This window comes from Gossypium arboreum, chromosome 1, assembly GCF_025698485.1.
Source record: "Gossypium arboreum isolate Shixiya-1 chromosome 1, ASM2569848v2, whole genome shotgun sequence".
NCBI lineage: Eukaryota > Viridiplantae > Streptophyta > Magnoliopsida > Malvales > Malvaceae > Gossypium > Gossypium arboreum.
Window position 1 is genome coordinate 17,208,593 of NC_069070.1, and position 72,089 is coordinate 17,280,681.

The 72,089-nt window shown below is 33.8% G+C and overlaps 3 protein-coding genes across 5 annotated transcripts in view; all 3 read left to right on the top strand.

Moving 5' to 3' along the window:
- The first annotated feature begins 32,995 nt into the window (after positions 1 to 32,995).
- On the top strand, positions 32,996 to 36,449 carry LOC108480716 (hypersensitive-induced reaction 1 protein-like). Of its 3 annotated transcripts, none has more exons than XM_017783793.2 (6): positions 32,996 to 33,114; positions 34,387 to 34,587; positions 34,911 to 35,031; positions 35,214 to 35,305; positions 35,382 to 35,478; positions 35,879 to 36,449. In XM_017783793.2, the coding sequence occupies exons 2-6, from the start codon at positions 34,399 to 34,401 to the stop codon at positions 36,232 to 36,234; spliced, it is 855 nt and encodes a 284-aa protein (XP_017639282.1). In that variant the 5' UTR covers positions 32,996 to 33,114; positions 34,387 to 34,398; the 3' UTR covers positions 36,235 to 36,449. The 3 variants fall into 3 exon arrangements, with proteins under 3 accessions (XP_017639282.1, XP_052885739.1, XP_017639284.1); XM_053029779.1 differs by lacking the exon at positions 32,996 to 33,114 and adding an exon at positions 33,790 to 33,912; XM_017783795.2 differs by lacking the exon at positions 32,996 to 33,114 and adding an exon at positions 33,883 to 33,986.
- A 1,023-nt stretch (positions 36,450 to 37,472) lies between these two features.
- Positions 37,473 to 40,516, top strand: LOC128294075 (pectate lyase-like). The gene is made up of 3 exons (XM_053029837.1): positions 37,473 to 37,789; positions 39,090 to 39,125; positions 40,313 to 40,516. The coding sequence occupies exons 1-3, from the start codon at positions 37,581 to 37,583 to the stop codon at positions 40,347 to 40,349; spliced, it is 282 nt and encodes a 93-aa protein (XP_052885797.1). The 5' UTR covers positions 37,473 to 37,580; the 3' UTR covers positions 40,350 to 40,516.
- A 28,760-nt stretch (positions 40,517 to 69,276) lies between these two features.
- Positions 69,277 to 72,089, top strand: part of LOC108482552 (pectate lyase-like) — a 10,113-nt gene continuing 7,300 nt past the window's right edge. The window contains exon 1 of the mRNA XM_017785682.1: positions 69,277 to 69,297. Within this exon, the coding sequence (XP_017641171.1) occupies positions 69,277 to 69,297 (21 nt within the window). The remainder of the gene's footprint in view (positions 69,298 to 72,089) is intronic.

Below are 72,089 nucleotides of genomic sequence, written 5' to 3' on the forward strand. Positions count from 1 at the left end.
GATGAACCAAAATGGAACAACCTTCGTATCTCATCAAAATGTTAACATTATAAAAATGGCCCATGAACCAAGTCCTAACACTTAGTATTAACATTATAATCATATTTTTATAATTGCCAAAACTAAACAAAAAGTGTTAAAAATCAAATTAATTTATTCATTTTTATAGGGACCAAAAATGAAATTATTCCATTTAATGAAACACTAGAAAATCTTAAATTTAATGTTTTAATTTTTGGGAAGACCTAAAAGGAAATTCTCCCATTTAGTCAATTAGGGCAACACCCCTGCTACGCCTTGAATAGAGGAACGAAATCCAGAAAGTACCGCATGTTACAAGTTTTTCACCTAAATTTTTACCCCCAAAGTAACAAAAGATTCGACGGAAACTCTGACCTCCTCTACCCTTAATTTTCTATATTTGATTTTAAGTTTATTACCAAATAAAAAATAAAAATTAAGCCTTCAATTGAGTTGATAAAGATGAAAAATTAATTAATCAAGCCCCTCAATTAACGTTGATCAAGTTTAGCCATTAAATTTTGTTGATGTGATTAAGATTCCATTTGTTTCAACGTAAAATTTTTTACGAAAAAGTATTTTCAATCTTTTCCGATGCTTGTTTCATGTAAAATACGATGGTCAATGTAAAAAGTTTTTCAATCAATATAAAATTAATCCCTTATTTTTGTAAAATGTCTTACCAAATCTTTTTCCGTAAAACATTTTTCAAACTAATAAGGTTCATTATAACACCCTCATACCGGACCTAAACATCGGATCAAAGTACCAGGATGTTAAATTATCTACTACATTCTTCATTTATCAAATATTTTCTTATAAACTTTCATAATTTATCAATTTAGTCATTTTTGTCATAAAAGTTCAATATTCATTAATTGATCATATTAAATCAATTTTATTTCTTCTTACACTTTAATCACACAATTTATCTCAATATCTTATTTCACATATCAAATTTCTATATATTTCACTTCTATTATTTCATCCACATATCTTCTCAAGTTTAACAATTTAGTCCTTATCATCATTCCCACAATTTCACTTTTACAATGCTTTATGTATATTTCATCATCTCATAACACATTCATTAATTTTTTAACATAATTTCATTATTCACATATTAAATTGTTTCATACTTAAAATTTTGTACATTTTCAATTTAGTCCTTATTGCCATGTAATTTATTTTTCACCATATAATCACTTTAATCAAATAATTCATTATAATATCTTATTTCACATAAATATTTTTTTATGAATATCACTTCTCTTGTTTCAATTATAAATTTCACAAATTTTACACTTTAATCCTTAACATCATGAAAATTCATTATTTACTATAATTTCACCTTAACATCACTTTGTAATCAATTCACTACTTCATTTAAACTCTTTATCATAAATCTCAAGTGTATGTTAGTTTCATTGGAAACAACTTTTATGAAATGTTTTTAAGAAATCGCAAATAACAAAAATATTTTATACAAATTCATCCAAACACAAAAAAAAATATTAGTTTTTTTCCGGAAAAGTAAGTTATTTTCTAGAAATCATTTTCTAGAATCTATTTTAGTTAAACAAACAGAAATATTTGAAATAATTATTTGATTTTATAAATAAAAAGTTATTAATTAAAAGATGAATTAAAAACAAAAAAATTGAAAATAATATAATTATTGATTAAAAACATTAATTAAAAATAAAAAAAAGCTTGAAACAATATGAAATAAAAAATACATTAATATGCTTATAAAAATAATGGAACTTGAGACTCAAGGATGTAATCTCAATTATCTAATAATCTAACTAAAGGAGCTAATATGTTACAAAATTAATTAAAAAAAGCTTGAAGCAACATGAAATAAAATAAAAAATAAAAATGTGAGTAGGAGAGAAATTGAACTCAAGATTCAAGGATAAAAGTACTAACATTTAACTATCTGACCAAAATAGATGATTTGTCAAAAATATCACAAGGTGGCTACCCTACTGAAAATGCATCCAGCTTTTTCACTCCAAAATCGATCTGTTCCAATAAATATCATAGAAATCGACCAAAACAATTAAATTTCTTTAAAAATAAGATTTTTTCATAATTTAGCATATTTTAAAAGGTATGTATAATTCAAATATCCAATTCATTTATCATCTTCATCATAATAATAAATAAATAAATAAATAATAAAACCAAATAAATAAAATGCTAATTAAAATTCACAAACTTTATTGTATGGTTCTTTCAAGAACTTTCTTCCCCTTACTTTTCAAGTTTCAAACTTTGTATCTCGCATTTATTAAAGCATGCTTCTTACTTTTCAAGTTTCAAACTTTGTATCTCGCCTTTATTAAAGTATGTTTCTCACTTACGTGTTTACATACTAAGACTTCATTTGTTTCATAAAAAATGACAAAATATTTTTTACATTTTCCTATGTTTGTTTCATAAAAAGCAACTTAGTTAATGAAAAATAAGTCTATTTTATTATAAATTGACTTACTCTTTTAAGAAACGTAAGTCATTTTTGAAAAAAGCTCATTTATGAGTAATTTTATTTTATATAAAAATTAACTTAGATCAAGCTTAATATTATTATATTAATAAAAATAAATTTTAATTTTTAAATATTAATATAAAACATTATAATGTTGAATATTATTTAAAATAAATATTTAATTATTTATATTTTCTTTCAAAAATTATTTATAGTTAATCGTATAATATATTATTAATATGATTAATATAATATACTATTTTATTAAATTATTTAATATTAAAATTTTATTTTAATAATAAATTTTAACAATAATAATTTTAAAATTTAAATTCTAAATAGTATTCTTAATATATTATTGAAAAATATTTATATTAGTGATTTAATAATAAATATTTTAATTATATAAATATGAGTATTTTTTAAATCATGCTTTGCTTTACTTACTTCTTCAACTTTAATGTGTCATTATTCACTCATATATATGTAATCTATGTAATTTAAATTAAGTTTTAATTAGACATAATTCATTATTAAGTTTATATATGATAAAAATTATTATAAAATATTATCTTATTATAAAATAAAATTTGATTTTCTAAAGGAAATGTTTGTATAATATTTTGTACCAAATATATTTATGTTGTATTTATTTCACTAAAAACAACTTTTAAAAAATGATTTCAGGAAAATTTGTCAAACAACAAAAATATTTTATACGAAATCATCCAAATATCATAAAATATCAACTTTTCCAAAAAATCAATTTTTTTTCCAAAAATCATTTTCAAAAGTTATTTTCATTAGAATAAATATAACCTAAGATACAATTTATGAAATAGCTAGTTCATCACGTTAGATTTACTAAAATTTGATTGATTAATTGAATAAAGTATATGAGAGATAAATTAGAAATTGGATGTAACATCACTAATATTTAGTCCTTATTAAAAGATATCTATTCATACTTTCCTTCCAATGTCAATTCGAGTTGACACGTATTTAAAATCATCAAAGACGATAGAAATAAAAATATTAAGATCAATGGAGAAAATAATTAAATACTATGGGAAATTAAAAATGACTTTTAAGTTTAGAGAATTCAATTAAAAAGTGGATTAAATTGAAATAGGCAAGAAGTATTGGGCCATAGTGCAAAATTTAAAAGTAAGATATGATGAAATTAGATGGATGAGAAAAAGAATAAAGACTTGGAGTGTAATTTGACCATGAAGTACATAGTGATGTGATAGTAATAATGATGAATATACTTTATTTTAATTAAATGTTAAAAAAAATGGAGGATGGATAAATATTTCATTAGAAAAGTGTAGAATATTCCATCATCTTTCTTTTCTTTTTTCTTTCTTCTTCTCACGTTACCTTTTTCAATCCATGCAAAAGGTCTTTTTTCTATTCATTTTAGTCCTTCTCTACCATTTTAGCCATTTCAAGCTTTTAAACTTTAAATCCTACCAAAGGTTTTAGTAAAACAACCATAGGAATTCCATGATATGATTAGTTTTGGTGGTGATAGCAATGATACACTTTGAGGAGAAAAGAAAAGTTATGGATTTTAAAAGTTAAGGTAAGACGATGGAATTTCTTAAAGATTTCATGTTTATTTCACTCTAATACATATTGAATGTTATGTATGTGTATCATGTTATTGAAGAGAAAGAGAAGAAGGGTGAAGGAAAAATTAGAGATAAAGGCAAAGGGGTTGCAAAAGAGAAAAGAAGGAAGAAGAAACACTCATCCAAGTATTTTTGTTGCAAGTATATCAAGATTACTTTATATTATTTAAACCTTTTATGAAAATTTGATGAATTAATTTAGCAGTATCATGATATCTTATTTTATATATTAAAATGGTGCCTTGTATTATGAAATTTAATTGAAAGAGGGGTTGAATTGTAATAACCCAAACCCACCCTAGACGTTATGGTCAGACCTGGGGATGTTATTGCAAGTTCATTTGAAAACCCAGAATTCGTTGGTTTTGAAAAGGCGTCATTAGCTTTTGTTACGTGAAAATCTGATTTATTTAAGAACATATCTTTCTTAACCTATTTGTAAAACGGTTGTCTGTTTATATTTTCTAAAGCATATAAGTTTGCACCGAAAATCTTTAGCGCGTTAGATTTTGGAAAACACCACTTATTGTTTGAAAATCCATTATTTTGTAGGAAAACCGAGCATTGTAAAAAAAACAGTTAATCAATTTTGAGCAAAAAAAACGATAATAAAGTCCAAAACCAAAACAGTCCAAGTGTCCAAATAGTCCAAAATTTACAAAAACACCTTAATTCCATATTTAAATAAATCAAATGTAACAAAATATTATAATCGAGCTCCTGTCGTACCAATCTGCCTAAGTCTGAGAGTTAACTGAAAGTGACTAACAAATAGAGAATGAGTTTTCGAAACTCTGTGTGTAACTTTTTAAATCAGTATCACATATTAAATTTCAGACATAATTCATAATAAAGCAGATACAAAACATATATCACATACAGAAACATAAACAGATGCAAATTTACAATCCTACCCCCATCTGCTACACTCCATCTCCAACCATCCCTATACACCATATAGGGTATTAAATACCCATCCAACCCTACACACTACTTAGTGTCAGTAAGACATTTTTCAAAATATTTGCAGCTTAGCTACCAAATCAGTAGGCGATTTATTGCCGTTTACAGAAATATGTGTGGCTGAGCCACCAAATACTCCTGGTTATTATATTGCCCACACTTCCTCCATATACACAAATCTCATCCCAAATGCAAATACAAATATACCAAATGCCAGATATGTATGTCATACATGTTCAAAATCAAACTCAAGTCATGTTTATTGGATATCAGGCCATACATAACATTTTCCAATTCATACATAGTATATTACATATTTTACTTATCTTATATCATTTCAAACATGCGTATTTATTTCTAATTTTACACTAATAGATTGTCAGAATTCGTGTTTTATAGCTTAGTTTATAACATACCGACCCTATGGAAAGCCTACAATCAATCTAAACGATGTTTACAGCTTTAAGAAAAATTTTCAAATTTTAGGCCTACATGCCTGTGTGGCCCATACGGCCTAATGGCCAACCCGTGTTGGCCACACGGTCTCACAAACGCTCATGTGACCCACATGTCTGTATGGCCCACATAGCCTAATTGGCTTAGACCATGTGTCTCACACAGTCCAATACACGGCCTACCACACGACCGAACACATGGCCGTGTGACGTCAACAGTCCACTTTTTTTACTTTTGTCATTCATTGTTTTTCAAGTTTTTTGTTACACACCTAGTCCGATTTTGATGCAAAATCACTCACGAGAATTCTAAAACCTAAACACGTCAAATAAACACCACCAATTTTAATAATGATTCGCGAAATCTAACTAAGAATTAACCACAGCTGAGCTTAAACAACCTTCCCTAAATCCATCCGTACACTTATCGTTAAACGAACAACACTACACGAATCCTAAGTTACTGGAGGAACTCCAAATGCCCTTTGATCCTCTCCTAAAAGCACATCGATACAATTAAAAACAAACTCAAGATAACAACCACTTGTTCGATTGAGCATAACAATTAATAAAAGAACAAAATACCAAAAGTACAAAAGACGAATCGATCTCTTACCCAAACAAAATTAGAATACCCACGAAGACATGAGCAAAAAGATTCTCACCACCCCCAAGGTTCGAAACACAAAAGCACAAGCAATCTTGTAAATAGAATTTGATTTGGCGAAAACTAGCGAAGTGGGTAGAATTCACAAAGAAGTAACAAAGCACAAAAAAAAAGGTAAATGGAAGAAAAGGAAACCCACGTGAAATAAATTTCAAAATCATAAAAGAATGAGGGAGTGAGAGATGTGAGAGTGGAGTGGGGAGATTTTCCTAGAAAACTACTATATTTTAAAAAAAAATAACATTCCATTCCAAAATTTAATCAAAGCATAAATACCTTTACAAATAGTTTGGAAACAATTAGGGCTTAATTTGAAACAAAAAAAATTCTAGAAAAATTTGAAAAATTTGAAAATAGGGATTATACTACCGTGTGGCTTAGAAATATGGTCGTGTGGCTAACTGTGTACAATTTGAAGTATGGGTCACATGGTCGTGTCCCAGCCCGTGTGCTTGTCGGTGTAAGTATTCGAAGTAAGGTTACACGACCGTGTCGCCAGGCCGTGTAACTCTTTAAGACCGTGTGGACCAACCTGCACTTAAAATAAATAGGACACACGGACGTGTGTGTCGTGTAGCAACTCGTGTCCCAGGCCGTGTGCTACCAAAATGACCCCTAATGCAAGCCATCTCAACTTCCATTTCTTGTGCAACAAACCAAACCATTTCATTCACATGGTTAAAACACATTCAAACATACATAAAACATGCCAAAATCATTCATCCTATATGTCTAACCAATGTTCCATCAATTGGCACCACAATTCATATACCAAAACAGTTCAACTCAATGTCATAAATCCCTATCTTAAACATACTTTACATATACCATTTTCACATTCCAGTAAACCATAAGCCGTCTATGTTCACAAGGCATACACAAGTAACCAAAAACACATATTCATTACAACCCATATTTATCTACATTTTACATTGTTTACATGAAATTTTACTATATTCAAAAATAAATCCTTAAACATGAAAATTACCAAAAATCACTTAACAAAATACTTAATTTTTTTAGTAATCGAACTATTGAATCTATCAACTAAGTTCACAACCACCTAAAAATCATTCATGAAAAATCCTTAAAATTTTAACAATTTTATGAATTGACTCTCGGGTTAGCTAGATTAATCTAAAACATTCATTAAAACATAAAATCCATTAAAAACGAGTCAAAATAACTTACCATGCATGAACAAGTGTTGACTAAAGCTCTCTAGTTTCTCTAATGGAGGATTCAACTATGGTAAATTAAAGGAAGAAGATAATGATAATAGATTTTGTCATATTTTGTTTTAAATTTACAAATTACCTAATTACAAAATTAACCTTTCAAATTAAACAAAATTTCACCAAATGCCAAGCCACAACTGTCCACTATCTAATGGTATGGGATATTTACCATTTAACTCCACTTGTTTATCTTTCTCTAGCCATTTGACAACTTTAACTAATAAAAACTTACTTTTGCAACTTTTACGATTTAGTCCATTTCACTTAATTAACTATTTAAATGTTAAAATTTCTTAACCACATTTTAATATGAATCTAATAAATGCTCATAAATATTAAATAAATAATAAAATACTAAATCTCTTGTCAGAACCGTGATCTCGAAACCACTATTTTCAACACCACTGAAAACGGGCTGTTACAATATAAATGGCATGTCATTAGGAAAGTGACTAAGTGCACAAGTGATAGCGGCACTATGGTGCAAGTGAAAACAACGTGTTGTTCGCACGTCCGTGCAAAGAATAGTGGCACTTAGGTGCATCTTACCGACATTTTCGTACATCCTATCATGTTTTATTAACTCTACAAGTGGAAAATTGTATTAAAAAAAGAAGAAGAAGATATGTGTACATTAAGGGAGCAATGGTAAGTGGCTTGTATGGTGTGAATTGGCACCTAGTTGTAGTTATTTTTTAAAACAAGCTTGTGCATGAGGTTAGAGATTAATGCTAGTATTATACACATGATCATGTATATATATTTATTCATGAATTTGTAAAAATTAAACTTTGATTATATTGTATAATACTTGATATATTTACTAAGCCTTCATAAGGTTAAAGCATTTTCTTTTAAATGCGTAGGTAAAGTTCGTTTTGAAGCTAGAAGTTGAAGGGCATTCTCAACTCATCTTATCACAAGTCAAGTTTGAAGAGAGCATGAACTAAATTTTAGGCATTTTTTATGGTATGTACAATTGGGTGATGTTAGATATATTTTGGATACATGTTGTAACACCCCTCACTCGAGTCCGAGGCCGGGACTGAGCAGAGGCATTACCTGACTTAAACGCATGCATACAATTATTTTTGAATTATAAAAACTAAATCAAATTTAAAATTTCTCGCTCTTAATCTAAAAATTCTCAATATGGGCCTACAAGGCCCAAATCATCCTTGGGAAAACTATTCGGGATTAGACCAAACATCTTCAAAGATTTTGAAAAGATTGTAACTTGAGATAGGGGCACACGCCCATGTGGAAAGATGACATGCCCGTGTGGCCATTTTGACTTGGCTATATTGAAGGCCCGTGTGGTTCACTGGCCTAAGCACAAGGGGACATGCCCGTACCCTGAGCCCATGTGAATTAAAATCCAAATTCGAATCTACAGGGGTTTTCACAAGGCCGAGCACATGCCTGTGTCTACAGCCCGTGTCCTTCACACAGCCATAACACACCCTTGTTGTAGCCCATGTGTAAAAATCTTAACATTTTGTTTCTGACGTCAGCAACCAATTTGAGGCACACGCTTGTGGCCAAAGGCTGTGTCCTCCACACGGCTGAGATACAAGGCTGTGTCTGTGTCTCTGCCCGTGTGTTTACTACCATGCATACTGACTTGTAAATTCGAGGTGCAGGGGACACAACGTCGAACAACACACCCGTGGGGCTGACCATGTGGACAAAAATAGGCTATCTACCAAGCCTTTTTGCCACCCTTACTTACACCTACCTATAAAGCAATACATACCACCAATTTACAAAGCAACACAGCCAATTCAACCACAACAAGATATCTATTACAGCCACATTACACTTTGACAATCTAACAAGAACTTGATTAGTCATGCGATTTTCTTATCTATGAAATCATCATCATTTGCACTTATCAATAATCCATAATAGCCACCATCCATGGCATTATAAAAAATGACTAAAGAGCTATGACAAGCCACTCATTTGGCCCAAAATAATGTGACCATTACAAAAAGACTAGTTCCTATACATGCCATAATCAAAATGATAAAACCAGCTATACCAATTGCTTTAGGGATAGTGTGACTGGCTTCTCCGACGTAAGGCGATGATCCACGAGCTACTTTGGCGACATTATAAGAAAAATGGAAAGGAAAAGAGGTAAGCATAAAGCTTAGTAAGTCACATGCAATAATGAGTAACTATAAGCTACCATAAGGGATCATGCTCCCAACATATCTTGATTTGCTCATGAAGGTAAGTATTCATAAACACTATTTGCTCATATTTATTTCTCACCAATCATACAACATCGGTTTGAATTCACATCTCATAATTCATGTAAAATACACTAGTAGTCATATGCATACTTATTCACTTTCCTCCTTTACTAAACATACAACGTAAATGAAGCTCGAATGTCGTAATTCACATTTAGGTACCTGCACCACTCACCACATGGTTATAAGTTCTCCCATTTCAATATAAACCATAAATCTCCCGTTGAACCATTATGAATACTATAGGATATTCAATAGCCCCGAACATGTGATAAAATGCCGGCGCCATGTCCCAGACATGGTCTTACACTGGCTAGCACATCAAAGTCGATGCCATGTCGCAGACAAGTCTTACACTGACTTTCATACATCGAGACCGATGCCGTGTCCCAGACAGGTCTTACACTAGCTTGTATATCTCGAGGCTGACGCATGTCCCAGACATGTCTTGCAGTAGCTCTTATCTCAATGCCGATACATGTCCCAGACATGTCTTACACTAGCTCTCATAATGTGGTTGATGCTTGTCCCAAACATGTCTTACACTAGCACACTTATCACCCAATGTCATGGCATGAATATCCAAATCTATTCCTAATATTCAACTGGGAGTCTTTATTACATTAATTTCTCAACATGCATACTCATATTCACAATTAAAACAATTTATGCAATATCAATTCAATTACACATCATAACAATATAGTTGCATTATTAACATACAACTTACATCAGATTACAAAATACAGGTGACTAGACGATTTACTCTACTTGCTTGGCCTTCCCTAGGTCCAAGTTCGATTTTTGTGTTTCTTGATCTAAAATAATAAAAATTTACTCATTTATCTTCTAAATAAATTTAAGCAATCATAAATTCACATTTTTGGCAAAATGACCATTTTGCCTTTAGACTTTCACAAAATGACCATTTTACCCCTAGGCTCGAAAATCAATTTTTGTTGAATTTCTTCAAATCTTAAGCCTACCCGAACCCTTTTTACTCTTATAGTGACCCAAAATTCTCATTGTTTCACAACATTATTATCCATTTTACAAATTTTACAAAATAGTCCTATTAGGGTTTTCATGAAAAGTCCTTTCACAAAAGTTGTTTACTACACAACTAAGATTCATTTTCTTCCATAAAAATTCAGTAAACATCATAAATCTTTTCATAGAAAATCCCTAGACTATCAACCATTTTGCAAAATGGTCCCCCCATTAGCTAGCTCATGCCATAAGGGTTCCAAAAGTACCAAAATTATAAAAAATAAGCATCTAAATCACTTATTTGAGAGAGATATAAGTGGCTGAAATTTCAAGCTTCCAAAACCCTTAGAACGGCTGAAAATTTTAGTGGAGGAGAAAGGAAGAATAAAAAATATGAAGGCTAGTCTCTAGGGTATTATTTTACCATACATTAAGTCATCAACTCCTTTGACCATTTGATTTTCTTGTCCCCTATGGCCGGCCATCAACTTCTAAAGGGTCTAATTGCACTTTAAAGACCCCTAATTTTGGTTCTCTAGCTATGTGGTACATCTATCAAGTAAAATAGAACTTTTACCCCTTATGCGATTTAGTCTTTTTTCGAAATTAAGCTCACAAACGCTAAAATTACCTCACCAAATTTTTCATGCACTAATATAATCAGGCTATAACACCAAAATAATAATAAAAATAATTTCTTGACTTTGGATTTCTGGTCTCAAAACCACTATTCTGACTAAGCCTAAAATCTGGCTGTTACAATTCTCATCCTCTTAGGGATTTTCGTCCCCGAAAATCTTACCGGTGAATAGGTTCGGGTATTGATCTCTTATGGTCTCCTCAGATTCCCATGTGGCTTCCTTGACTCCATGCCTATGCCACAAAAATTTAACAAATGCTATACTCTTATTCCTCAATTTTTTAACCTCCCGAGCCAAAATCTTAACCAGCTCTTCACCATAAGTCATATCCGGCTGAATCTCAACCTCAGTAGGTGCGATCACTTGCGAAGGATCCGATTTATATCGACGTAACATGGACACATGAAACACGTCGTGAATCTTTTCCAACTCTGAGGGCAAGGCCAATTGGTAGGCAACAGTTCATACTCTCTCAATAATCTCATAAGGTTCTATAAAACGAGGGCTCATATTGCCTTTTCTACTGAATCTGAGGACTTTCCTCCACAGGGATACTTTCAAAAACACCCTCTCACTGACTTGAAACTCAATTTCCTTTCGTTTCAAATTAGCGTAGGATTTCTGCCTAACCAAAGCGACCTTCAAACAGTCGCGAATCACCTTAACTTTCTGTTCAGTTTCTTTGAATAAATCAACCCTGCGAATCTAATTTTCTTTAAGTTCGGTCCAATATAATGGCGTCTGATACTTGCATCCATATAAAGCCTCATAAGGCGCCATTTTCAGACTTGACTGATAACTATTATTGTAGGCAAACTCTATCAATGGTAAGTACTTTTCTCAACTGCCTTGAAACTCGAGAACACAACACCGCAACATGTCTTCTAAGATCTGAATCACTCTTTCTGACTGACCGTTGGTTTGCGAGTGAAATGTCGTAGTAAAGTTTAGTTTTGTTCCCAATGCCTCTTGCAACTTCTTCCAAAACCGCGAGGTAAACCTCAGATCTCTATCTAAAATAATTGACAAGGGTACTCCATGGAGTCTCACGATCTCGGAAACATACAATTCAACCAATTTCTCAAGAAAATAGTCAGTACGCACTGGTATAAAATGTGCCAACTTTATTAATCTATAAAAATGACCTAAACAGAATCTTTTTTCCTTTGCGTCAAAGGCAACCCTGACACAAAATCCATGGTTACACAGTCTCATTTCCACTCAGAAACCATCACAGGTTGAAGTAAACCCGAAGGTACTTGGTGTTCGGCCTTCACTTGTTGACAAACTAGACATTTAGAGACAAACTTCGAAATGTCTCTTTTCATTCCTGACAACTAGTATATTTTCTTCAAGTCGTAATACATTTTCACACTATCCGGATGGATAGATAAGCAACCATTATGTTCTTCTTGTAAAATCTTCTGAATAATCTCATCGTCCTTAGGCACACAAATCCTGTCTCAGTACATCATGCAACCGTCAGTACCAACATGAAATTTTGATTTAGTTCCCGTCTCACACTGAGCCATCTTAGCTTGCAAATCCTTATCATCTTTCTGAGCTTCACAAATCTCTTGAAGGAACATTGGTTTAAATCTCATCTTGGCTAGAATTGAACCATCATCAATCACGGTCAATTTAATATTCATAGCCCTTAAGGCGAATAATGATTTCCTACTCAATGCATCGGTGACTACATTCTCCTTTCTGGGGTGGTAGTCAGTCACCAGCTCATAATCCTTTATCAACTCTAACCATCTTCGTTGCCGTAAATTCAGCTCCTTTTGAGTCATCAAATACTTTAAACTCTTATGGTTAGTAAATACCTGGCATCTCTCGCCATACAAATGGTGTCTCTAAATTTTTAATGCGAACACGATAGCGGCTAACTCTAAATCGTGGGTCGGGTAATTTTTCTTGTGCAACTTAAATTGTCTCGAGGCATATGCTATCACTTTGCCTTCTTGCATAAGCACACATCCCGATCCATTTAAGGAGGTGTCGCTATATACCATGAATTCTTTTCCTGATTTCGGTTGCACTAAAACTGGAGCTTCGGTCAACAAGGTCTTTAGTTTCTCGAAACTCTGTTGGCACTTCTCTGTCTATTCATACTTGACATCTTTTGTAACAAATTTATCATCGGAGTAGCTATCATCGAGAATCCATTTACAAATCTTCTGTAGTACCCAGCCAAACCCAGAAAGCCTTGAATCTCTAACACACTCCTCGGCGATTTCCACTCAACGATAGTCGAGATCTTACTCGGGTCAACTCTAATCCCATCACCCGACAGAATATGTCCCAATAATCCGACCTCTCATAGCCAAAATTCACTTTTACTAAATTTGGCATACAATTGCTTATCTTTTAAGGTTTGTAAAACCGTCCTCAAATGCTCCGCATGTTCACTCTCATCATGCGAATAAATCAACATGTCATCGATAAAGACCGCCACAAATTTATCCAAATACGGCCGAGAAATGCGGTTCATCAAATCCATAAATACCGCAAGGGAATTTGTTAAATCGAAGGGCATGACAAGGAACTCATAGTGCACATACCTCGTCCTAAATGCAGTTTTCGGTACATCTTGCTCCTTTACTCTGAGCTGGCAATAACCAGACCTCAAATCTATCTTTGAAAATACGGTGGCTTCTTTCAATTGATCAAACAAGTCGTCGATCCTTGGCAAGGGATATTTGTTCTTCACTGTCACCTTGTTGAGCTGTCTGTAGTCTATACATAACCTCATCAACCTATCTTTCTTTTTCACAAAGAGCATCGAAGCACCCCATGAAGAAAAGCTTGGTCGCGCAAAACCTTTATCCGTTAGCTCTTGTAGCTGAACTTTCAACTCCTTTAACTCTGTCGGAGCCATCCTATATGGAGCAATCAAGATAGGTGCCGTGCCATGGACTAATTCAATTCCAAATTCAACTTCCCTCACCGGAGGTAATTCAGGTAATTCCCCCGGAAACACATTTAAGAACTCACATACCACTAGTATTGACTCGATCTTCAATTCAGATGTTTGAGTATTCAATACAAAAGTGAGGTAAGCTTCATACCCTTTTTTCAACTATCTCTCTACAGTCATAGATGATATTACTACAACCAAATTGTCTAATTCATCCATTACAACCCGAAGAACACCCTACTCCCACATTTCAACACGATAACTTTTCGTCCACAGTCTACTACAACACCAAGAGAAGTTTACCAATCTATCCCAAGGATTACATCAAATTCATTAAACGGTAATAACATTAGGTTAGCTGGAAAACAATGACCTCTAATCATCAAAGGACAATTTCTACACACTTGGTCAACCAACACATATTTGCCTAAAGGGCTGGACAATTTTACCACAAATTCAGTGGACTCAATTATCACCTTCACACGAGGTATCAATTTCATACAAATATAGGAATGGGTAGACCCCGGGTCAATCAAAGCAATGACAGATATATCATGGATAGAAAAGGTACATGTAATCACATCGAGAGACTCTACCTCTTCATGAGCGCGAATAGCATAAGTCCCTATAGGCCTTCTACCCTCAGATCTCACAGTAGCATCTCTAGGTGCACCTCTATTGCTAACCCCATTTTCCGGGTTCTTATGTGGTCTACCGCTTGAAGGAGTATTACTCAATCTCACACTTTGATCTTTATCTTTCTCAACCATCTCAGGATAGCTACGAATAAAATGGTCCAATGACCCACATTTAAAGTAGCCTCTTTCATTACCTCGGCACTCATCGAAATGACATCTGCCGCACTGTGAACATTCTGGTCTATTCAGGCGAGTACTACCAACACTTGCGATAGAAGTGGTTTGGGCTTTTGTCACTGCGTACTGCTTATTCTTGCTCTTCCTAGAGAACCCCAATGACGCGTTTGATGAAGTAGGAAACCCTCTTGATCTCTTGGATGAGGTTTGATGTGATTTCCCCACCTGCCTTTTCTTTGAGTCATGAGACTCAATGTCAACTTTTCTCTTCTCTTCAGCCAATTTTTCGGCCTTGTAAGCTCTCTCGACAAGTACCGCGAACTCCCTCAACTCTAAAATACCAACTAATAAATGGATGTCTTCGTTCAGACCATCTTCAAACCTCTTGCACATAATGGCTTCTGTAGGTACACACTCTCACGCATATTTGCTGAGCCTCGCAAACTCACGCTTGTACTCAGTCACCGTCATACGACCTTACTTCAGCTCAAGGAATCGACCTTACTTCAGCTCAAGGAATTCTTTCCTCTTTTGATCTATGAACCTTTGACTAATGTACGTTTTACAGAACTTTTCCTGGAAGAAATCCTAAGTTACTTTCTCTCTCGGTACCACTGACACGAGGGTATTCCACCATTGATAGGCCGAATCTTGTAGGAGTGACACTATACACTTCATACACTCCTCCGACATGCATGATAATTCGTCAAATACCCTAATGGTATTTTCCAACCAAAACTCGGCCCTCTTTGGATTATCATCAATATTAGCACGAAATTCCTCGGCCCCATGCTTATGGATTCTATCTACTGGAAGTTTCTCTTTTCTAGCCATTTCTACTCATTGAGGAGCTATAGGGATGGGTTGATAAATTGGAGGAGGTGGGGGAGGTAGAGTATTCAGATTTGTATGAATAAACTCTGAGTACCACGCGTCCATCATATGGAGGTAAGCTTCTCTAGCCCCCCCGCCCTGAGTCATTGTCACAGGCCCACTATCAATTGGTACGATCCCTTTAGCGGGAGCCGGTACATTACTTTCTACGTCATTCGCCGTAGCTATATCAGAATCGACTTACTATATATAAAAATATAATTTAATTCATCAAGAGTCGTCACACTATCAATATACAATTATGGTATGTATAGCTAGACTCGTACTCACGCTAGGTTAGTCCTAGAATAGACTAAATCATAACTCTGATACCACTAAATGCAACATCCCTCACCCGAGTCTGAGGTCGGGACTGAGCACGAGGCATAACCTAACTTAAACGCATGCATACAATCATTTTCAAATTATAAAAACTAAATCAAATTTAAAACTTTTCGCTCTTAATCTAAAAATTCTCAATATGGGCCTACAAGGTCCAAATCATCATTGGGAAAACTATCCGGGATTAGACCAAACGTCTTTAAAGACTTTGAAAAGACTGTAACTTGAGATAAGGGAACACGCCTATGTGGAAAGATGACACTCCCGTGTGGCCATTTTGACCTGGCCGTGCTAAAGGCCCGTGTGGTTCACACAGCCTAAGCACAAGGGGACATGCCCGTGCCCCGAGCCTGTGTGAATAAAATTCCAAATTCGAACATATAGGGGTTTTCAAATGCCCGTAAATACAACCCGTGTCCCTCACACTCCATAACACGTCCTTGTTGCAGCCCATGTGTAAAAACATTGACATTCTGTTTTTGACTTCAACAACTAATTTGAGGCACACGGCCAAGGAACACGCCCGTGGCCAAAGGTCATTTCCTTTACAAGTCTGAGACACACGGTTGTGTCTCTACCCGTGTGTTTACTACCATGCATATTGACTTGTAAATTTGAGGTGCAAGGGACACATGGTCGAACAACACACCCATGGGGCTGACCGTGTGTCACACACGGCCTAGGCACACACCCGTATGTCTAACCGTGTGGACAAAAATAGGCTATCTACCAAGCCTTTTTGCCACCCTTACTTACACATACCTATAAAGCAATGCATACCACCAATTTAGACAGCAACACAAAGCCAATTCAACCACAACAATATATCTATTACAACCACATTACACTTTGACAATCTAACAAGAATTTGATTAGCCATGAGATTTTATCATCTATGAAATCATCATCATTTGCACTTATCAATAACCCATAATAGCCACCATCCATAGCATCATAAAAAATGACTAAAGAGATATGACAAGCCACTCATTTGGCCCAAAACAATGCGACCATTACAAAAAGATTAGTACCTATACATGCTATAATCAAAATGATAAAACTAGCTATACCAATTGCTTCAGGGATAGTGTGACTAGCTTCTCTGACGTAATGCGATGATCCATGAGCTACTTTGGCAGCACTATAAGAAAATGGAAAAGAAAAGAGGTAAGTATAAAGCTTAGTAAGTCCCATGCAATAATGAGTAACTATAAACTACCATAAGGGATCATACTCCCAGCATATCTCGATTTTCTCATGAAAGTAAGGATTCATAAACACAACTTGCTCATATTTATTTCTCACTAATCATACAACATTGATTTGAATTCACATATCATAATTCATGTAAAATACACAAGTAGTCATATGCATAGTTACTCACTTTCCTCATTTACTAAACACACAACGTAAATGAAGCTCGAATGTCGTAATTCACATTTAGGTACATGTACCACTCACCAAATGGTCATAAGTTCTCTTATTTCGATGTAAACTATAAATCTCCCATTGAACCATTGGGAATACTATAGGATATTCAATAACCCCAAACATGGGATAAAATGCCGACGCCATGTCCCAGACATGGTCTTACACTGGCTAGTACATCAAATTCGATGCCATGTCCCAGACAGGTCTTACACTAGCTTTTATCTATCGGTGTCAATGCCATGTCCCTGACAAGTTTTACACTGACACTTAACAAGCTGATGCCATGTCCCAGACAGGTCTTACACTAGCTTGTATATCTCGAGGCTGACGCATGTCTCAAACATATCTTACACTAGCTCTTGTCTCAATGCTGATACATGTCCCAGACATGTCTTACACTGGCTCTTATAATGTGGCTGATGCATTTCCCAGACATGTCTTACACTAGCACACTTATCACCCAATGTCATGGCATGAATATCCAAATCTATTCCTAATGTTCAACCGAGAGTCTTTATTACATTAATTTCTCAACATGCATACTCATATTCACAATCAAAACAATTTATGCAATATCAATTCAATTACACATCATAACAATATAGTTGCATTATTAACATACAACTTACCTCGGATTACAAAATGTAGGTGACTAAACGATTTACTCTATTTGCTTGGCCTACCCCCGGTCCAAGTCTGATTTTCGTGTTTCTTGATCTAAAATAATAAAAATTTACTCATTTAACCTCTAAATAAATTTAAGCAATCATAAATTCACATTTTTAGAAAAATGACCATTTTGCCCTTAGACTTTCACAAAATGACCATTTTACCCCTAGGCTCAAAAATTGATTTTTGTCAAATTTCTTCAAATCTTAAGCCTACTCGAACCCTTTTTACTCTTATAGTGACCAAAATTCTCATTGTTTCACAACATTATTATCCATTTTACAAACTTTACAAAATAGTTCTATTGGGTTTTCATGAGAAGCCCTTTCACAAAAGTTGTTTACTACACAACTAAGATCCATTTTCTTCCATAAAAACTCAGAAAACATCATAAATCATTTCATGGCAAATCCCTAGACTATCAACCATTTTGCAAAATGGTCTCCCCATTAGCTAGCTCATGCCATAAGGGTTCCAAAGGTACCAAAATTATAAAAAATAAGCATCTAAATCACTTACTTGAGAGATATATATGTGGCTGAAATTTTAAGCTTCCAAAACCCTTAGAATGGCTAAAAATTTCTATGGAGGAGAAAGGTAGAATGAAAAAGATGAAGGCTAGTTTCTAGGGTATTATTTTATCATACATTAAGTCACCAACTCCTTTGACCATTTGATTTTGTTGTCCCCTATGGCCGTCCATCAACTTATAAAGGGTCTAATTGCACTTTAAATACCCCCAATTTTGGTTCTCTAGCTATGTGGTACATCTATCAAGTAAAATAGAACTTTTACCCCTTATGCGATTTAGTCCTTTTTCGAAATTAAGCTCACAAACGATAAAATTACCTCACCAAATTTTTCATGCACTAATATAATCAAGTTATAACACCAAAATAATAATAAAAATAATTTCTTAACTTCAGATTTGTGGTCCCGAAACCACTGTTCCGACTAATTCCAAAATAGGGCTGTTACACATGTTATGAAAAACATAGATGTCATGGTTAATTTGTAAAATTTTTATTTTGGATATATTTGAAGTTTTTCATGATAATTTGGGTAAGGTTAAAGTTCAATAAAAGTGTATTTACAGTGTATTACTTGTTATTTGGAAAGGTTAAGGCATTTGGAAGTGGTTAATGGTTATTTGAAAGTGAAAGTGTGAAGGGTTTGAAGGTTATAGAATAGACATCGCGACTAGGGGTTTTTGATGTCGTGATGAGCAATCGATGTTGTAACGATAATATGTTGTAGTCATGATAAGCTCAAGTTAGTGAGTCACAACGTGACGAAGGATCTCCTTAACGTCATGACGAGCTCCTGAATGCTTGAGTTTTTATCCTTTTGTCTCGAATTGAGTTTTATTTTGTCTTAAAGTTTTCTAAAACTCGTTTTAAGCTCAGTTAAGCTAGATAATCATATTTTTGATGCATTATGAATTTTTTTGGTAGGGTAATATTAAAGTTGCTCCAGCAACGAATGTGACATCCCAATACATTGACTCGATAATCAGATTGGGTAAGGGGTGTTACATTTGGTCTTGTAATAGCCCGTTTTCTAGTGGTGTTAGAAATAGTGGTTTCAGAGCTACAAATTTGATGTGTCAGTTTGCAATTATTAATTAGATAATATTTATAAGGTCATTAGTGTCGTATCAAAGTTTAGTTAAGAAAATTTATCTTTTTGATAGTTAATTAAGTAAAAGGACTAAATTGTAAAAGTTGAAAAAGTTGAGTTTCATTAATTAAAGGTTCAAAATGATAATTGATAAGTAAGGGAAGGTACTTAGTTGGTAATTACACCATTAGGAAGGTGAATGGATGATTTGGCTTTCATTTAGCTAAAATTTCATGTGAAATTAAAAGGGTAAATTTGTAATTATTTTAAAAAAAAGCTTAAATTAAATTAAAACAAAGTGGAAATTCCATCATCTTCTTTCTATTATTTTTCTTTATTAACCGAAACCCTAGAAAGAAGAAGAGAACACTATTCAACCAACTTTGATTCCACAACAGGTAAGTAAAACTTCGTCTGTTTTTAGTATTTTTTTTTTGTTTTTGAGCTTGTATTAGCTTAGTCTAGCTAACTCGAGGACCAATTCGTAAATTTTTCAAATGTTATAACTTTTTCCATTGAAGAGTTGAGTTGTTTCTTGAATGTTTATGGAAGATTATTAAACTTTGTTTTTAGATTGAATTATTTTTAAACTAAATTGTTAAAGTGAATAGTTACAAGGATTTGTTGTGAAATAACAACAAATAGGAGCTTTAGAGAGGCCCTAAGAGGTTTGGTCAAGGTGGGTTTAATTTAAATATGGTTAATTTACATTTTAGGGCCTAGAGACTAAATCAAATAAAAGTAAAATATGAGGGTAAATTTGTAAAATGTCAAAAAGGAATTAATAGCATGAAATGATTTAATTTTGCTGTTGATATAGTTAACTGAATGAGATTATTATTCTAGATCAAGAACGCGTTGAGATTCGTGAAAAAAGAGAAAATAGTGAAATAGTCCCTATACCTTCGTTGTCACTACAGATTAGTCCTATAAGTTCGCTCGGTTTAATTCTAATACTTTTAATTGCATTTTTTGATGAATTAATTTGATGTGGCTTGGATATTACTGTTATGTATGCATATTAGAACTGGATGACAAATCATTATAGCATTGATGATCGTTGAAATCTCCTGAACTAATGAACGTAGGATAGAGTACGATTGGCATGCCAATAAGTTAAAGTGCGGGCTGTACGAGATTAACTTGAGATAAAATGATGATTAACTGTGTACTCTTAAATGTATATTATTCATCGGGCATTGGTTATTGAATTGTATTAATGTTTGAGAATTTCTTACCTGCTGTGAACTGTGTTGACAAGAATTCTGATATTGGGTTGTGACAGGGAGTTTGTTCATTAAACTAATTTTTTGAATTATTATGTTATTTTGGTAAGCTTTATCATTTAATCGACGAACTTACTAAGCCTTATAAAAGCTTACTCATGTTTTGTTGTGCTTTCTTGTAGATAGAATTTTGTGGACAATAGGGCGATCAGATCAACTCGAAGATTCACACAATCCCGAGAACTCTTTTGGTAGATTTTATAAACATATAGGCTTATATGGCATGTAGTAACGCTAATGAACTTGTTATAAGTTTATATCTATGTGTTGGTTGGTTGGTATGCTCTTGATGATATAAACTTTAGAAATTCCTATAGTATGCCATGTTAACTCTTAAGTTGTGCTCAATGTTTGATCATGAATGGTAGTAATTGGTTTGGATCTAGGCATGGTGTTTGAGGTCAAGGTTAGAAAATTCAATGTGTGTGTATGGTGGTTTGTATGTTTGAATTAAGAGATGAAGATTATAAGTGATATGTGATGTGAATTTTGAAAGACAACTTAGTTATGTTTAGGTGAGCCTAATTGGCATGTTTTGGTTGCTCTTGATGTGTTTTTGGGTGTTACAACACTGAACTTTGGTTATTTTCTTTACTTATTTTGGTATAAGTCCTCAAGGCATCGATAGAAGTCCCAGGTCAAAACTACCTCGCTCACTGCAGTGCGTTATACTAATAGAAGTCCATGTTGTATCGATAAATCCCAGAGTTGTATCGGCAGAACTCCCAGTTCTATCAGTAGAATTCTATAGGCTTTTCAAGGTATTTCTATTTTGAGTCTGTCAATACTTGTCTACCTAAGTATCAGTAGAAATCCTTCAGAGTTTCAAAAACTCATTAAAAATTAAATTAATTCAAGGCTTTTTAAATGTTTATTTTGTCCAACACTTTGAAGAAAAATTTTTAAGTCCTTGTACGCTTGATTAAGGTCCATAAATGTAAGATTTATTCTATTTTTGAATTACTTATGTATTAACTGAATTGAAAATTAAATTTTATTTGTTATAAAATGTTTTATTTCGTACGGTAATATTCTGTAACCCTATTTTGGTGACAAAAACGGGTTATGGGTGTTACAGGTCGTATTAGAGTGTAGGATTTATGATTTTTGGGTCAAAAACAAATCTAGAAGTACATGCCATATATGATATATTAATGTGATGAAATGATATTTTGCTAATGAAATTTAAAATTGTGAATTATAGAAATTGAAGAATGTCGAACAACTCTCGAAAAACAAATAATGAAGAGGTTGAAACTAAAGCCTCCAATGAAAATCGAGGAGGCAATAAACCATTGCCTCGAGCTCAAAATAATCCAAGAGAGCCTATAAACTTGGGGCTTACTAGTGAAGGTAGGCAATAGCAGAGATTGGAACCCGAAAGGAACCTAACAGTTAAGCTAGAGTAAGTGCCACCTAGGGAAGAAATACCAAAGCATAAGGCATTCTTCCAAACCTTAAACCAATTACTTCAGCAGTTAATGAAAGCTTCTATGACATCTTCAGCTCTGCCTCCACCTCCGGTTTAGCCAGCACCTATATTAGTACCTCAGTCTCCTTCCCATACTCTTAGTCATTGATCTCCCTTTGAGAAAATAAGAAAATATGGGGCTGAATAATTCAAGAGAAATAAAGAGGATAATCTTGCTAAAGCTGAGTATTGGTTAGAGAATAACCAACAAGTGTTTGAAGAACTACAGTGCACCGATGATGATAAGTTAAGGTGTGTTGTATCTTTATTGAAGGATGAAGCGTACCAATGGTGGACCACCATTATAAGAGTGGATCCTATTGGAATGATTACTTGGAACTTCTTCCTTGCTGAATTTAGGAATAAATATGTTGGTCAACTGTATATTGAGCAAAAGAAGAGAGAGTTTAGAAACTTGAAGCAAAACAATATGACAATGGTCGAGTATAAGAAAGAGTTTGTCAGGCTGAGCAAGTAAGCTCAAGAGTTGGTAGCTACTGAAGTAGAGATGTGTAGAAGATTTTAGTGGGGACTAAATAAAGAACTATTTATCCCTGTCATAGCTCAGAACTTGCAAGATTTCACTACTTTAGTCGAAAGAACCCAACGAATTGAAGAAGGAATAAGCAAACAGAAAGACAAGAGCTTGGGAAAAAAGATGCCAGATAGTTCCATGTCTCTATTGTCTACAAAAAAAGCCAAAGATATCAGTGATTCTAGATACTCATCTCCGCCTATGAGGCAGAGAGACCATCTTAGCAGACTACCTCAATTGCTAGTACCGAGGGTAAGAGAAGGAGACGGTTACCACAATGTGAACATTGTGGTAAGAACCATTTGGGTGAATGTTGGTTGATTTTTGGGGCTTGCTTCAAGTGTGGTTCCAAAGATCATCTAGCCTGAGATTGTCCAAAAGTGTTAGAAAATATAGTTGATCAACTAAAAAATGTTTTGACTCAGCAAAGAGGCAGAAGACCAGGGACGATCAGCGATGCAAGCAATGAGTGATCAGGGGTCGGTAAGAGAAACTACCATTCGACCTGAATCTCAAACACCTCGAGCTTACGCCATCAAAACTAGAGAAGAAGTGGATGCCCTAGATGGGATCATTGGTACTTTCTCTTTATTTGACTTTCCTGTTTTTGCATTGATTGATCCCAGATCCATACATTCATACATTTTTATTGCATTAGTAAAAGAGAGGGAGTTACCAATAGAGTTTATTGATAATGATGTCATAGTTACTAATCCTTTTGGGCAGAGTGAAAGAGTTAATAAGGTATATAAAATGTGTTTTTTAGAGATCCAAAACCACCGATTTTTGGCCAATCTCATGGCATTTCTATTCCGTGAATTTGATGTAATACTTGGAATGGATTGATTTTCAGAACATGGAGTGATGATTGATAGTAAAAGTAAGAGAATTTCTTTAAATACTTAGGAGAGAGAACTGTTGATGATCAGCGAAAAATATAATGCCTTGTAGAATGTAGTGTCTGCAATAGAAGCATATAAAATGACGCGAAAAGGACGTGATGCCTTTTTGGAAAATATTATTGATACTCAAGTGGAGAATCCTAAATTAGAAGAGATACCAACGGTATGGGATTATCCTAATGTTTTTCCAAAAGAGTAGCCCGATTTGCCGTACGACAGAAAAGTAGAGTTTGCCATAGGAGTGATACCTAGTACCGCCTCAATATCTGTTGCACTGTACATGATAGCACCTACCGAATTAAAAGTACTAAAGATACAATTGCAAGAACTACTTGATAAGGGTTTTATATGCCTTAATGTATCACCATGTGGTGCATCAGTATTATTTATGAAAAAGGATGGATCATTGAGACTATGTATACAGGTGTACTTGGATGGATGTTTCTTCTTCCTTCTTTACTCGTTTGCAACCCCTTTGCCATTATCTCCAATTTGTTTTGCACCCGTCTTCTCTTTCTCTTTACTAACATAATACATATACATATCATTCAATCTCAAAACAAGAATCCTACACTATTTCCATGTATTAGAGTGAAATAAACATGAAATCTTTAAGAAATTTCATCATCTTACCTTAACTTAGTCGTGTGAGCCACACGGCCTGACCACACGGCGTGTGCCCCCTGCACCTAGGAAACATTTTGAAATTTTGTGAAAAATTTTCTAAGTACTCGATTTAGTCCCGGCTTGTTTCTAATGTATATTTTGGGCCTCGAGGGCTCATATAACGGACTTTATGAATAATATCTTACATGAATGTTAAATGTTATGAAATATATGTATTTGATCTGTAAATTCTAGTAATGCTCTATAACCCTATTCCGGTGACAGATACGGGTTAGGGGTGTTACAAATACGCCATACAAGGCACCTCAAGTGCATTCACCCACAACTTACCTAAACATGCATATTATAACTTCTCATTATTCAACTACAAATGCGAATGCCTTTCAATACATGCCGTAATCTTACCATATTCAAACATGCAACATGAAATAACACAATAAAACAAACCATCAATATTATTAATAAATCATTCTCATCTATTACCAAAAGTGACCAAAGGTACCTTCTAAAACAAGCATTATAGCCTATTATGCATATATATTACCAAAACACAAACACATTTAGTTATTTTATACATCAAACATCACTTTCAAAACATCTTAAATACATTTCAACCATAAATTCTACTACCTATGTTTATACATGCCACTACCCTAGAAGATACAAAAACATCTTAGGCCGCGTAGGTATTTGAAATAAGGCACACAGCCATGTTTTAACCCGTGTCCAAATTTGGGAGCATTTTGACTTGGGTCACATGGCCAAGCCACATGTCCGTGTGTTAGGCCATGTGACCATACTGACTTGCATAATTAAGGTGCAGGGGTCACATAGCCAAGCTACACGTCTGTGTGCTAGGCCGTGTGATCAATTTTGAGCATTCTGTTTTGAATTTTTAAAGATGCAGGGGACACACAGCCAAAACACATGCTGATGTGTGAGACACACGCCTGTGTCTCTACCTGTGTGGATGAAATAAGGTCATTTCTAAGCCATATTTTTCACCCAAATTTGCCTTCCACCTACATAAGCACTTAAACACATTCCCAAACCAATATAAAACATTTGAATCAAGCCAAAACCAAGTTTTATGCATATCATATCATCATATATAACCAAGTATCCATACTTAACAATTTGATCACTTACTTATATATTCATATTTGTACCAACTATATCAACTCAAACCATGTTACAATTTACCTATTAGTTAACCATCAACTAATTATACCAAAACACATATCAACCATGATAAGGTCATATACTTATATATATATATCAAAATGTATAAAAAATAAGCCATTCAAATGGCTAATCACAACAAAACATTTACATGCCATCAATGGCTAAAATAACCTATACATGCCATTATACTAATGCTGATTTAATAAATATACCAAAAAAAGGTGATTGATAGTGTGATGTGGCTCCGACCAACTTCCAACCTTAAAGAGCTTCGGATTTACTATAAAATAGAGGAAATAAAACAGAGTAAGCATATTATGCTTAGTAAGTTCATATAATAGGAAATTAATGTACTATTCATTTACATTTAAGGTAAGCATAAAAAAATGCATCCAAAGAAATTTGAAAATTTGCCTAAACACATATAATATCAAGAAACATGTTAGTCATGTACATTTCCATAATAATTCATCTCAAGTTCAGTTTATCCCATGTCAGAACATTGCCCGTTAAATTTATTTGAATTATCGATGGACACACGTATAGTACACATGAAGTGTACTAATCTATAATCCATCAATTCATATTTGAGAGTGCTCATTAGAGCACATAATCGAGAAGCCCTCTCTCAAGCTATATAACGGGAAGCTCATAAGAGTCATAATCGGGAAGCTCTAGATAACCATATATTGGGAAGTTCAAGTGAGCCATATCGGGAAGCTTCGGAGTGCCATTAATCAGGAAGCTCACAAATAGATTTTAATCGGGAAGCTCACAAAGAGCCATATATCAAGCACTCATAAGAGCTGTGGTGTGTCCATAATACATGCAGGATCACAACCGATCAGGATGCTCCAAAGAGCTATTAACAGGAAGCTCGCAAGAACCATATAATGGGAAGCTCGAGTGGGCTATATATCGGGATGCTCATGAGAGCTAATAACAGAATGCTCTTTCGAGCTATGGTGCATCCGGAACATATACAGGACAACAACCAATTTGGGAACCATGTATCCATCGAAATTTCATCTATTCAAACGGACATTTATCGAGCTTTGTCGAATATATAATCAATTTCATATAAATAGCAATTTCAAAACTCACGTATACAATCATTCAATTCAAACATACAAATATACACAATTTAGTTACACGAACTTACCTTGACAAGTGTTCGTGAATTGTAATAGACTAATCCGATACTTTTTCTTTTCCTCGATCCAATTCCGTATTTGGTCTATCCGGATCTATACGATTAAATTTAGTTCAATTTAATACAATTCATACTCAATTCAATCAAATTCATGTCTTAGTAAAAATTACCATTTTACCCCTATACTTTTATTTAATTATGATTTCGTCCCTAGGCTCGGAAAATGAAATTCATGCAATTTAATCCTTATTCCAAGCCTAGCCAATTTTTACATGTCACAATAGCAGCCCATGTATTTCATAAAATTCATAATTTTTCCATGAATTTTATAACTTTTCAATTTAGTCCCTAAATCACAATTTCATCAAAATTCTCTTTATAAATGTTTATCTATCAACAACATTTCATTTTCTACCATAACTTTCATAATTCATGCATATTCATCCATGGAAAAACCCTATTACTTTGATAACTTTGCAAATTAATCCCCAAAATAGCTAGATTAAGCTATTACGATCTCGGAAATATAAAAATAATTAAAAACGGGACTTGAATACTCACCTAATTAGGCCAAATAAGTTTGTATTTCTTCAATTCTCCATGACTAGGGTTTCTATGTTTTATTTGGGAAAGATGATAATAAATGATAATATTTTCTTTATTTTATAATTTTATCATATTTCCAATTTTATCCGTTTCTTTTCTTAATTTTCCATTGATGACTAATCATCCTTATCTATTAACCCTTCTAACTGGCCTATTTGCCATATAAGGATCTCAAATTTTGAAATTCATAGTTATTTGATACTTATAGGTACTAGAAGTCAACTTTTGCATTTCATGCAATTTGGTCTTTTTATTAATTAAACATGTACTCGATAAAATTTTCTTAACGAAATTTTTATACGATATTCTCATCATACGATAGACCATAAAATAATTTTCTTACCGGCTCAGATTTGTGTCCCAAAACCATTGTTTCGATTTCACTGAAAATAGGCTATTACAATATTGATTGATTGATTTTGAACTATTGAATTGGTTATTTCATGTAGGTTTTTGTCATGTTTTGACGCTTTGATTATGTGTATTAAAGGCCTTTAGGTGGTTGCATGAGTTGATGTTGAAAATGGCTTGATTTTTGGCCAAAATCATGTCTACATGGCTCGAGATACAGGTATGTGACTCAGCCGTGTATCCCCTGTAGGTTTTATTGCATACAAGTTAGGAAGTTACGCGGCCTAACACGGCCTGGCACACAGGCGTGTGGGACTATTTTGAGAGTTACACGGCCTAGTACACGGCGTGTGACACGACCGTATGACCTACTTAGAGAGTTACACGAGAGAGGACATGGGTTGGGACACGGCCATGTGTCCCTATTTTGATTGTTACACAGCCTTAGACATGGGCGTGTGTCTCAACCGTGTGAGGCACATGGTCGTATGACCCATACAGTCCAATTTTTCTAACTTCTTTTTGAACTTTTCAACTGTTTCTAATTTGATCCCAAATTATTTCTAACGTATTTCTTGAGCCTCAAGGGCTCGATTTAGGGACAATATGTATGTGATTGAATGATTTATATCATGTTTACGTCAATGTATGAAATGTATGTTTTAAATGTTTAATTTGTATGATAACACTCTGTAACCCTATTCCGAAGACAGATACGGGTTAGGGGTGTTATATGTATTATCAGAAACACCTTTAAACAAGTCAAAAACATGTCAAAAACACACAACCTATGTGTCTAACCAATGTGCCCTCATTGACACCACAATTCAATCATCAAATAAAATTGGCATTCAAACTTAACAAATTCATACATTCCATCCTTCAAACATCTAGAACTATTCACTTTATCATCACAATTTCATGTCATATATCAACCTAAGTATTAAATCAACATGACTTATAACACACTACCAAAGAACCAACTTATAACACATATATCTACTTTATATATACAAGCCTTTGCAACCTAATACAAAACATGTCCAACATTCACATAATAAGCATCTTATATACATGCCACATATAACCACCAACTAAGACTTCAAAATCTACTGATGATAGTCGATGATATGTGTGAGCTCCAATGATCCGATCAACACGCTTCAAAAGTTCTAACTCTATAGAAAATAATAACAAAGTAAGTATATAAATTGGTTAGTAAGTTTTCACAATTTAACTTATTAACTTACCAAACTCATTTAAATGTTATTTGCACGTAGCAAATAAAACTCAACCTTATTACAACACAATCCAACAATTTCATATCAGTAACACTTAAATGAACAGATAACCAGGATTCGTAATTTACTTATTTAATTGGTATAGTTTCATATCAATTAGTCTTTGTTCTTCCAATAGATCTTTGTAAAATTATTCAAATACATGAGTCCAAAAGCAAATAATGCTCGTAAGAGCTAATTAGATACAGATTAAATATGTCAGGTTACTCGTCCAGGCTAAACCAATGACAACATAGATAAACTAGCCTGGCCAGGGATATGTATACATGTAAAATGACAATGGATTATTAGTCCAGCCTAAATATGAGTCACATACACATCCAAGTACGCAACACATGAAGGAACTCAATTTAGATCAGAAATCTCATGTAAGAAACTTTTACTTGATCCATCGGAATTATTTTAGAAATTTAATATAATTAACATGGATCAATTTGTTTCAGCAATTTCGAAAATATATAAACATCAATAACAATATCTAATAATGAATTATAACCAAAATAATCGTAGAAACTTAGCAAATTGCGATAGCTACCAAGAACTGAAGATGATTACTCGACGACCTTCTCTTTTCCACGATTAACAACCGATCCACTCGTTTCTTGATCTAAACGTAATAAATTAATTCAATTAACTAATTTAAACACCATAAAGTACTTGAATTCAAATCATTTACCCTTTAATTATATTTTACACATTTACCCTCAACAATTAACTTTTTACAATTTAATGCTTACCTCAAAATTTAATAAATTGACACCCCTAAGCCAAATTCCCAACTAACTGAATTTCTTATAACTCTATAGCAACCCATAAGTTTTACAATTTAACATGTAAGTCCCTAATCAACAAAATCACCAAAATTACTTAACAAAACAATATCGTTTAAATATCAAGCTTACAAAATCATCTCAAAACTTCAAAAATCTCATAAATTCAACAATGGCACAAGTCAAAACGTTCAAAAATTTTGTGAAATAATACCCGGGTTAGCTGAGCCTAATTGCAACGATCTCAAAAACGTAAAAATTATTTAAAACAGACGTATAATACCTACCATGCAATGAAGAAAAACCTACCCGAAAGCCAAGCTCTTTCAACGGTTTCTTTTCTCCTTAGAATTCGGCAATTACAAAAGGAAGATGACAACCTCTTTCTTTTGTTTAATTTGTTTTTACTTTAATTACCTTTTTACCCTTAAAAGCTAACTAAAATTTCTTAATTTAATACCCTTAGATCGCACAATAGTTGTAATGGTCTAATTACCATATAAGGCCATTAATTCAAGTTTTTAAATCCATTTAATACTTTTAACTAATAATCACTAACTTTTTCAAATTTTATTATTTAGTCATTTTTTACTTAATTACCTAACTAAACGCTAAAATTTCTTAATCTAACTCAAATAAAACATTATAGAATTCCTATAAATATTAAATAATCAATAAAAAATTGACTTACTATCAGAATTGTGGTCCTAAAACCACGGAAAAACGGGATGTTACATAGCATGGTTCGTATGTTGTGATCAGTGAGGCTCAGTGTTTCAATAGACTATGGTAAAGTATTATACAAGGCTATAATTCAATTGTGAATGATGAAGATTGAAGAAATTTAGAAAAGTGTATTCTAAATAAGGAACCTACATTTTACATTCGAAGAAGGTAACTGCTATCTAAGTACGTAATGATTCAAGAATTGTGATGAAACGACGGTTTGGAGTTATGTGTGCAAGAGTAATGATGTTTCGATGGTATGGACCTCTGTTAAGGAAATGAATAAAGGTTAATGAAAGTTCAAATTGAAGAGTGTAAGTGGTGCATCGAATGCATTGAGGGGGAGAAATGAGTTCTGAGCAAGGTATAGTATCCGACGTGTAAAAGAGAATAGATATTGAGGGGGATTATTTGCTAGTGATTAAGTTGAAGGTTCAAAACGATGAGATCATCAAATAAACTACAAGTTGAAATGTGAAAATGACACAAGTAAATGATGTTTTCCTTACTAAGTTCTTATGAACTTATCTGGGTGTGTTTTGTTACGGGTTAGTTGACCTGAATCTGCGCCAGAAGGGGACGATGCCAAGACTACGTCAAAGAAGTGGCGTATTAGGCTATTATGCAAACAAAGTAAGTTTGGCGGTGTGATCAAAGACTAAAATACTCCTTAGAAATTCACTTGGGGTATTTGTAATAAACTCGGGTTTCAATTTGGATGCCATTGTAGTTTAATTATCTCATGTTGTATCTGCATTTACTCATTGTATTTATTTATGTATTTTAGTTTGTAATTTTGTAAGTTAAGTAAGTTGTCATTATATATAAATCGAATAAGTAAACCAACCTTATGTCTGTATTTGTTTGGCAATACCCAAGATCCGAATTCAGATAATTGGATTGGATTAAGGGTGTTACAATATATATAAGCACAAGTAGGGGTGTTCAAACGATTAACTGAACCAAACTAGTATTAATTGAATTAAACGAACTTTTTAATCCTTTAACTGTTAATCAAACCAAATTTTTTTCAAAAAAATTAACAGAACTGTAGTATTTTGGTTAAATTTATATATTTTTAGTTTTTTGGTTAAAACAAGTATAAAACATATCAAAAAAATAAATAAATTGATAATGTTCATTTGATCGAATTAACTAGATTAAAACTATATATAATTTGAATTATTAGTTATTAAGTTCAGTTAACTACCCAATTTCGAACTGAATTAACCGATAACTGAACTTCCAAAGATACATTAATCGATTTCTAAACGAATTAGGTCAGTTAACCGACTGATTAACCAAATTCGACTGGTTTTGTCGGTTAATTCAGTTTTAATCGAAATTTGAACACACCTAAGCACAAGTTTAGAAAAACTTTTAAGCTAACGAGAATGCTTTTATTTTTCATCTTATTACTAAGTTCACATTTAAAAATAATTATAATATTTAATTTAGAATCATTAGTTAAAAGGTTGAAATAAAATAGAAGTTATGTTAATTTCACATTTAAAAATAATTATAATTTAATTAATAATTATACATTTACAAATAATCAAAGTTTAAATTACAATTATTCCTTAAAAATTGTGCTATTCTTAAAATAAAGTTATTATTCGAATAGAATTTCAAGTATAAAATATAAAAAATTATGATAATTATAATTTATAATTATTAATTTAAAAATACTTACCTAAACAAGTACTAATTTTATTGATGCAAAATAGAATTATTATTCAAATAGAATTTTAAGCATATTAATTATCACTTAATTAATATCAGAATTAAGTTATGTTAATAATAATTATTTTAAATAATGTTAGTTTATATTAATTAGATAAAGGGTGTGTTGAATATATACGTGCAAAATATTTTAATTATTATTTAATTTTTCTTAAAAGATATTATTTAAATTTTTTATAATATTTAGATTAATAAATTAATATATTTTAATTATATTTAATAATTCAAATAAATTATTATTTTATGCTAATTAGTGAAAGTAAAATATAGTATTAATATTAAAAAGTTAATTAAATATTAAATGTAATGGTTGAAGGACAAAATTGAGATAAGTTGCTTGATAATTAAGTTAGGGGAAAATATATTTCTTTGAAAATCCATGAGATTCTTCTTCATCTTCTTTCTTGATACCAAAAAAGTAAGAACTTCAACTTTTCTCATTCGAAAGAAAATTGCAATTAAGTCAGGGGAATTTACCCTTCTTGTTTTTCCCCTTATTCTTAACGATCTCCAATTTACATAGGGTTTTTCCGTTTTCTTTAGAAAATCCTTTCTTCTTCTTCTTCTTCTTCTTCTTCTTTTTAGCATTATCGTGCCTCTTATTTATCTGTCAATTAAATCATAATATAAGGTTTTATAATTGATTTTATCAATGAAAACTAATGAAAATTGACCAAATTCAAGAAACCCATTTTGTAGTTTTATCTGTTTAAGCTGGCAAAGAAGAGATTAGCTGTAACAATCCAATATTTATAAGTTTTTCTTAGTTTAATATTATGGAGAACTTATTGATTCCTTGTTTTTCATTTTCCATGAATTTGTGTTCATAGATGCAACCCATGACTAGAATTTCAAGGTTTTAAAGTTGTTAAGTGTGTTATATGGTAACATAGATTTTCCATTCAAATAAGGACAACTATTCGTGTTTTGCAAAGTTTGATGGGTTTTTTTTCTTTTTCACATTGGTGAACCCTCTTGGGAAATTTTGCCGGGCATATTAAACATTAAGACTTCTTTGTTATCATATACTAGGAAATAATGTAGGTGGGTCACATTATCTGTTGACTTTTGTGGGTCAATGTTAACATTCTGTATTGCCATACTATTTCAATGAAATTGCAAAAGGAATTAATGTGTTTTGGGGAAGTTGTAGCAATTATTCTGAAATTGTTTTCCAAGCCAACTTGTGATAGTATATTTATATATTACATGTCTAGTTAAGTTTTATCTCTATATTTTATTAGTTTTCTTTGTTTTCTTCTGCTTTTTCATCCTTCTGTTCATCAATTTGTAAGATTTCTTAGTTCTTTAATATGTTCTTCTCTTTTGTCTCTATGATATCCTGAAGACGATTTGAAAGTTAGACTGGTTTTATAAACCTGGGGTGATAATCTGCTAAGCTAGTCTTTTATTGGCACTTGAAGTTAATTGGGTTTTTTTGGGAAGGTTGTGAGATTAGTTATTTTACATTTTCTACTGACAATGTATTTCCTGTTTTCTGTTCTTTCATTCTTGAGTTTTACCATTTGATATCAGTTTTCATGTTTCAAGGTTAATATTGGTGTCGTATAGATTGTCTAAATCATCAATTATGGTACATGTTGATGCTGATCTGTGCTAGTTGATCAGAGATAGCGCTGGTATTTGTTTGAGTTCTTTTAAACTGATATATAACCTGTTGGGTTCTCAGAGCTAAGAGAAAATGGGTAATCTTTTCTGTTGCGTACAAGTTGGCCAGTCTACAGTAGCCATCAAGGAGAGATTTGGCAGGTTTGAGGATGTTCTTGAGCCAGGATGCCATTGCCTACCATGTTTTCTTGGAAGTCAGCTTGCCGGCCACCTGTCACTAAGATTGCAGCAGTTGGATGTTCGTTGTGAGACAAAGACTAAGGTCTATCAATTGCTTTTTTATGTTGTAGTTTTCCAGTTTATGACTCTTCTTTCTTGTATAACTCTTTAGACTTTTAGGATGAAGAATTCATCCCAAAAGATCACCATTTTGTTCTTGTATTTTTATTCTTTTCTCCAACTATAGCATATGCAGCCATGTTTGTCTTTCATCAGCTTGCAAGGGAAGGTAAAGGTATAGGACAGGACTGAGTGCATAATCATGAATTAATAAATTTTCAAGGACTTTCATATCACACGTAGCGTACAATATTTTGCCTCCCTTGTGCAGCGGAAACTGACTGGTCTTTATGGTCATCATATCAGGATAATGTATTTGTCAATGTTGTTGCATCTATTCAATACCGGGCACTGGCAGATAAGGCAAGTGATGCCTTCTACAAACTCACCGACACAAGGAAGCAGATTCAATCCTATGTTTTTGATGGTATGATATGAAGAGTATATATTCATGTTGCACACTAATATATGAACACATGCCGCTCACTTTTATTTATATACATAAATCCAAAGTTATATGGGACATGTTTTAACATTTTTCATGTTCTGATATTCAGTTAGTTGTTCCAAATGAAGGACAGAAACTAACATTTTTTTGAATATTTTTAGTTATTAGGGCAAGCGTTCCAAAGCTAAATCTAGATGATGTTTTTGAACAAAAAACTGAAATTGCTAAAGCTGTTGAAGAAGAACTTGAGAAGGTATTCAACTTGATTACACGTACATTGATATGTAAATATGTTTTTCTATTTCTGTTGACTCTTATTTCTCTTACAGGCTATGTCTGCGTATGGGTATGAAATTGCTCAAACACTTATTGTGGACATAGAACCTGATGTGCATGTGAAGCGCGCAATGAATGAAATCAATGCTGGTAAAATTTCTTCACGCAATGAATGAAATCAATGCTGGTAAAATTTAGTACCTCTTACTTGGTTCTTACTCTTTCAAACTTGATGTTGTTTAGGACAGGCTAACTGTATACCGGATTGCCTAGCTATATTCCCCATATATGCATCAAAAAAATCAAGCCACTACAGAAATATGAGAGTAACATTTGGCATAATGAAATTTTCAGCCCCAAAAAGTAAAAACTGCTGGAACTCATGAATTTGCCTTTTGACAGCGATGGTCAACTTTCTTGCCGTCTGTTATTTGCTTAATCGTTTTAGCTTTAGATTCATTAGAGTATATTACTAAGATGAATATCTATCAATTGGGCTTTAATAATGCCTCCCCTAGAATATAATTTTCTGATTGTGTTGTATTTGTAGCCGCAAGGATGAGGGTGGCAGCTAACGAGAAGGCAGAGGCAGAGAAAATTCAGCAAATCAAACGAGCTGAAGGTGAGGCCGAATCTAAGTACTTGTCAGGGCTGGGTATTGCTCGCCAGCGACAAGCTATTGTTGATGGGTTACGAGATAGTGTGCTTGGATTCTCTGTTAACGTACCTGGGACTACTGCAAAGGATGTCATGGACATGGTCCTGGTCACCCAGTACTTTGACACCATGAAAGAAATCGGTGCTGCTTCTAAATCTTCGGCTGTGTTCATCCCTCATGGTCCTGGAGCTGTTCGTGATGTCGCCACTCAGATTCGCGAGGGACTCCTCCAGGCTGCACATCAGTAGCTAATACACTTATACTGGGTTTTGCTTAAGGCCAGCATGCTTTTTTTTTCTTTTTTCCGGACACTAATTAGTTTTGGTATTTGTCTGTTTAGTTCTTGGTGCCATTTTGTTTAGCTGTGGTTGCTTTTTTTTTTTTTTTTGTATATATGTTATGGCCCTGAAAGGGGTTGTGAAGAACATTGGGTGCATAGTTTTCTATAAAGTAGATTTTAAGACACCTTTATGTTGGATTTTTGTGGATTTAAATGTTACCTATACTGCAATTTGAAATTTAATCTTGAATTTAATACGATAATAGACATGAATTTTTTCTAAGAACAACATTAAGCATTTAATTTACATATAAATTTACTATTAATTGAATATGATTAATTAAATTTTCATATCACTCTAATTATCTTATTTAATTGACAACTTAAAAATTGTGAGTAACTCATTAGTAAATATTATATGCGTGAGGATAGGGATAAAATGGAATTCAGGTTTCATAATCTTCAAAATAGTATGTTGATTATTTTAAGAACTTTTAAGTAACTATTTAGAAGAATTTGTGATAGTAATTGATTGTAATTCAACAAGTTTATTTTTAGTTTTTTTTTTTATCTTAACTATTTTTATAATTATATTTTGAAATAAAATAAAACATTTTATTAAATTATTGAACTTAATTAATAAGTCTAAATTTTCTTATAAATATGTATGCAATTAATATATGTTTGCATGTATTTATAATATGAAAAATATTTAATATCAATAAACTTGAAATATATATCAAAACACATTGGTACCGATAATTATTAGTACCAACATAAAAAATTGATATATCTACCGATATTGCATTGACTATTATTATAATAAAAATCCCTAATTATCGGTGACTCCTATGAAGTGCGGCAAAAAGAAAAAAGCAAGTAAAAAATGAAATAAAGTTGTGGAAGAAGGCTACTATTCCAATGTTATGCCAACTTTTAAAAAATAATATACATTTTCTAAAGTTAGATCTTGGATAATTATAAATCAAAACACATTATAAATATGTTATTGTTAAATACATAACACATTTTAAATATATTTATTTATAGAGAATATCAGTAAAACTAGAAAGCGAATACCCAAAAGATGAGGAGAAATTGAAGAGAGAGACCAAAAATCAGACCATTAATGGGTAGTGGTTTGCATGAAATTTGGATCTCATTTCTCATTTCACTTGTATTTAAGAAAGAATGGGAATTTGAAACATTTGAGGAATATCAAATAAAAACTAAATTAAAATAGAATAAAAGGAAAGCCCTGCGTGCAATACTCACTTCTTGGTTACGTAGGGTTGAAGAAGACAATTGGCCAAAATGAATGTAGTAAAGATAATTTTGGTGTTGGGGCTGATTGTGATTGCAAATACTGGGATAGTCATGGCTAACATTGCTCATTTCGATCAAGTATGGGCAAAACGAGCTCAGAGAGCAAAGCAAAATGCTGAGAAAGCCTACGATCCCAATCCTCATCATGTAGCCAATCATCTCAACCACAAAACCCACCAAGCTCATAAAGCTCACAAGTAACTTTTTTTTTTTTTCACTTTTATATTTTTTCCATTCCTTTTTAGTTAAAATTTACTTTTTATCTTTTAAAAATAGTTGAATTTGACAATTATTTTTTTTAAATCGATTTGTTGCTTTTTTTAAATGAAAATACTATTAAAATGTTAAATTTTAAGCAAGGGTGAATCCAAAAAATTGTTTAGGGGGGCAAAATTGAATTACTAATTTTTTTATATATGAAATATAGATTTTACCATATATTAATTTATGATTTTATCATTTTGAAGAGATTAAATATAATATTTTTCATTTGGGAGGAGACAAAGCATGCATTTCTCTTATATTCATTTATAATTTAGTCATTTATAGGGAGCAAGAATTGCAATTTTTCAGTTTTTTTGGGAGGGTCAAAGCCCCTAATTTTAAACATGGCAACTTGGATGGCTATTCACGTGTATTTCATACGTTTTTTTATGAACTTTCTATAATATTTTTGAATTTTGGACTTTTTTAAATTTTATAAATACTTTCATAAATTTTAAATGATTTATTGATATGATATATTAGACAAATGGTGATATGTTAATATTAAACATGTGTGGACTGTCAGTTTGTCACACAATTATCACATCAATATTGTTAAAAATAATATTTTAATTAGTATTTTGTAAAAAATGATCTAATTATTTTAAAGATAAATAGCTAAATTTAATTTTAAAATGATCATATATATATATATATATATATATATATATATATATATAAACATTAAATACTAAATTTACGAAGAATTTTATGAATAAAGTATTGAGATTTCTTTTTGCAGGAAGAATTTTATGAATAAAGTATAAAATTTGTTTCAATGTTTTCCTGATATAAGTTTAGTAGTTGACAGTAAATTAATAAATCCAAAAATAATAGTTATACCAATTAAAATGATAAATTTTAAATAGGAACAAATTTAGTAATTATTTTAGAGATAAATTTGAATTACAAATTTTGAGATGTGAAAAATATTTTTTATGATTTTATCATTTTTGAAGAAATTAAATGAAATATTTTTCATTTGAAGGGCAAAGCATAAATTTCTCTTATATTAACTTATAATTTAATCATTTATAGGAAGCTAGAATTGCAATTTTTCAATTTTGAGAGGTTAAGGCTCTACTTGCCCCTTTTGTATCTATCATGATTTTAAACATGATAACCTGCACGATTATCTACAAGTATTTTATATATATTTTGAATTTTTATAAAAAATTATAATATTAATTTTTTTTAGTTTTATGAATAACGTGTTACGATTTGTTTTTGTAGGAGAGATTTGAAAAAGCAGGGAGAAAATAAAAAGAAGTAAGTATAAAAATTATTTCCTGTAAATTAATAAACCCTAAAATAATGGTTAGACATATGAAAAAATGTGCAAAAATTGAGGAAAATTTAACAACCATAATAATAAGTAATTACCTTATCACCAATCATATATATTGTTGTAATATATAATATATATTATTGTAATAATCGTAATTAAAAACAATATATATTTTGCTACTTAATTTTCTTTATATATTTTAGAGTGATTTGAGAAAATATTAAATCCAAATTAAAATAATTTTTAAAATATTTAAAGAATCAAATAAATAATTATCTCTATTTATTAATATGTTTGTTGAGCATATTGCATTTATTTTACTTTTTTAAATTAAAATTTGAATGGTTGGCTTTATGTTTTCTTTTTTAAACATTAATATCTTATCATATCTGCTTTTTGATACAATACCTAGAATTACCTATAATTAGATCTCCACCCAAAGAGTAGGAGGGTCTGGGCAAAAATATAGGCGCAAAAATAGGTTTGGGCAAAAAAATAAGACTAATTTAAAAAATAGGTCGGGCCTCGAGTAAGGCTTTTTTGCTCTGGCTTGACTCAACCCGAATTAGCAAAAAATCAAAACAAATATGCTATTTTCTTCTCTCTTTATTTTTTTTGGTTGTTTCTTGTTGTTTTATCACTGTTTTGCTTTTATTTCACTATTATGTTACTACTATTCTGTTGTTATTATTTGGATATTGTATAACTCTTGTTTTATTGTTAATTTTGTTTGTTAAGTTACACCTATTTTATTATTATTTAAGTATAAATATTTTTTATTTATTTTAATGTTTTACATATTTTTTATGTATTATATTTTAAATTTATTTATATAAAAAAACAATATGAAAAAACTAATTCGGGTGGGTCCAGATTTTAGCATTTTTATCCGAGCTGGGTTTGGACAAAATTTTAAGCTCATTTTTCGGGTCAGACAGGCCCTGGCCTAGCAAACAAGCCTAAAATTTTGATAAGTTTACTCATAACTCCTCCCAACCCTTAAATAAGAGAATAATGCATTTCAAATTCTTCTTGCACTGACAACAATACCAATACTAATAGAGTTAAAAGTCAATTGACAATTTTATGTTTTATTTTTTTAAATGGTTATATATTAATAGAGTTTAATTAATGGTGGATATTGTTTAAAAGAATTGGTTTGTTTCAGGGAATCCAAGCCTCGGAAGATGCCTAGGAATGTATGATACTAAATCAAAGCTCCAAGCTAAAAATAGCTTTTAAGAATGTAAATTGGAATAAGGCAGGTCAAATTGCTATAGATGACTACCCATAATTACATATTATTGCACCTTATTGTAAGTTATAATTTTTTTTTCATTAATCAAAGTTTTGATCTTCTCAGTTTCTTCCATTTATACTTACTACTCATTTAGGATATTTTATTTTCATTTTTAAATTATGAAACTTATATTTATATAATAGTTTAGGAGTCCCTAATTTTATTAAATCAATTTGTGAGTTCACAATCGTTTTAAATACATAATTTAAAGTAAAATATTTTTTCTTTTTTTTGTGAATTACAATAATTTGGAAAAACTTAAATCAACACGACTAGCGGAACTCGAACCCAAGTTACACCTAGGACGATGAACACCTTTGACCATCAGACCATTATATGCGGTTCATAAAGGGTTTTTCTTTTCAAATTTGTTAAATTTAGATAAAATCCTAAAAATGCATAGTTCTGAATTAACATATACATATTTCTCATCCCTCTTATTTTCTTTCTTCTCGCTTTTTTTCCCAACCAAACATACTTAAAGCTAATTTTCCTTTCACTCCCTCCTAAGTACAACCTAAGTGACCGTTGATAGGATAATAATCCTGAAAATATATAATAAAATAATTTGAAAGCAAATGGAATTTGGATTTAAATCAACTTGGAATTAGATGCATGAGGAAAATCATTTTATACTTGATTCATATTAAAAATAAAATTAATTTATTTAAATATTTTTTGCTTTAAACATTTATCATATTTTTGAAATGTACAGGGATTGAAATATAATTAGACCCTTTTTCTCAGCTTCTTCCCTACATTCTTGAAATTAGAAGCAAGTAAGGGATTAAATTTCTGAAATTAAACGTTGAAAGGTGATTTAAAAAAATTTCTAGATTTGCTCCAGCCATGTTTAAAAATTTATTGTTTTAGTAAGTATTTCGGTTAAAAAAATTAAATAGACTTTTTTTGAGATGTTGACAGTCAAATTTGATTTTTTTAATAAGCCGAAGGCTAAATTTAACTAAAGAATTAAAATTAAATTAATAGAAAAATATAAACATTAATGACTAAATTTATGATTATGCTTTTATTTTTGTAGGAAGGTGTGAACTTTTGTAAACACAAACGTTAACTTAATGGCTTTCTAAAAAGTTCAAAAGTGTTGTATTTTGATAACAATGTAAATAAAAATTCAATACAAAATTCCAATAAAATAAAATCATCTTTTGTTTCATAAGCTATTTTTTTCAATACAATATTAACAGTAGAAGATGGAGTAACACAGTTTAAACTTATATCAAATAGATGTTTGATATGAGCTTTAACTACTGCTCCATTCAAACAAAGACTCAAGCTATTTATTCTTATTTTACCTATAAAATATCTTTTAATAAACTAGATACTAAGCACTAATACACCCAAAAGTAAATATCTATTATTGGTACCAATAAGATTTCCTTATATCATAAAATCTTCCCGAATCCATAAAATAGAAGAAAAATACATTTAAATACGCTTAAACATATATTTTTATTGTTGTTGCAAAAGTTAACATTATAAGTCACAAATTTTACTTTTACTCATACATTCAAATCGAGTAATTCCACGCATATTCTCAATGTATTGTGTAATTATTTTATAGATCCTTCTTACTATTTAAGTTATAGACTATTCAATTAAATAAGTTACTATAAATGAAAGATAAAAGAAGAATTAATTATCCACTTTTGTCTGGATTATTTCTCTATCAAGACTTGCTTTTTTTCGTTGTTTATTTTTATTTAAAATATGTGAAGGACTGACTCAAATTTGCATTTGTACAGGCCCAAATTTGCCCGAGGCCGTACAAAAACAAAAACATAATAAATAAAGTTAACAGTCCAAAAACATCAGCCCATTACAGACCTAAACCCCAAATAATCCAAAACTAAAATCTAGCCCAATTGACCTAATTACAACCCAAATGAATCAAAAACCCTAGGCCCAAAAAGGCCCAATACCTAAACAAAATCTTCAGCAGAATCCTAACACCCTAGCTGCTGCCATCGTTCGTGCCTCCACTTCAACACGCCTGTACCACCTCCGTACACGCCACCTAATGCCTCCGTACTTGCAAAAAAAGGGACAAGCATAACAGCACACGAAGAAAAGGGGCAAAAATGTTGTATTTTCTCATTCGGCTATAAAACCATTTCTTTTTCAATTGTATTTTTACACACACGAAATATCAAATACAAAAAAAAAACAAAAAACATATAGAGATTGGAAACAAAAAGAAATCGAAAATAAAAGGTGTTCTTTTTACATATCAGTTATTTTGATTTCTCTCATATTTTTGTATTTTCTTTTTATTTTATTTTTTTCTTTTTAAAGGTGAAACAATAAAAGAAAAAAAGAGAACTCACCTGGTGATCGGGATATCGACATCGTGAAAAGCAGAGGTAGTCACCTCCGTAGACAAGTGGCCTGAAACAAAAAGGTTTCTTGGGTTTGAAGGGTTGTTTATTAATTTTTCGGGGGTTTTGGTGTTGGAAATGGGCTCAGGAAGTTGAAAATACTAAAAGGAGGCCTTTTGGTCCCTCCATTCACCATGGACGGCGACGCCGTCGCCGATGACCGGTGGCCGCCACTGTGGTTAGGCGTCGGAGCTCTAGCCGGACGTGGGGAGGCTTGAGAGAATTTTTGGAGAGGTTTTTCTGATTTTTTTGAAAAAGAAGGCTGAAAATAAAGTTAAACAAAATTTTTGGGCTTAAATAACAATATCAAAACATCGTCGTTTTGATTAGCCCCCCAAACGACCAAAACAACATCGTTTTGGGGGGCTTGACCCGATTACCTAACCCTTAACCCTAGGATCCGCGTGTTTTTTATGGAAGGGCTATTTGCACATTTAGTGTAACACCCCTAACCCGTAACCGTCACCGGAATAGGTTAAAAGGCATTACTGGACTTATAACTCAAATCAGAACCACCATACATCAAATATCATCTCATTACTAATAAAAGTCATTCGTTCATATTCAATATTCACATAAAATTGAGTATACAATGCTTAAACATGCATTCAGGACCAAATTGATAACATACAAAAGTTTTAGAACTTATAAAAATTTTTAACTTTTTAAAGGTCAAACGCCCATGTGAATAGGCCGTGTGCCTCAAATGGCTTAGACACACCCTTGTGTCCAGACTGTGCTATAACAGAGCATACATACTGACTTGACCACACGGCCACAAGACACGCCCGTGTGTCTTGGTCGTGTTCAAGCTTGACTTACAATTGTAGGGTACCCCAGGGGACACACGACCGTGCAACATAGTCGTGTGTCGCACACGGCTGAGACACACGCCCGTGTCTCTGCCCGTGTGGACAAAAATAGGCAATTTGAATAGCCAATTTGCCACCCCAAACTTGGATCAACCTCCAAGCAAAGAAATAAGCCTTTTTGTATAACCAATTCAGCCAAATTCCACACCAAATCTTAAGCTATTCATCTCATAAAATAGTCACCCAATTTCATACTCATAAACCTTACCAATTCATTCCAAACATGGGTAAATTCATATCAAAACATTTACTTCCATACATCATTCAAACCTATACTAAACCTACCAAAACTTACCAACATTTACCATTTCTTTTTTCCATCTAAAACATACCACAATTGTATAATAACATCACAACCATAAACCATTATCAACAATGAGTTCAAGCACAAATTAGCCAAATCACATGGCTAAGTATATACATCAAAAAAATACTTCTACAACTACTAGCCTATACATGCCATACTTCAAAATATACATTTTCAAAAGTACCAAAATGAGGTTTGATAGTGTGGTGATGATCCTTGACGATCCCCGAGCTTGTAGTAGCTTCGATATTTATAAAACAATGCAAACACACAAAGTAAGCTTTCAAAAGCTTAGTAAGCTCGTATTAAAATCATCAACAGTATATAAAGCATAAATCATCAACACTTAAGTGATTACAATTTCTCAATTCATCTATCAAATCTATACCAACACAATCCATAAGTTCTTACCAATTTAATGAGCTTTATAAACATAATATTATCTATCACATAGGTATCATACTTACCTGCACATTTTCATATTTGTTCATTTTCAATCTCACCTTTTGTTCGAATACTTTAAGACTTTCCAAAAATCACCAATGCTTTAAACATCCGCACACTTAGTGCTTAAAGGTTACCTGAAACTAGAACGATTCTGCACACTTAGTGCCATCTCAATTACCCGAAACCAAGTCGGTATCGCACACTTAGTGCCTCAAGTAGTCGAAGCTAGTTTAAATCGCACACTTAGTCCAAATACTTTCAAGTCATCATCATATTTATTCAGCTCAATTATATATACATCTATGCATAATCAAAACAACATGTATTTATAATATCATGTTCTACATACGAACTTACCTCGTATCGAAGTTGTCGACTCGAACGTTTATTCTATAATCTTCGACTTCCCTCGATCTAAATCCGAATTCCTCTTTTCTTGATCTATATGTATTCAAAATTATTCTTTTATTCACCAAATCATTCAAAAAAATCCATATACACACAATTAGGGTATTTTGCAAAATAGCCCTTACATTTTCACATTTCGACACTTTAGTCCCTAATTCACAAAATACACAAAATTTGCTTGTACACAAGCCTAGCCGAATTCTCCTAACTCTCATACAAATCCATATATTTAATTTATTTCACATTTTAGTCTCCCAAAATAACATTTTTACAATTTAACCCAAAATACTCAATTTCATCAAAAATCTAAATACAAAACATTTAAACCCAACATCAAGCTTCCACAATTCATCAACTAACATCACAAAGCTCATAGTTCCATCAATGGCACATTTCAAAATCATCACCAAAATCAGAAATTGAAGCATGGGTTCGATAGTATACGAAGCAACGATTACAAAAACGTAAAAATTATCAAAAACTGAGCTAATTACATACCTTAATCAAGTAAAGTAAGTGTCGAACCCTAAGCTTGAATTTTTCTTTCTTTTTGTTTTATATATACGGCCAAACAAGATGATAATGGCCTTAGTTTCATGTTTATTTAGTTTTAACACATATTAATTATCAAATTCCAATTTTACCATTTGTTTAAAACATTTTAATTCATCCATTTTAAGGTCATTTATCTCCCACTAATCATGGTCCAATTACAACATAAGGACCTCAAAAATAAAAAGCCATAGCAAATAGGCACATTTAACATCTAACACACAGCTTTTACCTTTTACGCGATTAGGTCATTTTTTGCAAATTAAGCACACAAACAGTTGAATTTTCACACGAGACTTTCACACATGTTAATTCACTTATAATAGGCACGAAAAAATAATATTAAAATATTTTTTTAAATCGGATTTGTGGTCTCGAAACCACTATTCCAACTAAGGTCAAAACCAGACTGTTACATTTAGCCCTTCCACTTTTTTTTATAGTTTTGCAATTAAATTTTTTATTATTTATAATTTTTACCCCGCGATTTATTTTCAATTGCATTTTGGTCCTCCTTGAAGCTGCGCATTTTGGAGGACGGGATTATTTCCCTTTTGGTCCCTCTTTGTTATTTGCGTGTTCAGATTGGTCCATTTCCTTTTTTTTTTTGCCCTAAAATTTTGCTTTAAAGTTTGATTTAGTCCTTTTTTGTTATTTTTGCTATTTTATCATTAAATTAACTAATTTAATATATTATTTCTATTATTATTATTATGTTTCTATTTATATTTATTTTGTTATTCTAATACTATTATTTATCTAATATTTATTTGTCTATTTATATTTCTACTATTATTATATTTCTATTTATTATATTTCTATTACTATTTATATATTAATATTATGTTCATTATTTTTTATATACGTATTTTTTACTCTTGTTATTATCATTCTATTTTTTACTTATATCTTTTATATAGTTTTTTTAAACTTTAGATTTTTTATTATATTATTATTATTAATGTCATCGTTGTTATTATTATTATTATTTATTATTATTATTATTATTAACTGCTTTATTTAATATCGCTTTATTTATGTGTTGGCATCTTAATTTCAATTTCTAATTAAACTTTTATTAGTTTTTTGCTTATTATTATTATTATTATTATTATTATTATTATTATTATTATTATTATTATTTATTTACAATTGTCTTGTTTTATTTTCATTCTCTTTTCCTATTATTGTTATTTCATTATTTTTTATACTTTGAAAATTTTATATTATTCATTATTATTATTGTTGTTATTATTATTATTGCTATTATTATCGTTTTTTATCGTTGTTATTTATATTGTTTTTTCATTATTATTATTCCATTATGCATATTTGTATCGTGATTTATTTTTACATTTTTATTTGTGTTACATTAATCTTCACTAAGATTCAAGAAAGAAAATAAAATTTTTAAAATTGGTAACATTTCGTATTTTAGAGATTCAAGAAATCGTACCCTAACTTACGGGGTTTCGATTTTCTCGTTAAACCTAAATAGCCGAATAATTTTTTAATTTTTTAAAATACATGAGTTTTGAATAAACTAAAGGCAATATTTCGTATTTAGAAACTTAAAAAAGTTGTGTCCTAACTTACGAGGTTTCTATTTTTTCTCTTTAGATCTAAATAATCAAATATCCTTCTAAATTAAACACGTAAGATTTCAAAAAATAAAAAAATAACGATAAGCTTATTCTCAAAAGTTCAAGGTGTCATATCCTAACTTACAGGATATGACATTTTGCTACTTCGAGACGAGAGGGTCTTTAACATTCATTTCAATTTATTCAAGTAAATTTTTCATGAAAAATTAGCATTAATACAAAGAGGGATCGTATTTTGAATTTTTCGGGTTTTCAACCCTCGACGTTAACATATTAATTAATCAATTAGGCACCAATTTTAGGCGTTACGAGGGTGCTAATCCTTCCTCGTGTGTAACCGACTCCCGAACCTGTTTTCTAGAATTTCGTAGACCAAAATTGTTGTTTTAGTAAATTAAAGCATTTTATTAAAATGATCAATCATAAGGTGACCCGATCACACCTCATAAAAAAGATTGGTGGCAACTCCCACATTTTTTATTTTTTTAAAATAAAAGTCGACCCCTTTTTTAAAAAAAATGGTTACGACAGCTTGGCGACTCCACTAGGGACTTAATAAGAGAGTCAAGCCGTAAATTGACTAATTTTTGTCTTTTCGTTGAAAATTGAAAATTCGTTTTAAAATACGATCCTTTCATTGCATTTTATTCATCATTTTTTTTTTGTGATTTTGGTTGTAATATATGCTTTATTGGTTCGAGTCTTTAGGTTTTTTCGCATATTGCACTGCATGATCATTCGATCTATCCTTTTAAGTGGGAGTGAGAAACTAGTCCTTCGTGAGGTTTTCACCTCCGTATAGGATAGTGGATCACTTCCAAGATACATCTGTACCTATGTCTTCTTGAGATTTTCATCTCCGTATAGCCATAGGGAAATGTATTCCCCTGAATCGAACTCGGTCTATATGAGCATATAATGGGTGAGGATCGAGGAATCTACTGGTTCAGGTACCCCTGTCTTTAGAACTGAACCACATATAGTGAGCCATAGGAGCCCGCCCTAGGTAGAGCCACTCCAAACCCTAGTGGTCACCTAAATAGGTACTCTGTCTGTCATTTATGTTTCCTGTACTGATGTGTTTTGTTTTGTTTTGTTTTGTTTATGATTACATTGCATTGCATCACCATAGAAAGGAGGTGTTAATTCACGTTTAGTTACTAAATAGAAAGCTTGTCAGGGAAAATGGATTACTTGATAAAGTAGAATACAATATGGCCGTCCGAATATGGCCTGAGTAAGCACAATGAGAGAAAGGTGATAGCCCGTAGAGGAATACAGGACTTTCCTTCATTTTAAGCCAACCAAGATTATTCGAGAGCCGTTAACATCTCGAATTTCTTAAAAGAAGCTAACAAGCCTCCCGGGGATGAGTGAACAATGGGTCGCAACCCAGATGAAGCAAAAAAAGAGCTAGTAAAGGCATCCATTGGAAAGTTCGTGAGATTTGATCTTGACATCCGGATATAAAGAAATGGATCAATGTCTTCGCCTGGAGTATGAGGGTGATGCCGTATATGTTTTCGCTTTATGTAAAGAGATTTGTTTTCTAGAAAAGTTGTTCTAATAGAACTGAATTCAGAATCAACGCCTCTCTTTCTTTTTGTATTCATCCCATGCATCTGCATTAGATTGCATCACATGTATTAGATTTTAACAAAAGGACCATAATTAAAAAATCATTTTAGTAATCTAGAAACTGACAAAAATCTACCAAGTACGCATCCTTACGGTACATGAAGAAAAACTAAAGCGATGGATAAAAGATTGGAAAGATTGAAACAAATGCAAAAGGAAATGCAAGAGCAGATGCAAGAACAATTGGCAAAGATTCAACAGGATATGAGGGACCAGGTGCTGGAGTCCCAAAGGAACATGATGAACTAATTGACCTAGTTGTTGACTGGGGGGCAAGAAAAAAGAAAAAGCCCTATAGTCAATTCTGGGGATGACAATGAAGGTCCTCTCTACCCTATGGTTTTACCCCGACAAACGCTCAGACACAACCCGAGGTGTACACGCGAAGGCTATCAGTTACAATTAGTCCCCAATAATTTCAGGCTGGTGCTTCAATGCTGATTAGCTATCAAGCAGGCTCAGACTCTAATCCAAGGGATAACCCAACTAATCCTATATTCCCTAATCTAGATGACATGGTAGAAGCCGAAAGAGTGAGAGCAGAGCTCCCAAAACAATTGGAAGACTGATGCAAGTGGTTAGAGGAGAAGTTCAAAGCAAAGGAAAGTGCTGACTATCACTATGGGATCGATGCTAAGGATTTGAGCTTGGTTCCGGATCTGGTGCTTCCCCCCAAGTTCAAAACTTCTGAGTTCGAGAAGTATAACGGGACTAGCTGCCCTGAGGCTCATATTACCATGTTTTGTAGACGAATGACTGGGTATGTCAACAATGATCAACTGTTAATTCACTATTTTTAGGACAGCCTAACGGGGGCTACGGCCAAATGGTACAACATGCTAACCCATGCTCAAATCAGTTCATGGAAAGACCTGGCATAGGCTTTCATGAAGCAAGATAGTCACGTGACAGACATGGCCCCTGACAGAATCACCTTGCAAAATATGGAGAAAAAAACAAACGAGAGCTTTAGGCAGTATGCCCAAAGGTGGAGGGAGGTTGCTATACAAGTCCAGCCACCTCTCATAAAAAAGAAACCACCATGCTATTCATCAATACCTTAAAGGCTCCATTCATCACTTATATGTTGGGGAGCACCACTAAAAGCTTCTCAGATATAGTGATGACTGGTGAAATGATCGAGAACATGATAAGGAGCGGCAAAATAGAGGTAGAGGATAGTACCAAAAGGTCAACCCCAAGGAAAAGAGAGAATAAGGTGAACAACACGAGCACATACAGAAAAGGTTATTCCAAGTCACTCATTGTAGACCAACTGAATATGGTAATTGTCAACCACCAAGGCGCCCCAAGACAAAAAACAATTACAAATACGAATACCGAAAGGATACAATTCACACCTATACCTATGACGTATAGGGAGTTGTATCAGAAGCTATTCTATGCACATGTGGTGTCCTCTTTCTACTTAGAATCGATGCAACCTCCTTTTCCCAAATGGTACGACGCAAATGCTCAATGCAAATACCATGCTGGGATCATTGGGCATTCAATCGAAAATTGCACCGCGTTCAAAAAGCTAATTGAGAGATTTATTAAAATAAGGATTGTGAAGTTTGATGACCCATTCGCGCCTAATGTAGCGGGAGTTCCACAATGAATATGGGCATGAAATCCAAGAATGCATCGAGTTCGGGGCCTTGGTGCAGGACATGATGGACAATAAAGAAATCAAATTTTATGAAGATATCAAAGTCCGGTGGGAATGTTGGAAATCTAAACATTAACGAAGTATCTGAAGAGGGAACCGGGGAATGGAATTTTCCAAGTGCCTGCCCTTATGTACTTGGGGGTGTTTTGAACAATGGGACTGTGGAAGAGATCACTGTATTTCTTAGAGCCAATTTAGAGTAATATTCAAAACACACTTGTTGCTTTAAGCCTAGAAGCAATAAGAATCCTTTTGTGAAATAGGCTTATGTCCAAAATCTTTATTTTAATAAAATGCATATTTGCTATCATTTTGAGCAAATATTTTTTTATTCTTTCCATTTCATTCATAATCATATAATTATTCTTAGATTCTTTTGTTATTTGGACTTTCTTTTGAATATTCTTTTATTCTTCATTAATGATCATACCATACAAATAATTATTCCTAGATTTATTTATTCTTTGGAATATTCCTTCGTACCTACAACAGGTCTTCAGATATCAAAAGCGACGCTGCTATTGACCCAGAATCTCCTTTTGAGCAAGATATGTGTCTAAAGGAATCTCAGGACTTTGAAGATTATAAAGATTGTAGCCTATTTCCTGATTTGTTAAGGATGGTAGAACAAGATCCTACCTTACAAAGGGTCAAGGGATATCGCGAGCCTAGGAGAAGAGAAAGAGGTGAAGATCGGAGCCTATATTACCACAAGGACAAAGCGAGACGTCATTGAGCTATTTTAAGAATTCAAAGATGTTTTCGCACGATCGTATCAAGATACAACTGGGCTACTAAGACGTGTGGACGTTGTTAAGGCTAAGAAAATCTTAGAAGAGGTTCAAAAGGGTGTCTGAAGAACACATGCTAACGGTTTTACAATGGCAAAGCAAATCATGAGGTTCGGGTACTGCTGGTCCACTATGGAAGGGGATCGCATCAGTTATACCATAAATGCCAAATTTATGGAGACAAGATTCATGTGCCTCTTTCATTTCTTCATAGACTTTCTCTATGTGGGGCATGAATGTTATTGGGCCGATCTCGTCAAAAGCTTTTAGCAGACATCGTCATCTTTATGGTCATTGATTACTTCACTAAGTGGGTGAAAGTCGCTTCATATGCCAACGTCACAAAATCAACAGTCATCAAATTCCCAAAAAAAGAAAAAAAAAAGGAGATCAGGTGTTGACAAGGAATGCCAGAAAGGATCATATCTAATAATGTATAATAGCATGATATCAAAAGTTTTCAGTCTGTTCAACATCAGACACCATATCACCCCAAAATGAACGGTGCAACTGAGGCAGCCAAAAAAGAATCATGGGGAAAATGATCAAGACTTGTAAATATTGGCATAAGAAGTTACTATTTACCCTTTATGCTTATCGATTGTCAGTTAGGACCTTCGCTGAGGCAACACCTTTCTCATTAATTTATGGAATGGAAGCGATTTGCCCATTAAAATCGAGATTCCTTCTCTCCAAGCTTTAGCTAAATTAAAATCGGATGAAGCAGAATGGATCCAGTGAACTTAATTGAAGAAAATAGGTTAAAAGTTACCCGTCATGATTAAACGTACCAAAAACGAATGATACAAGCTTACAACAGAAAGGTTCGTCCTAAATAATTCCACGAGGGGGACCTGGCGTTGAAGAAGATCCTTTCTATAGGACTTTAGAGGAAAGTGGATGCCAAACTGAAAAAGACCTTATGTAATAAAGAAGGCCTATTCTGGAGGAGTATTGATATTGACCGAGATGGATGACAATGACCTACCCAGATTGGGTGAATTCAGATTCAGTCACAGTTAGTATTTTCAAAAAAAAAAAGGAAAAGAAAAAGGAAAAAATAGAGGCCAATACAAAAACCCACAAAGGACGCTTTGAGACCAAAGGGGTTTTGATTTGAAAACCCGAAAATGGGCAGCTCAAATTTTGAAAATGGGGCATGTGGTAGTCTTGTCCTTTTTGAATTAACAAGAAGGAAGAACATTACGTCTTGGGGCATCAACAAATACTTTAGATCTCCTAAACACATATCTAGCTCGAAATGGTCTTCGAGAAGTTCGTACAGAGAAGCTCAGGCTACGATATCTAGGGCACCTAGTTTTCATCTTACCTTTATTACATTTGCTATCTTTGATTAACTTACTCATTTCGAGTTAATTCCCTTCTTATTACATTTGCTATATTTGATTAACTTATTTATTTCAAGTTAATTTCCTTCTTATTGCATTTGCTATCTTTGATTAATTTATTCATTTCGAGCTATGCTCCCAGTCAATTTCCTTCTTGTCCATTGTTATAATCTTTTTCAAGCATTTTGCATTGAAATAACGATTAATGGACTAAAAAAACTATCACAAAAAAAGTTATGCATGTTACTCTAGAGGCTTCTAAATAGTATTAGAACCTGAAATAGGACTGTTGTTTAGAACTCACCAAACATAAGGGTTGGAAGTGTCTGAGAAAGAGGAGTTTAAATTGTGACTATCTCTTCAAATTTTCTGTCAAAGATATCAGTTGAACGAGGAGACAAGATATTGCGTCGGTGATGCAACCTCGATGAATAACGAGCAACCCAAGCAATGGCCTCCAGCCCCAACAGCTTGACTTCAAGGTAGGCTCACAGGGCCCAAGTAGGGTGAAGCTTTTGGAAACCCTTGCGTCGCTGCCCACGAATGGTTTCTTCACGGACACCTGTCTAGCTATACTTGCAACAAACTAACAAGCCACAGTAAATATACAACAACAAATACAGCAGAGAAATAACAAAAAAAAGAGGAAAAATAATTTTGGTAATTTTATTTTTATTTTATTCAGCTATATAAAACCATACAATATGGTTGTATTGTTTTTTTTACGAACGCATACGATCACATAGCAATAAAAAATAGTAAAGAAATTGAAAGAGGTAATTTCTTCGTTTTAATATTTGGCTATTGATTTTACTTTCAAGCTTTCATTTTTCACCACTATACGAAAAAGAGAAGAGTTTACCTAAATATGCCCATGGTTTTGTCGTTGGAGTTTCTCTCTGGTGCGGAAATGGAACCAAGAGGGGGCCATGGGCCACGGCGGAGGCCGAGGCGCATCCGGTGCCAATGAAACCCTCAAGTCGACCAAGGTGGGGACCAAAAGGGTTAAGAGGAAAAAGAGGAAACCCTTTGTTTTTTTTTTTTTTTTGTAAAAAACATAATGGCAAACTGATTTTTTAAAAAAAAATTTCTGCTTTTAAAGGATTGTGAAACAGCATCATTTAGGGCCAGTTTCAGTGGCCTCAAAATGGCACCGTATAAGGGGACCCGATTTAACCCGTCTCGATACCCATGAGGATCCGCGTGTTTTTATTTAAAGGGATATTGGCGTGATTAGTCCCTCTCTTTCGCGCTGACATTTGATTAGGCCCTATTTATATTTTCTTTGTTTTTTTTAATTTTTCCCTGGAATTTGCACGCCATTTCAACTTAGTCCGCGCCTAAACGCTGTGTTTTGAGATTTGGGACATTTGCATTTTTAATCCTCGTTCGTTTGTGTGCATTTTATTTCGGTCCTTGACTCTGTTTTAATAATTTGATTTGTTTATAAATTATTCTCTTGATTTTGTTTTTGTTTCAATTGAGTTTTTTTTTAAAGTTTCAGTTTATGTTTTATTCTTTATAATTTATTCATTACTCATTTCTTAAAAAAAATTGTTTTAACATATTATTTTGAACTATTTTATTGATTTCACATTGTTTTAGTTGTTTTTTATTTTCTTTTGTATATTTTTAAATTATTTTATTATGTAATTTATTTATTTTAAAATTCTCTTTTATGTATATTTTTGTTTTAAAGATTTATATGATGTTTATTTTGTATATTTCTTTAACGTTCTTCTTACATAATACGTATCTTAAAATTAATTTATATATTATTATTTTACATATTTATTTTTATTCTTATTTTTTATGATTTATTTCAAACTTTTACATGTATTAGTTACTTTAAAATCTTTATATATATAATTTGTTTTAAATAGTTTTTATATTGTCAATTTTAAATTTCTTTTCTTTTACATTATTTGTTTTAACATTGTTCCTTATTATTTGAAAGCTTGGTACATTTTATTTTATTTTATTTTGCTTTATATTTTTAAATCGTTTTTTATTCATTAGTCTTAGATTATAAATGTTAGTATTTAAATAGCGTATGTTGTGAGATTATTGCTATTGTGTATTTGGATTTGTATATTTGTATTTTATCATTGTCATTCATTTGTATAATGTTGAATTCACATATTATTATTTCATGCTTGATACTATGCTTTTGTTTCTTATTATTGCATCATGATTACAATTCCAACTTTTGTCGAAATTGGTTGTCTTTTATCCTTAAGTAAACCAAACAAATATATTTTGAGTCGGTTTTATAATTGCTTATTTGAAAACATCTCAAAACAAGGTAATATTTTGTGTTTAGAAATTCGAGAAATCGTGCCCTAACGTGCTGGGTTTCGATTTTCCGTTGACCAAATAACTAAATATCCTTTTAAAATTTCAATGCGTGAGTTTTGGAAATTGTAAGATGATCGTTGATATCGAGGGTTTGAAATGTTGTATCCTAACGTGCTGGATATGATATTTTATTCCTTCGGAACAAGAGAATCTCAATACCCAATTTGAGTTATCCAAACATTTTTTAAAGGAATTGTATTTTAAAATCTTTTGAAAATTTCAACATTAGAACATTAATTAATCAACAAGGTACAAATTTTGGGTGCTACGAGGGTGCTAATCCTTCCTCATGCGTAACCGACTCACGAACTCGTTTTCTAGAATTTCGCAGAAAAAAAAACATTGTTGTAATAAATCAATATGCTTTATTAAAATGATCGATCACAAGGTGACCCAATCACACCTAAACAAAAAGGATTGGTGGCGACTCCATTTTCGTTTTTAAAGTTGATCCCCATTTTTTTCAAAAGATAAAAAAATGGTTTCGACAGGTTGGCGACTCCACTGGGGACTAATAAGAGAGTCAAGGCATAAAATTGATTATTTTCTGTCCGATTGTCGAAAATTGAAAATTTGATTTGAAAAATCATGATTCTTTTGTTGCATTTGTTTGTGATCCTTATGATTGTTGTGGTTTGAGTCTCGTGGAATACTCTTGCATTGCATTGCATGACTGTTGTGGTTATACCTTTTAAGTGGGAGTGAGAAACTATGCCTTCGTGAGGTTTTCACCTCCGATAGGCTAGTGGATTGTTTTTGGGATACATCCGTACCTATGTCTTCGTGAGATTTTCATCTCAGCATGGCCATAAGGAAATTTATTCTTCTTAACTGAACTCGATCCATATGAGCCTATAATGGGTGAGGATTGAATAATCTACTGGTTCAGGTACTCTTTCTTTAAAACTGAACTACATATAGTGAACCCTAAAAGCCCACCCTAGGTAGGGCTATGCTGAACCTTAGCGGTTACCCAGATAGGTGTCTGACTATTTTTTTATTGTTTGCTTTGAATTTTATCATTTGTATATGATACTAACTTGTTGTGTTTTGTTTTGCTGTAATTGCATGACATTTCATATTTAAAAAGGTGTTGATTCGTGTTCGGTCACTAAGTTAAAAGGCTTGCTATGGAGAACGAAATTCTTGATAAAGTAGAGGATAATGCGACTGTCCGTGTATGGTCAGAGAAATTGCAATTAGAGAAAGGGGATAGTCTAGTTAAGGGGTATATATCGGAGTTGTGGGACTTCAGCCATATCAGTGTGACACAAAATGAGCTTCAAGAATTGAGAGATATATGGGCCCATTGGGATGATGAGACTAAGCAGTTGTTCTACGATAATTATGGCGATCTACCTTATCTGCTCGACATCAAGGTGGACAAGTATTTGTTTCAGGCTATGGCTCAGTTTTGGAACCTTGCCTATAGTTGTTTCACTTTCGGGAAGGTAGACTTGATACCCACTATGGAAGAATATACCACCTTGCTTCGCTGTCCAAAGATCCAAGTCGGCAAAGCTTGCTCTAGGGCCATTAATGTCCCAACCTTGGTGAAGAAGTTAATGAATATTACCGGGATGAGTGAACAGTGGGTTACGGCCCAAATTCAGCAAAAAGGGGATGGTAAATTCATTCCTTGGGTGAGTTTGAGAGACATGGTCTTAGCACATCCGGATGTAAAGAAGAAAGTTGACGTCTTTGCCTTAAGTATTTATGGTTTGGTAATCTTTCCTAAAGCTTTAAGGCATATAGATGAAGCAGTCGCTGATTTATTTGATTGACTTGATAAAAGGGTCACACCTGTACCTGCAATTCTAGCCGAGACATTCAGATCTTTGAACATATGTTGGAGGGCAGGTGAAGGCAGATTTATCGGATGCACACAGTTATTATTGGTATGGTTTCATGATCATTTCTGGAAGGTGGACAAAGTCTCTTACCGAGTCTTCTCTGAGAATTATTCCCCAATAAAGGAGGAAGCAGCTACGTAAAGAAGGGACGACATATCAGAGGAAAGGTGGATGGCAATTCTTCAAAATCTCAAAGAGGAGGATGTTGGATGGAGAGCCCTTTGGATGGTCCCCAACGAGATCCTTTATCGGTGTGGAAGTTTTGATTGGGTACCTTTGCTTGGAATTTGGGGAGTCGTTGGATATGCCTCTTTGCTCGTATTAAGACAATACAAATCGAGGCAGTTTATACCGGTGACACATGGGCTAGCTTAATGTGAGTTCTCATATAAGGGGGACAATTATAAGAAAAAGGTTCGAGAGATTTCTGATGCTTGGAAGCAAACCCGTTGGATGAAGAGATTAACTGTTGGTTCAATAATGACTCCTGAATACAACGGATGGTTTAGTAAAGGGATTAATAATAATATCCCTGGCCGAGTTTAGAGGGTGCTCGATCTATAAATGAATACTTGCAAGTGGTCCCATCAGAGCTAAAGATCATAAGGCAAGACTTCGAAAGGAATAATTCAGAGCTCAATAAGAAGATAGAACAACTAGAAGAGGAAAAGATACATTTGAGACTAGATGTCAATGTTCAGAAATTGGAGACTGAAAAATTAAGAAAATGAAAGAATAAAGCCGAGGAGGATCTGGATAGTTTGAAGACAGATTATAAGAAGCTACGTCTATCGATAAGAACTGCAGAGCTGGGGAAAACTTTAGAGCAGTGGCGTCAAGAGATTCAAGAGGAAAAGATCAAAGCTGATCGGTGGGAAAATAAATTTCAAGAGGCTTAAACGCGAAACGAGGCCCTAAAGAAGAGTCTTTCAGAAGCCTAAAATGAGAAGATCGGGTTGAAGGCTAGAATAGCCGAACTAGAAAAATCGCTTCATCAGCATCGTAGCCGCAACTCTGTAATGGAGCTAAATGCGAGCTTGGATAAGATCGAAGAATTGAAAAGGAAGGTCCAAGAGCTCGAGGTTGCACTACAAAATAGTGAGCTCCGAGTTGAGCTCCCTGAAGCAACTAATGAGTGGTGTAATGAGCAACTCCATCGATCTCGGGGTCAAATTAGAGACAGAGACTACATTATGGGTGAGGCTGTGGCCCAGATTCGAGAGATGGCCGACCATCTATGGACTTTAGCAGTTCAAGCAGATGTATTGAGTGTAAAATAAGAGCTAGAATTAAACTGGGGCTGGGAATTGGCTTGGTTTCTTAGGAAAGTGAAATCTTTGAGCATTAGGGCTAGGCCGTATCTGTAATCTATTTCTATGTAAAGAAATTTCTTTTCTAGTAAAGTTTTCTAAATGAGATTGAATCAGAATCGACACCTTTTGCATTCATTTCATGCATCTGCATTACATTACATCATATGCATTAAAGTCCACCAAAAGATCTTAATTAATTAAAAATTATTTCAATAATCTAAAAACTGACAGAAATCTACCAAATACGCATCCTTGCAGTACACGAAGAAAAACCAAAGCAATGGATAAAAAATTAGAAAGGTTGGAACAGATGCAGAAGGAGATGCAAGAACAGATAGAAGCCTAAATACAAGAGCAATTGGCTAAAATCCAACAAGATATGAGAGACCAAATACTAGAATCACAAAGAAACATGATGAACCAGCTAACACAACTGCTAACTGGTGGACAGGAGAAAACAAAAGGCCTAATGGTCAATACTGGAGATGACAATGAAGATCCTCTTTACCCTCCCGGTTTTACCCTGACACAAGCTCAAGCACCACTGGAAGTAAACCCACAGAGACCATCTATTATGATCAGGCCTCAATAGTTCCAGGCCAGGGCTTCGATACCAATGAACTTCTAGGATGGCTCAGGCTCTAACCCAGGAGATAACCCAACTAATCCAGTTGTTCCTGATTTGGATGAAGTTGTGGAAGGGGAAAAGGGTAAGGACAGAATCGCAAAAATAGTTAGAAGACCGATGTAAATGGCTGGAGGAAAAGCTCAAGGTAATGGAAAGCGCTAATAGTCATCATGGAATTGGCGCTAAAGATCTGAGCTTGGTCCCAGACTTAATACTTCCCTACAAGTTCAAAATGTCAGAATTTGAAAAGTATAATGGGACCAGTTGCCCTGAAGCTCATATCACCATGTTTTGTAGACGGATGACTGGATATGTTAACAATGATCAACTGCTAATACATTGCTTCCAAGACAGTCTAGTAGGGGCAACATCCAAATGGTACAACCAATTGAGTCGTACTAGAATCGGTTCATGAAGAGATCTAACACAAGCATTCATGAAGTAGTACAGCCATGTGACAGACATGACTCTTGATAGGATTACTCTGCAGAACATGGAGAAGAAACCAAATAAGAGTTTCAGACAATATGCACAGAGATGGAGGGAAGTGGCCATCCAGGTTCAGCCGTCGCTCTTGGAGAAAGAAACCACAATGCTCTTTATTAACACTCTAAAGGCCAAGTGCCACAAAAAGTTTTTCAGATATAGTGATGAATGGTGAAATGATCGAGAATGCCATAAGAAGTGGAATGATAGAGGGAGGAGAGAGTACCAAAAGGTTAGCCTCGAGGAAAAAAGAAAACGAGGTGAATAACACATGCACATATAACAAGGGTTACTCAAAATCAGTTACTGTAAGCCAACCAAGAGCGATGGCTGTTGGTCAGGGCTCATCAAGAAAAGAATTTGGTGTGAAGCAAATTGTTGAGAAACTTCAATTTATGCTAATCCCAATGACGTATAGGGAGTTATATCAAAGTTTATTTGATGCACATGTGGTGGCCCCTTTTTATTTAAAGTCATTACAGCCCCCATACCCCAATGATGTAAACACTCAATGTGAGTATCATGCAAGGATCACAGGGCATTCGATAGAAAATTGTACTACCTTTAAGAAGTTAATTGAAAGATTTATTCAAATAGGCATTGTGAAGTTTGATAATGCACCTAGTACAGAAAACCTGTTACCCAATCATACCGATAATAGGGTAAATGCGATAAGTGAAAATATGGGGAGAAGGATCAAGGCGGATATTACAGAAGTAAAAACTCCTTTAAGATAGGTCTGGAAGGAGATGGTAATGAGGGGTTAGTTATTTCGAATCCAAAAGGGAGTTGTGGAGAGATAAGGAACTACTATGAGTTCCATCATGAAGAAGGGCACGAAGTCCAAGAATGTGTAGAATTCAGAGCTTTAGTGCAGTGTCTGATGGACAATAAAGAGATAGAGTTCTGTGAAGAAGTTAAAGAAGAAGGAAGTATATGCGCGTCAGAATCAACAATGAAGGTCCCAAAAGTCAATAATTCTGTGGTCATTATTTCGCGTCCTAAAAGTAATGAAGCTGGGATGTAAATGACACCAAAGATCATAATCCAGAAACCAGTAGTTTTCTTTTATAAGGATAGTAAAAGGGTCCCCTGGAATTATGATTGTAATGTGACAATCCCGGGAAAGGAGAGTTCAGCCAGCGCTTTAAAGAAGGATCAAGATGTAGGTTCTCACACCTGTAGTGGAAAATGCTACGATTTGATAAATGCCCGAACAGAACCTATAAAAGGAAAAGCCCTGATGGTTAAACAAAAGAAGGGAAAAGCAGTCGAACCTGAGTTGCCTGTTAATGAGTCAGTAAAAGAGGAGGAAGCTAAAGAGTTCCTGAAATTTTTGAAACACAGTGAGTATAGTGTTGTGGAACAGCTACATAAACAGCCAGCTCGCATATCTATACTAGCTTTACTCTTGATTTCGGAGGTACACCGAAGTACATTGATGAAAGTGTTAAACGAGACGTACATAACCAATGATATCTCTGTCAATAAATTGGATCGGCTGGTTAATAATATAAGTGCTGATAACTTCATCTTCTTCAATGACGATGAAATACCACCAGGAGGTATGGGATCCACTAAAGCCCTACACATAACCACCAGATGCAAAGGGTACACATTGCTAAGAGTCATGATAGACAATGGGTCGACACTAAATGTATTACTCTTGTCTACATTAAATAGATTACCTGTGGATAGTTCACACATGAAGAGATGTCAGAATATAGTGCGGGCATTCGATGGCACAGAAAGAAGGGTCATGGGGAGAATAGAAATACCTTTGTTGATTGGCCCAACTACATATGAGGTGGACTTCTTAGTGATGGATATTAAACCCTCCTACAACTGCTCGTTAGGGAGACCTTGGATACATTTGGCAGGGGCAGTGCCTTCGTCGCTACATCAGAAGTTAACGCTACTATCAGAAGGTTGGTTGGTGACGATAAACGCTGAAGAAGATATTATTGCGGTTGTAACCAGTGACGCGCTATATTTAGAGACAGATGATGAAGTAATCGAATGTTCTTTTCGGTCTTTATTTTGTAAATGCAACATTCATCACTGAAGGGAGCAAGATTTTGGCACCGAAAATATCCAAAACTATAAGAATGAGTCTACAATTGATGGTAGGAATGAGAGCTTTATCAGGAAAGGGACTTGGGAGAAATCTCCAGGGAAGGGTTGAGGTTCCAATATTGAAGGACAAACGTGATCACTTTGGTTTAGGGTATAAGCCAGATGCGAGAAAAAGAGGGAAGGAACTGGAAAAAAGACGAGAAAGAAGAAATGCACATTTTGAGTGGGGAAGAAGTCAAGTGGGAACCAATGATATTCCCCCACATATCCAAGACCTTCATATTGGGAAGGATTATTCATCCTGAACAAAGGATGCCAAAAGAAGAAAACATTGAAGAAATGTTAAGGAATATACATATCAATGCCATATCCGAAGAGACAGCTGAATGAGGGACCTTATCAGATATCTACCCTTATGATCCTGGGAGTGCTCTGAACAATTGGACTGCAGAAGAAATTCCTGTAGTTTTTAGAGCTTACTCAGAGTAATGTTCAAAACACATTTGTTACTTTAAGCTAAAGGCAATAAGGATTTTTTTGTGAAATAGGCTCATGTTCAAGCATCATTATTTTAATGAAGTACATCTTTGCTATAATTTTGAATGAATATTCTTTCATTCTTTCCATACAAATAATTACTTTAGATTCTTCCATACGAGCAATTATTTCAGATTCTTTCAAATCATTCTTTTATTTCATTCATAATCATACCATACAAATAATTATTCTTAAATTCATTCGATTCTTTGTATATTCTTTTATACGTATAATAGGTTTCTGGATATTAACGACATGAGCGACGCTAATACTGACTCAGAATCTCCTTTTGAGTAAGGCTTGTGTTTAGAGGGATCCTAGGACTTTGAAGATGACAAATACTATGGCTTATCCCCTGATTTGTTGAGGATGGTAGAACAAGCAGAAAAACAAATTCTACCTCATAAGGAAACAATGGAGGCTGTGACTTTAGAAGAAGGAAAGGTAGTAAAAATGGGAACATGCATAGCCGAAGAAACGAAGCAAAACCTTGTTGAGTTACTTAAAGAATTCAAGGATTTCTTCGAGTGGCCATACCAAGATATCCCTGGGTTAAGCATCGATGTTGTAGTACATCACCTTTCCATAAAAGAAGATTGCAAGCCAGTTCAGCAGAAACTTCGAAGGATGAGGCCAGAATTGTGCTAAAAATAAAGGAGCAACTAAAAAAGCAATTTGATGCTGGATCCCTGCAGGTGGTCAAATACTCAGAATGGGTAGCCAATATTTTGCCTGTTCTTAAGAAAGATGGAAAGGTACGAATGTGTGTGGATTATAGAGATTTAAATAAGGCTAGCCCAAAGGACAACTTCCCCTTGCCTTACATTGACACTCTAGTGTATAATACGGTAGAGTACTCATTGTTTTCCTTTATGGATGGCTTCTCGGGATATAATCAAATAAAAATGCATCCTGAAGACATGGGAAAGACTACCTTCATAACTTTGTGGCGTACATTCTGCTATAAGGTGATGTTGTTTGGGCTGAAGAATGCAGAAGCAACGTACCAAAGGGTCATAGTGACCTTGTTCCATGATATGATACAAAAAGAGATCAAAGTTTATGTTGACGATATGATTGCCAAATCCCAAACCGAAGAGGAACACATCCAAGTTCTGAGAAAGTTATACTAAAGCTCAATCTAAAAAATGTACTTTTAGAGCTAGATTGGGAAAGCTACTGGGCTTTATAATCAGTGAGAGGGAAATTGAGATTGACTCAGAGAAAGTTCGGGCTATACAAGAATTGCCTCCACCGCGTACTCAAAAAGAAGTTTGAGGCTTCTTTGGAAGGCTAAATTATATTGCTCGGTTCATTTCACAATTAAGTGAGAAATATGACCCCATATTTTGTCTTGTTAAAAAACACAACCCAGGTGTGTGAGATGATGAATGCCAGAAAGCTTTCAATAAAGTTAAAAAGTACTTGTCAAATCCCTCAGTGCTGTCACCTCCAAGCCTAGATAGACCGTTAATACTGTATTTAACAGTGTTTAATAACTCTATGGGATGTGTGCTTGGTTAAAATGATGGATCGGGAAGAAAAGAAAAGGCGATATATTACTTCAGTAAGAAATTCACTGAGTATGAATTAAGATATTCGCCGATTGAAAAATTATGTTGCGCTTTAATTTGGACAACTCGGAGGTTGAGACAATACATGCTATACCATACGACCTGGCTAATCTCGAAGTTGGACCCTCTAAAATATATGATGGAGTCAAATACTTTGAATGGAAGGATAGCTAGATGGCAAATTCTGCTCTCTGAATTTGCAATAATCTATGTGAGCTAAAAGGCCGTAAAAATGAGCGTAATAGCAGATTTTCTGGCCAGTAGAGTCTAGAATATTATGAGCCCTTGGATTTTGATTTCCCTAATGAAGAGTTAATATATGTGGCAGCTACTGAAGAGGATGCTACAAAAGATAATCTTTGGAAATTGAACTTTGACGGTGTAACACCCCGAACCGAGACCGTCGCCGGAGTCGAACACGAGGTGTTAACAGACTTCAAACCACTTATTGAAAAGTTCCAGACAAGCTGCCAATCTGTGTACTAGTCGCTTCAAAAATCATAACTTGAGTTTTAGAACTCGAAAATCAGTTTCAGAATTTTTTCTGAAACTAGACTCACATTTCCGTCTACAGATTTTTTTCTAGAATTTTTGGTTGGGCCAATTGGTACAGTTTATTAGTTAAAGTCACCCGTGTTACAGGGGCCGACTACACTGACCTTCACTACAACTCAAATAACTCCCTGTGCAGGACTTCAATACTGGTACCGTTTGTTTCTATAGAAACTAGACTCAAAGAGGAATTCATACATATATGGTATGACTCCTAATTATTTCTGGTTAATTTATAATGAATTTTCAAAGTCTGAGCAGGGAATCCAGAAACCGTTCTGGCCCCGTTCCACTAAAACCCAAATATCTCTCAACATACAACCCATATAACCGTTTCGTTTCCTCCATATGAAAATAGACTCATCAAGGTTCATTTACATAATTTATTCACTATTTAATTCTATTCCTACTATTTTTAGTGATTTTTCACATCCACGTCACTGTTGCTGCCAGCATCATATTCTAGGATAGACTTTCTCTAACACATAGTCTCTAAGATTCAACCACCCTTTTTCATATATGGTCCAAAATATAAGCATGATGACCCATTCTAATGGCTGGTCATTGCCAAACACTTCCATGCCTCTTAATGAGCATATACATACCAAATAATTATAACATTATGCTCAAAACATTCATAAGCCATTTTCGCATGGCTATGCAATATTTTACATACCGAGTTCAAACAAAACATAATAGCCTATACATGCCGAAATGTTTTCTTAAACCATCTAAGAAGAAGATACCAAAAAGTCGCTAGACGGTGTGATGACTTCGATGACAGTCCGAGCACGCAAAATGGATCAAGAACCTAAATAAACAACAAATAAGCACACCAAATGAGTACACAACTCAAGAAGTCGTAAGCACTACTCTACCATCAACAATAACAATCATAAGTGAATAATCAAATAATACAAAATAGATGTTTCCAGCCATATCAAACTATACCGCAATTTCTAAAATTTTTGGTTCGATCTCATGCCCAATCCTTCAACCAAATCAAACGACAAGTCACCCAATCGATTTGAATCTGTTTCCTCAAGTTGGAACAACAATGCACTAGATAATTTTATGCGTACAATCGTACAATCCCAATTTCGATATTTAGTTAGTAACTCAATCACTTACCTCGTTCATGCACAATTTATTTCCACAACCGAATGTGACTATAGGAAATCGCACACATAGTGCTATAGCAAATCGCACACATAGTGCCATAGTAAATCGCACACATAGTGCCATAGTGAATCGCACACATAGTGCCATAGTAAATCGCACACATAGTGCCATATGGTCTTTGCACACATTGTGCCTTATGTCAATTCATCATGGTAAAGCAATTTACTAAATTCAATTTGTACATATAATCATAATAATAAATAGGAGAATCACTCCGAAAAATATCTATCCAAGGAGTTCTCACAACAAGTGCTTAAGGACTTACCTTGTGTTGAGTATAACGGTTTCGACCCGGCTACTCGATGTCCTTGGCTTTGCCCTTGCTTGTTTCTCCTTCTTTAACTTCTCGCTTAATAGATAAATAAACTAGTTTAATCATCTTGCTATACATTTATAGTTCAATTACACATGCATATGTATATTTGTATATTCGGCAACCATCCTCACTTATTACCCATTTGGTCAACAATCTAAGCCAAGATAAGGCTTCAATATGGTTGCCTCTAACCGAATACATGCACACCAATCTACTTCCTTTGGCCGAATATGCATGTCTATGTGGAGGCAAATTTTACACTTTATACTACACAAAAAAAACAGCATACATTTTCCTAATTAACGATTACATATTGTAGTTCTATACACATCTCTCATTTATTTCATAACCAAACAACATCACAAGCAAATAGACACCTCAAAATAGTATACATGTCATACCAATTCATCATGTGCAAACATATATTCATGTAGGTGCAATGGTCAATTCTCAAGTGGCTTATATCCAAATATACACACATATCCAAAGCTTAAATCTTACTCACCATGCAACATGCATGAATCATATTTATGGATACAACATGGCGAATACCACAACACCATACCGTTTCAATTTGGTCATGGTTAAACAAAGAACTTAGTATCTCATTCAAAAATGCTAAAAGAAAATCTAAGAACCCTCAATCTACCATCACATGAATCATTATCAAGCTTGATATTTAGCATGCAATGGCATTAACACCATAACAACTTTGGCCAAATACCATTTCCATGGCATAACAAAGATTTGAGCCATGGCTAACATGCACATCAAGTTAGCAACCAAGACATGCATGAAACCCCTAACACAACCTCATACATACCTTAATCTTGATGCAAACTTAGCCAAATCTCCTTCTAGATCTCTTCCAAACCAAGCATGAAGCAAAAATCCTCCCCCTTTTTCCTTAGTATTTTCGCCAAGAAGTGAAAATGGATGAGCAAAATTTTCTTTTCTTTCCTTAGGACATTCGGCCAAGAGCAATGGTGAAAGATGAACACTTTTTTTTCCTTTTTTTCATACTCTTATTTTATTATTTCTAACATGCACCACTAGCAAAACATGTTTGAAACATGTTTTCTTTTGCCCATATTCATCACCATGGTCGGCCACTATAGTCAAATTTGGGGAATTTGACATGCAAGGACAACATTTCCTAGTGTGCATCAATAGGCCACTTCCACATTTGCCTATCTCAATTCTAAATTTTCTCACACAAGTCCTTTCTAGTGAAATTCACCCTTATAACACTAAATCAATCATCAAAAAATGTCATACATGAATACTCACATATTATAGGCATCGAAATAAATTTTAAATTATTGTTATGCCTCGGTTTTGTGGTCCCAAAACCACATTCCGGCTAGGGTCTATTTTGGGCTGTCACAGACGGAGCCTCAAATGCTGTGGGTAATGGAATTGGGGCAGTCTTGGTATCCCCAAATGGAGATCATTATCCATTCACATGCAAATTAGATTTTGATTGCACAAATAATATGGCAGAGTATGAAGCATGTATCATGAGACTCCGTTCAGCCATAGAGCGCAAGATCAGAGTGTTGGAAGTATACGGAGATTCTGCGCTAGTGATCTATCAACTTAAAGGTGAATGGGAGACAAGAGACTCCAAATTGATTAATTATTAAAGGTTAGTTTTGGGGTTAATCGAGGAGTTTGATGATATTACCTTCAATTATCTCCTGCGAGACAAAAACCAGATGACAGATGCTTTGGCTACTTTAGCTTCCATGATCAAAGTGAGCAAACAAGAAAATGTAAAATTCATTCAGATGAGTATTTACGATGCCCCATCTCATTGTTGCAACATAGAAAAAGGAGAGAGAGATGAGTACTCTTGGTATCAAGATATATTGTGATATGTGAGAAATCGTGAGTATCCTGACCAGGCAACTGAGAATGATAAAAGGACGTTGAGAAGACTAGCCTATGATTATGTCTTAGATGGAGAGATCTTGTACAAAAGAAGAAAAGATCAAGTACTATTGAGATGTGTGGACGCTGTTGAAGCTAAGAAAATTTTAGAAGAAGTTCACGAAGGTATTTATGGAACGCACACTAATGATTTTACAATGGCCAGGGAAATTATGAGATTCGGGTATTATTAGTCCACCATGGAAGGAAATTGTATCAATTATGCCAGGAGATGTCATAAGTGCCAGATCTATGGAGAAAAAATTCATGTGCCTCATTCACCTCTGCATGTCATGACTTCCCCATGGCCTTTCTCTATGTGGGGCATGGATGTAATTGGACCAATATCGCCAAAAGCTTTCAATGGGCATTGGTTCATCATTGTGGTTATCGACTACTTCACCAAGTGGGTAGAGGCTGCTTCATATGCCAATGTTACAAAATCAGCAATAAGTAAATTCCTGAAGAAGGAGATCATATGTCGATAAAGAATGTCAGATAGGATCATATATGACAATGCATTGAACTTAAACAATAGCACAATAGTAGAGGTCTGCAGTTAATTCAAGATCAGACACCACAACTCATCACTGTATTGCCCTAAAATGAATGGGGCAGTAGAGGCAGCTAATAAAAACATTAAGAAGATCGTGGGAAAAATGGCTGAGACTTATAAAGATTGGCATGAGAAGTTCCCATTTGCCCTCTTTGCTTATCGAACGTCTGTCAGGACCTCTAGCCAGGCAATGCCTTTCTCTTTGGTCTACGGAATGGAGGTGGTTCTGCCTATCGAAGTCGATATACCTTCCCTTCGAGTTTTTTCAGAGCTAAAGTTAGATGAGACAGAATGGATTCAATCTCGATATGATCAGTTAAATTTGATTAAGGAAAAGTGACTAAGGGCTATCCATCATGGTTAGATGTACCAAAAACGAATATTGAGAGCTTACGATAAGAAGGTTAGCCCAAAAGAGTTTCATGAGGGGGACCTTGTATTGAAAAAGATTACTCCCATACAGAAAGATTTTAGAGGGAAATGGATGCCCGATTGGGAAGGACCTTATGTGGTAAAGAAGGCTTTCTCTGGAGGAGCATTAATTTTGACCGAAATGGATGGGAAAAACTTTCCCAGTCCTATGAATTTAGATTCAGTCAAGAAGTACTATACTTAAAGAGGGAAAGAGGCTAAAGTGAAAACCCGTAAAGGGCGCTTTGAGACCTTCTAAAAAAAATGGGCCAAGGTGAAAACCCGCAAAAGGCGCTTTGAGACCCTATATAAAAAAATGAAAAAAAATAAAAAGATAAAAAGGAGAGGCCAAGGTGAAAACCCACAAAAGGCGCCTTGAGAGCAAAGGGGATTTGAGTTGAAAACCTGAAAAGGGCTGCTCAAATTTTGATCAAAGATGGGAAATGTAGTGATCTTGCTGTACCTGAATTAACAAGGAAAAGAGTATGCTACATCTAGGGCCATTAACAAAGTACTTTTGATCTCCTAAACACATGTCAAACTCAATTTGGACTTCAAGAAGTTCGTACAGACAAAGTCAGGTTGCAATATCGGGGGTACCTAGTCTTCATCTTATTCATATTAAATTGGTTATCTTTGAAATATTTTTCCTTTTCAAGATATGCATTCCTAATTAATTTCCATTTTTATTTTTCTATCCTTGATAATTTACTCACTTCGAGCTATGCTCCAATTCAATTCCATTCTTATCCACTGTCATGATTTGTTGCAAGCATGTTGCATTGAAATAATGATTAATAAACTAATAACATTTTCACAACAGAAGTTTCGTATATTACTCTAGAAGCTTCTAAATAATACAAGAACCTGAAACAGGACTATTGTTTAGAACTCCCCAAGCTTAAAGAAACATTTGAGTAGGAAGGGTTTAAATTGAGACCATCTCTTTGGATTTTGTCCAAAATAGTGGTTAAACAAAAGGACAAAATATTGCTTCGGTGATACAATTTCAACGAAAAATGATCAGTGTCAACCTAAGAGTATAAAAGAGGGTCATTCTTGATAAAAGCAAATTGATATTTTACAAAAATTAGGCATGACACCTGGGGAATAGTGTAACAGACTGAATTGACGGGAAAAAAATTAGATCCTACACCCCTGAGTTGCAATTGGAGGGTTTGAAGATGGTATAAACCTTAGGTCCTAAAGGTATAGTGAAAGAGACCCTGAAGTTACAGTGGAGCAAGCTAGTTGAGCAAAATGTGATTGTTTCTTCGAAGTTTTTTGTCAGAAAATGCCAGCCGAACAAGATAGTAGCGTAATACGTCAGTGATAATACCCTGATGAACAACGAGCGATGATACCTTAAGCATTTAAAAAAGTGATCATTCTCATTTCTGCATTTTTATATCATTCATAACACATCTAGTTAGGAGCATTTGATTCATTTTGATCATAGCATCCTAATAATTTAGCATAATCATAGGTACATGAAATCGATTCTACATATAATGTCCCTAGAGGATGGTGTAGCAACATCGATGAAATTACAGATCTTATCTTCCTGAGGTAGCAAGGGAGCAGACTAATGATGTAGATCTTGTCTCCTCGAGATAACAGTGGGGCAGATTGAAAATGGCAAACCATATCTTCCCGAGGTAGCAGAGAAGTAGATTTTAGCCACTAGCCTTATCTCCTTGAGGTAGCAATGGAGCAGGCTAGAGATTGTAGTATTATCTTCCTTAGGTAGCAAGGGAGCAGACTGATGATGTAGATCTTGTCTCCTCAAGATAGCAGTGGGACAGATCAAAAATTGCGAATCTTATCTTCCCGAGGTAGCAGAGGAGTAGATTTTAGCCACTAGCCTTATCTCCCTGAGGTAGCAAGGGAGTAGGCTGGATATTGTAGTCTTATCTTCCTGAGGTAGCAAGGGAGTATACTAATGATTCAGATTTTGTCTCCTAGAGATAGTAGTAGGGTAGATTGAAAGCGGTGAATCTTATCTTCCCGAGGTAGTAGGAGAGCAGATTTTAGCCACCAACCTTATCTCCCTAGGTAGCAAGGGAGCAAGCTGAAGATTGTAGTCTCATTTTCCTAAGGGAGCAGACTGAAGGTTGGAGATCTTATCTCCCTGAGTAATAGGGAACAGATCGAAAACAGTGAATCTTATCTTCCCGATGCAGCAGGGAAGCAGATTTAAGTTATCAACCTTATCTCCCTGAGGTTGCAGTGGAGCAGGTTGAAATCACCGATTCTTATCTCCTTGAAGTTTCAGTGGAGTAGATTAAAGCACTATTTTCGATACCCCTGAAGACGCAGTGGGATAAAATAGGGCTACTTGAAGAAAAGAAGTGCTAAGAAGTCAAGATTCAACAAGACCAGGCAAAATCGATCTTTTTAAAGTCTTTGCTCCATTCCCGTTACACGACAATGAGTAAAAAAGGGGCAGCTGTAATAGGCCCATTTTGCCCGGGCCTATAAATTATCCAAAAAAATAATAAATGGTATAAATAAAAAACCAGTAAATAAAGTCCAAATTTGTAACAGTCCAGCAAGTCCATCAATTACAAAACCCAAATAAATACAAAGCCCGATTGGCCTAATTTTTTTACAAACCTAAATACAAAGGTCCCAAAACAATGGCCCAAATGCAAAGAAAATAATAACCCAAATCTAAAATGGACCTTTAGCCCAATAGCCTAAATTGAAATTGAACCAAAAGGCCCAATGACTAAATTTCTTTTAGAAACCCTAAGGGTTTCTGAAGCTCCCTCGCGCCGCAGCAATGGCCTCCAGCCCCAATAGCTCGACTTCAAGGTAGGCTCACAGGGACCAAGTAGGGCGAAGCTTCTGATAACCCTTGCGTCGCTGCCCACGAACGGTTTCTCCACACACATCTATCTAGCTATACCTGCAACAAATTAACAAGCCACAACAAATATACAGCAACAAATACAGCAGAGAAATAACAAAAAAAAAGGAGGAAAAATAGTTTTTGGTAATTTCATTTTTATTTTATTCGGCTATATAAGGCCATACAATATGGTTGTATTGTTTTTTTTTTTTACAAATGCATATGGGCACATAGCAATAAAAAACAGCAATGAAATTGAAAGAGGTGATTTCTTCATTTTAATATATGGCTATTGATTTTACTTTCAAGCTTTCATTTTTCACCACTATATGAAAAAGAGAAGAGTTTACCTAAATATGCCCGTGGTTTTGTCGTCGGAGTCTCTCTCTGACGAGGAAACGGAACCAAGAGGGGGACATGGGCCACGGCAGAGGCAGAGGCACATCCGGCGCCGATGAAACCCTCAAGTCGGCTAAGGTGGGGACCGAAAGGGTTGAGAGGAAAAAGGGGAAACCCTTTGTTTTTTTTTTTGTAAAAAACACAATGGCAAATTGGTTTTTTTAAAAAAAATTCTGCTTTTAAAAGACTGTGAAACGGTGTCGTTTAGGGACTGTTTCAGTGGCCTCAAAACGGCGCCGTATAAGGGGACCTGATTTAACCTGACCCAATACCCATAAGGATCCGCATGTTTTTATTTATAAGGATATTTGCGCGATTAGTCCCTCCCTTTCGCGCTGACATTTGATTAGGCCCTATTTATATTTTCTTTGTTTTTTTTTAATTTTTCCCTAGAATTTGCGTGCCATTTCAACTTAGTCCGTGCCTAAACGCCACATTTTAGGATTTGAAACATTTGCATTTTTAATCCTCATTTGTTTGTGCACATTTTATTTTGGTCCTTGACTCTGTTTTAATAATTTGATTTGTTTATAAATTATCCTCTTGATTTTGTTTTTGTTTCAATTGAGTTTTTTTTAA

Coding starts and splice junctions, on each gene's coding strand:
- LOC128294075 (XM_053029837.1), top strand. CDS start 37,581: ATGAATGTAGTAAAGATAATTTTGGTGTTGGGGCTGATTGTGATTGCA. Junction 37,790..39,089: donor CAAGCTCATAAAGCTCACAA/GTAACTTTTTTT, acceptor TTGTTTTTGTAG/GAGAGATTTGAAAAAGCAGG. Junction 39,126..40,312: donor CAGGGAGAAAATAAAAAGAA/GTAAGTATAAAA, acceptor GGTTTGTTTCAG/GGAATCCAAGCCTCGGAAGA.
- LOC108480716 (XM_017783793.2), top strand. CDS start 34,399: ATGGGTAATCTTTTCTGTTGCGTACAAGTTGGCCAGTCTACAGTAGCC. Junction 34,588..34,910: donor GTTGTGAGACAAAGACTAAG/GTCTATCAATTG, acceptor TCATCATATCAG/GATAATGTATTTGTCAATGT. Junction 35,479..35,878: donor AATGAATGAAATCAATGCTG/GTAAAATTTCTT, acceptor TTGTATTTGTAG/CCGCAAGGATGAGGGTGGCA.